The following is a 72,089-nucleotide window of genomic DNA, read 5'->3' on the forward strand; positions in this document are numbered from 1 at the left end:
GGAAGCTTGTCGAATAAAAATCAATCAAATTTGATATGCACAATTATTAGGGCTATGTTTTATCGGCTTCGTTGATTCCCTTGGCTCAGCACTTGTTTTAGCACCCATTTTTTCAGCACCACAAAATCTTTTTTATCGGAACCTGCACCTTTTTAATGCTAAATTTAGCACTGTATGTGCAAATCCATCAGCTCTATCTGAAACTTTTTTTTTGACTGGAATTAATTGTTCTAAAGTGTAATGTGTCCACATCTACTATAGATCAACGCCTCAACGGAAAATATTCCAGGAGAAATAAAAAGTTGTTTAGGGTGCCTTTAGGCGTCTAAAATATGCAGGCAATGGTACGGTTACAAAATGCAAATCAGACAGTTCGTAGATGCTATCTGCTCATTGGCATATATATGTCATTCATACAAAACTGTAAAACTCACCGAGACGAAGGCTGGATAATATTTTCATGAAAGATACGAATTAATTATTTATTTATGTACCGTCGCGAAATACGCGGTTGGAAATATTCTTCCCAAGGTTGGCAAACATAATGTATATTCATGAAACACCTCTATCAATTTGGCAGATAGGCCTATTATTATAAATTGCACAAAGTGGGACTTCTTCATGATTATTTGGGGTAATTATTAATTTTATTCTTATGTTATCTCTGAAGAGGTCTGTCTCTTCATATTTGTGATCGACATGCAACGCAAAGTACTTTGGAAATCGATAGCAATGTCGTGGACGAGTGGATATGTCACCGGACTGTGGATCACAAGGTCCGCGGTTCAAGTCCCACCACGGCACTAATGTCCTTTGGCAAGACATTGATCTACATTTGCCACTCTCCACCCAGGTGTTGAATGGGTACCCGGTAGGATGCGAAAGCTAATGTGCTTAGATTAGCAAGTGTGCGCTTGTAAAAATGATGCACTGGCTGGAATGCTTCCCAGGGAGAGGAGAATGTGCATAAATTGTGTGCGGGTAAGCCTTAATCCGATGATCGGGGTAATAATATGATTGCAGGGCCCTCAGGGAGAACAGTATGAATACTGATGAGGCTACCCTGGGTAAACAAGACATAATTATTATTCTTATTATTAATACCAAAGTTCCTAATTAGATGGCAAAACACCCGTCAAGGCTAGATAGTCGATATAAAAAAAGGATGTTGAACTTGTGTCAGGAAAACGGGCAATGACGTAGCTTGAGGCCTTGGGATAGGAGGGGGCTGGAACCATTATGTACAAAGGGCCAGAAGCATGTATAAACGCACTGTATTTAAGTTCCCCGCACCCTTTTTCTGAACATATTTGCTTCTCTGCTCCCCCCCCCTCTCTCTCTCTCTCTCTCCCTCCTCGCCCCTCTCTCTCTCTCTCTCTTTCTCTCCGTTCTCTCTCTGTCACTGTCTCTCTCTCTCTCTCTCTCTTTCTCTCCGTTCTCTCTCTGTCACTGTCTCTCTCTCTCTCTCTTTCTCTCCGTTCTCTCTCTGTCACTGTCTCTCTCTCTCTCTCTTTCTCTCCGTTCTCTCTCTGTCACTAGGGGCTTTTCGTTTGTGTGGACGAGGGCGGCGTTCACGTCCTCTAACGATGCAAATTGACGTCAGACACCCGTCCTGTTCACTACCTTATAACCCTTTTCGTTTTAAGTTGACACACGTTTTCTACACGATGACGTAATGGCCCCGCACGCGCTTATTCATTTTCTCCTTCTTTCACTTCTTATTTTGTTCTTCGTTTATTATTCGATTATACTCTCTCTATTTTTCTTATGATATTCTTTGTTTTTCCTTCTTCCATCTTCTCTTCTATCTTTCCATTGTCTATTCTTTATCATTTTCTCTTTTTGTCTTTCCTAATGTTATTGTTGTTGTTATCATTCTATCATTTTTCTTTCTATCTTTCCTCATATTATTCTTTGTTTCTTCCTTCTATCATCTTCTCTTAAGTTATTCTTTGTTTTTATCATTCTATCACTTTCTCTTTTTGTATTTCCTTACGTTATTCTTTGATTTTTCCTTCTTTCACCTTCTCTTTCTGTCTTTCCTTATGTTATTCTTTGTTTTTTCCTTCTTTCACTTTCCCTTCAGTCTTTCCTTATGTTATTCTTTATTTTTCCTTCTTTCACCTTCTCTTTCTGTCTTTCCTTATGTTATTCTTTGTTTTTTCCTTCTTTCACCTTCTCTTTCTGTCTTTCCTTATGTTATTCTTTGTTTTTTCCTTCTTTCACTTTCTCTTCAGTCTTTCCTTATGTTATTCTTTGTTTTTTTCCCTTCTTTCACCTTCTCTTTCTGTCTTTCCTTATGTTATTCTTTGTTTTTTTCCTTCTTTCACCTTCTCTTTCTGTCTTTCCTTATGTTATTCTTTGTTTTTTCCTTCTTTCACCTTCTCTTTCTGTCTTTCCTTATGTTATTCTTTGTTTTTCCTTCTTTCATCTTCTCTTTCTGTCTTTCCTTATGTTATTTTTCGTTTCTTCCTTCTTTCATCTTCTCTAATGTTATTCTTTGTTTTTTCCTTCTGTCACCTTCTCTTTCTGTCTTTCCTTATGTTATTCTTTGTTTTTTCCTTCTTTCACCTTTTCTTTCTGTCTTTCCTTATGTTATTCTTTGTTTTTCCTTCCTTCACTTTCTCTTTCTGTCTTTCCTTATGTTATTCTTTGTTTTTCACTTCTTTCACCTTCTCTTTCTGTCTTTCCTTATGTTATTCTTTGTTTTTTTTCCTTCTTTCACCTTCTCTTTCTGTCTTTCCTTATGTTATTCTTTGTTTTTCCTTCTTTCATCTTCTCTTTCTGTCTTTCCTTATGTTATTTTTCGTTTCTTCCTTCTTTCATCTTCTCTAATGTTATTCTTTGTTTTTTCCTTCTGTCACCTTCTCTTTCTGTCTTTCCTTATGTTATTCTTTGTTTTTTCCTTCTTTCACCTTTTCTTTCTGTCTTTCCTTATGTTATTCTTTGTTTTTCCTTCCTTCACTTTCTCTTTCTGTCTTTCCTTATGTTATTTTTTGTTTTTTTCCTTCTTTCACCTTCTCTTTCTGCCTTTCCTTATGTTATTCTTTGTTTTTTCCTTCTTACACTTTCTCTTCAGTCTTTCCTTATGTTATTCTTTGTTTTTTCCTTCTTTTACCTTCTCTTTCTGTCTTTCCTTATGTTATTCTTTGTTTTTTCCTTCTTTTACCTTCTCTTTCTGTCTTTCCTTATGTTATTTTTTGTTTTTTTCCTTCTTTCACCTTCTCTTTCTGCCTTTCCTTATGTTATTCTTTGTTTTTTCCTTCTTACACTTTCTCTTCAGTCTTTCCTTATGTTATTCTTTGTTTTTTCCCTTCTTTCACCTTCTCTTTCTGTCTTCCCTTATGTTAGCCTTTGTTTTTTCCTTCTATCATCTTCTCTTATGTTATTCTTTGTTTTTATCATTCTATCACACTTTTTTCTGTCTTTCCTTATGTTATTCTTTGTTTTTTAATCATTCTATCAATTTCTCTTTCTGTTTTTACTTTCTGATTTACGCTGCGATGTAGCAAGATGACGTCATTCTGACGACGGGTCACTAGTTTTCTGACGAACCTCAAATCATCGATGAACGGGTTCGCAAATGTGGCCTGACGACGCCAGACGACCCGACGCATGCGCAGATCGCGGAAATGACGTCACATATTAGACGTCGACTATGTCAACGTGACAAACGAAAACCCCCTACTGTCTCTCTCTCTCTCTCTCTTTCTCTCCGTTCTCTCTCTGTCACTGTCTCTCTCTCTCTCTCTCTTTCTCTCTAAATATATATATTTATTTTTATTCTTCTCCTCTCTTTCCCCTACTCTTTCGACATATCTCTCTCTCTCTCTCTCTCTCTCTCTCAACCCCTCTATCTCTCTCTTTCTCCCTCCCTTTCTCTTCCTCCCCTACCTATCTCTCATCTACTTTTCCTTCTCCTTCTTCTTCCATTTTAATTTCGTTCATAAAAACATATTTTGCGTTTTCTTCTGTTCTCTTCAGATATGTCTGATCACTTCGTTGTATATTTATGTTGTACCATGTCGTTTTTTAAATTTTTAAACCGATGGGAAAATTATTTATGTTACATTGACAGATGTATCAATAAATTTATTTCATTTTCTTCTTCTTATCATTATTAATTTCTTTCTTCTTTTTTTCTTCATCTTCTTTCTTCTTCTTCTTCTTCTTCTTCTTCCTCTTTTTCTTCTTCTTCTTCTTCTTCTTCTTCTTCTTCTTCTTCTTCTTTTTCTTCCTCTTCTTCCTCTTCTTCCTCTTCTTCTCTTATGTATGCATGCATAATTATATACGATGGATAGGGGGCGAATATAATAATAATAATAATAATAATATTGGATATTTATATAGCGCACATATCCACCCTGCAGGGTGCTCAAAGCGTTCCAATATATTACCCGGTTCTGCTAGGCTACCGATGTCGGTGCTCACAGCATTCAAGGAATTCCTTCTTACCGGTTATGTGTGGTAAACACCCGACCCCAATCGTTACACCGATTTTTAGAGCTGGAGATGACTATGAAGATTGGAAAATCGATGAAACAAATTACCCGACAATGACAACCGCTCATTTCTAATAAGAAACCACATTCATCAAAGCAGAGACAAAAGGTCCAAGGCCGTTGTTTAAAATAACAGATAAACACACGCTTTTTGAGTCGAGCCATTCAAAATCGGTGATTCCATATTTCTATTGTCATTGATCACCACAATCAATATCAAATATCACGACAAAAGAATTCGAAATTGATGGGTAATTGATGGATCAATAAATCAAGGCCGAACGATTGGATTGTATTGGTCACAAAGACAGTTTCTATGATACACAGGTACATAGGTGGAAATGCAGTATTCTATAAAAAGGGCAAACATAAGGTTTTCATGAAGCATCTCCATCACTTTGGTAAGGATTTTTCTAAATTGCCCAAAGTAGGACTTCCTTAAGTTTAAAAAATGTGTAGATTTTGGAGGGAGAGGTTTTTTTTTTTCATGTGCTATTTCCGAAGTTGTCAATTCATATATTTGATTACAATGCAACGTACAGTAGGCCTACTTTTGGAGTGGGTAGCAATGCATAATTGCCTGTTTCAATGGCAAACCATCCGTCATAGATAGACAACTTGAGGGTTGTACAAAGGGTCACATTCATGCATAAGCACTGCATCTTCTCGGCATCCTCTTGTCTCCACATCTTTGCTTTTCTCCCCTCTCCCTCTAAAGTTCTTTCTACCCCCCCCCCCCCCCCCCCCCCACTCCTGCTAGCTCTCGCTATATATATCTCTCTGTCTCAGAATAATCAAAGCGGAGACACAAAGGCCAAGGCCGTGGTTCATTAAACGGCTCACTTCGAATATTGGGTCATCTCGTCGGGTCGGGTGATCGCGTTACACGACCTTTCGTGAAATCATGCCCTTTTATTCACGAAATATCGGGGGTAATATTTGTAAAATATATCCCTCTCATCTACAAGTGGTCTGGTCCAATTTAACCCGACACTTTGTAAAAAAAACTCTACGGCAAATCTAATAAGGTCGCGTCATATCGTAGAGGTGTCGTGGTCGAGTGGATATGTCACCAGACTTTGTATCAGAAGGTCCGCATTTCGAGTTCCGCAGCGGCACTAATGTCCTTTGGCAAGAAATAAAGCTACATTTGCCACACTCAACCCAGGTGAGGTTAATGGGTACCTAGTAGGATTATTCCTTGCCTGTGCGCTGATAACGGCTGCCGGAGCTAAAGCTAGGGCAATAATTTCCAAAGCTCTTTGGAAGCGCATAGAGATGATATTTCGTAACGTATTATGCGCTATACAAGAACTGAATAATAATATTATTATCTTCCGTTTTCTTTTCACAAAAGGTCTTTTAACGCGACCACCCGACCGGACGCGATGACCCGATGAATCGAAGTAAGCCGTATTAAACACACGCTTCCTGGGTCAAGTTATAGGATTTCCCGGCCAAATTCGCGAGTTTGTCATTCAAATTAATTTTTCTTGCGTTCAAATTCGACGGTTTTAGTGCAGTCAGGTATATCTCGGGTTTATATTCCCTTTTTATAGTTTTCAAATCTATGGAATTTTCGTTAGAATCTACGTATGTTTTATTTAAATTAATGAACAATGTGCTTCTTTCGCTATTTGGTCTTTCGATTTGGCGCAACACGATTTTCTGACAACGCAACGGTGTACTTCTAGAATTCTAATTCATTTGTAGCATTCAAATTAGCACTTTTTGCACTTAAATTGATGGTCAATATACATTTCTCGTGTATTAGACACTTTTTATAGAACATTCTTTTTCTTTCAAGATTGTTTTTTCATGTGTATTTCATCATATTTCATTTTCTTGCATTTATACACTTATACTTTTTATATTAGATTTATCTGATATTCATCAGCATTTAAGTTTGATTGTTAAGAAGAAAAAACGACTTGCATCTACAGACCTGATGGTCTCAGTATATTTGTAAATGTTCATGTAAGGAAGTTGTTTGTCTTATGTTTCATCATAAATTTATCATAATTTCATCATAATTTCATTATGGAAGAAGGGTACAATATTGTGACTGGGGTAGGGACTAGAGTCAACAATTTGAACATGATTCATTATTTAGCCATGTCTTTAGCCATCGATCTGCTGGCGGACAAGTAAACTATGAAACCCTTTAAGAAAAACAGAGGGGTGTGCTGGGTATAAGAGACGATGTGAATTACTTTTTGTAAAATTCCGAGTCTGTAGTAAAAAGGGGCGATTGAGGGTACCCCCACCTTTCCCGGGTATATGAACATGTCCGTGCAGAAATGCCATATCCCTTGATTTCGCCCCTTCTTTACTTTATGTCTAAATACACCACTCTGCATTGTCCTGAAAATAAATAAATGGAATAACAGCTTAGACCCCAATGGCCAATCATGCATTTTAACTGCATTATTTAAAAACTGTAAAAGTTTGTTGCAATTCTTCCCCCTAACATTCCTAACTTGAATAAAAATATTACGAATACGAATGACAGGTGTTAATTTAAATGATACAAATTACGCTTCGACAAGTGAATATTAATTTGAATGCTAGTTGAGCAGTTTATAAATTGAATGACAGATCTAATAATAATAATAATAATAATAATAAATAATAATAATAATAATAATAATAATAATAATAATAATAATAATAATAATAATAATAATAATAATAATAATAATAATAATAATAATAATAATAAAAACGTTACTTATAAAGCGCTTACCACCGAAGTCTCTAAGCGCTATATGAAACTCTTCTACCAAAATCCTAACTTAAATGCAAAAACTGGAAAATTGAATGATAATTGGCATGGCGAAGCCGATCTGCGCTAACTTATATGCAAAGTAAATGAATTCGAATGACAAACAGGCGAATTTGGCCGGGAAATCCTCTTTTTATAAAGCGAAACTGCGTCCGGTGGTTCCATACTTTCTACCGTCATTTATCATGACAATAACTAATATTTTTTATTTGCATCCATGCAGCTCAGCGCAGGTTTTTTTTCATATCATATTGAAATCCTTCATCGTGCTGCATTATCTCACGACAAAAGAATGCGAAGTGGATGAATAATTAATGAATCAATAAATTACGACTGAACAATTGGATTCTACTCGTCAGGAAGACAATTGTGATTTGGAAGGACAGAGTTCGGAAAATCAGATTGGGCATATCGATCGGATGGTGCACATGTATACAAATGTAAAGGAATGGACGAATGGGAAGAACATGTACAACAAAAGTTAATGCTCTGACGTTGACAATTTTCCCCATTTTGGGTCAAGGACGTGTGTTAATCAACTAGATGTTTTAGAGTAGATGCAGATGGAAAAGCAATGGATTCCCCTGTATCCTTTCTTTACTTTATCGCTGTTTATCCCCTCTCTTTCTCTCTCTCTCTCTCTCTCTCTCTCTCTCTCCCTTTTCTCTCTCCTCCCCCCTTCTCTCTCGTTCTTTCTTTATCTTTATCTCGTGTTCTGTGTGGATGCATTTTAGCGTGGTTTTAGCTTTATGACGTCATTGTAATATGCGCGCTATAACCTAGCTAAACTAAAAACGCGTGAGCCTTGTGACATCATTCATGCGCGTGCGCTGTAAGTATGACACCACGGGAAAAAAATAGGTCACTTCGCAACAGATCAAACAAGACATTGCACATGAAATGTAAACGCGAAAACCATGCTTCCATAGAAGGGTTCTTCTCCTGAAATCCTTTTTTAATCGAAAATTGCACCAAAAATGGATTCAGAATTGGCCTGCAACTCGAGAATACAGCGGTTGCTATGGACAGAGGACTATATCACACTCACAGAAGAGGTTATTCTTCTCGAAAGTTCTTTTGTCCTCAATCGACGAAAAGATATTCAGTCTCGAATGGTCCAAGTAGGTCTTACGTCATCCACTTTGCTGATTGCGGAAGAAAAACTTGCTTCTATAAAGTCATCACAGGCTAATAAAAATAAATGCGATTCGGATCTAGAACTGTTCGAGTTGATTTATCTTTTCCCTCTCGTAAATGTTCGGCTGTCTATTCGGACGCATTCGGAGGAGATCGGCGAACATGTGATTCGGGTTCGGTTGTGTAATGGTCTCATATGGTATCTGGAACCCTCGGGAAGTAAGCATCGGGAAGACACGTGGCATGAATGGGTTTGGTGGATTCATGAGTTGGAACAGCGCAGGAGAGTTGAGAGCAAACAAAAGAGAAGGAAGCAAAGAATGAAACGTCATCGAGTTCACAACTCAAACATAAGCGAACATGAATCGCTGGACAGACGATCCATAACGTCCAATAAAATCGAATCATTAGATGACAATAAAGGTGGCAGAGGCTTACCAGCAGAACCTCATTACGAACATGCTACTCTTGATTCTAATCAAAATGGAAAGACCGCGTCCTTCGGACCCACTCCCCGAATAGAAGACCGCAAAAAATCAACAGCTCATCGATGGGTCCATCATTTTGCGGAACACATCATTGACCATCACGATGAAACCCTTCCAGACAGCGATGACGAGGAAGATGACCACGGGTCGTGTCACCGCAATCACGACAAGACAAAACATGGACAATCCTCAAACATTGGCCATTCATCCCTAAAAGGTCGTCACAGTCAATCTAGAGCCACACTTAAAAATCGTATGCAGTCTGTGCTTCTTCACAACGGTGGGGTAGACTCAATGTCAAGCCTTGAGGACATTCTAAGCGTCGGGAGTCTGGTCTCGAGCAACGCTGAGAGCTGGTCGAACAGGCATGCCAGGGATACCAGGAAGGGACTCATCCTCTCCATCGACGACCTGTTCGAAAAGACCAACGTTGAGGTACATAAGCATGGTCACATGGGACGCACTCGCCCAATGGCATCGATGACGAGGTTGGATGTGCTTCTTGAAGGAAATGAGGTCGTTGACACCAAAGACAGTACCCAAAGAGTTGGCATCAACAAGGGTGAGATTCACCACACCGCGTCTCTACCAGATGTTCTTGAGGGAGAAGCGAGCTTCATCGAGGATCTACCGAATGCTGATAAGCTCACACATCGCACGTCACTCGTATATCTAGACTTGGAGAATGACGACGACCGCCGGACTCCTCATGTGATCAACGGACACGTGATGCTTCTCACGAAGGGAGAGATGGATCTGCATAAGCTGGTCGATGACTTAAGGAAAAAGAGTCCTGACCCAAGACTGAAACAAACACATACCAGGAAAGACAAACCTCATGCGAGCTTTGACGATAGTGCTCATCAGAAAGAGAAACAATGGTCAAAAACACTTTATTCCGGTACAAAAGATCGACCACGTCATCATAACCATTACAATCTTAAACGCCGGGTATCGAAGCCCACTAGCACTGGAAAGCGAATGAGCATCTTCACCGGAGCCAATCGCAAACTTCACATCTTAAAGGAATCCCCTCACGAGAGCCCTAGCTCCTTGCGAGATGTGGACCCTGATGACCTGGCGGACGAACTGACGGCAGTCGACGCAGAATTGTTCTTGCGGATCCACGAAGCAGAGATGGTCGGCTGCATGTGGCTGAAAGAAGATCGAAACTACCGAGCACCGAACGTTGTCTCAGCCATAGACTTCTTCACAAAGGTCGCTGGCATGGTAACCAAGGAGGTTCTGCTTCCGTCGGGGTCAACTGAACGGGCTTCGGTCATTAAATACTTCTTGAAGGTTGCAGAAGCTCTAAAGGAGATGAAGAATTATCATTCTTTGCTGGCAGTTCTCGCGGGCTTACAATCGCCGGCAGTCTACCGGCTGCGGGATACATGGTTGCTGCTTGACGAACAAGATCCCAAAGAGTACCAGTAAGTGTCCAAATAAATCAGTTACTTTCCACAGTGTACTTGACTTGTTTCCATACTTTGCAATGTAAGATGATCAAAATTCAATTAAAATATTGATAAATTGATATATTTGTTACAAATTTCAGATCTAACCCATCTGTTGTTTCAAGGCATTATTTTTTAGATAAGTATGATTTATCAAACAACACAATTTACTTCTTTTCCATTTATGCTTTCGTATGCTACTATCATCACGCACGAATACATGCTTTCTGTCTTCTTATCTTCCTCTTGAAGGTTGTGGCAAGATCTTCTTGACTACACAAATGACGAAGGTCTCTCCCTGGACAACGACCCTGACCTAGATCAAGCGATGAGGACGCCACCTTGCCTTCCATTCTTGGGCTCCGTGCTCATGCGCATCATCGAATTCTACTCGACTGTCGATATCAACGGAACCAGACTCGCGCACAAACTCTACGACGACCACGGTGATATTGGAAGCTCAACCAGCAGCGATAACGAGTCAGCGATAAACATCGTCGAAGGGCACTCTCTGGAGGATAACGATGAAAAGGACAAAGTTGCAGTTAAGAAGGGAAACAAAAAATCGGCTGACAATCAAAAAAGCGAGCCTAAACTCTTTTCACTCTTCAATAAAATAGCCAAAAAAGTCGATTCGCTTGGTACAAAGCCGCCTTCTGATACAAGTGACAATGGAAAGAAAGGTATGAGCACATATCGGAAACAACACATTATAATGCTTGTTTTAGAATACGCCAAGCTCGTCGCAGAGGAGAGGGAGAGGGTCAACACTCGAGGTCAGATCGACAGCGCACTCCGTGATAAACTTCTCGAAGGCTTCGAACGCGGTGACGACATCGGCCACGGTGACGTGGACCACACGCGATCTAAGCATTATTCGGAGTTACGTAACATGGCGCACGAGCACGATGACGTGCCCTGGAAACACGGGTGGGAATCGGAATTCCACCTCCACGAAGCATTACTGCAGTTTCAGCTCTCTGCAGTGCAGTACCGTCCCTGTGAGAAGAGCCATGTCGTCAGGGAGCTCCTGCTAAAGGAGTTCCATCATTCTGACGAGGATAATTTTAAACTGTCTCTAGAAAGGGAGCCGCCGGAGAGATACTAGTCAGCACACGACCTTTAAAGCCTATCTGCACTAGTTTGGCCAGGAGGGATTAGACCTCCCGGCATGGTCACTGGCAGGTGGTTATCTCATAAAATCAGGTCTCAATTAAGATAAGAAAAAGGGACCATGGGGGGGGGGGGTCAACGGGTACCGCTTAGGCATTGTTTGCTGTATAGAGGGCGCACATAGCTACAAGTAGTGCAGTCCCACTTTAAAGAAGAGAAAAGGCTAAACTTTTAGTCGCTAACCACACCAACACAACCAATTGCAATGACAGATGATTTCAGACAAAGTAAGCGACTAATATAGGTCTAGGTTAGGACAGTGTCGCATCAAAAGAAACTATATCTGCTTGAACAGAAAATAAGGCAACCTACTCTATGAAAATAATCATAAGAAATTCGGATCGCGCTAGATATTAACGAACAATAATAATAAAAGATAGAAAGAAACGTCCACATCGAAACATCTTCAGGATATTATGCTAACCAATAAACGTGATTCAAATACAGACTGTGACGAGACCGTCGTGTGCCTTTATAGAGATGAAAACAAACCAGTTGTTGGAGGTGGGTGACAATGCTAGGAGGAGGGAGCGGTTGATGTATAGATAGTATATAGAGGAGGTGTGAGAGATAGTATAGAGAGAGAGAGAGAGAGAGAGAGAGAGAGAGAGAGAGGGTGAGTGAGAAGGAGAGAAAGAGAGAGAGGGAGAGAGAAAGAGAGAGAGAGAGAGAGAGAGAGGGGGGGGGGGGGAGATGAGAGAGAGAAAGAGAGAGAGCATGGAACGGTTTTTGCCTCTCATCCATCTCATTGCTAAAGGGGAGTTTTTCAAACGGGGGGAAAACGCAATGTGTTCAAATATTAAAATTGAAAATTACTGCATATCATAATTTAATTTGCCATTTATGTAACCAGCTGGCTGCTGAGAACGATCGAAGATTTTAAAGCCCGTCTACACTAGTTTAGCCAGGGGGATTAGACCTCCATGCAAGGTCACTGACAGGTGGTTATCTCATCAAATCAGCTCTCAATAAACATAAGACAAAGAGGCTCATGGGGGACCAACAGGCACCGATTAGGTACTGTTTGCTATATAGAGGGCGCAAGTAGCTATAAGTAGTACAGTGGGGCTTTAAGAAGTCAATCGCAATACCCTCCATCTTCATTATCATGACTCGCTAAAGATGATGATATCATTGCCATGGTTAACCTCCGTCTAAAAAATGTCCAGGAACTGACGATGTTAGAACAAAAAAACTGACATGTGCATATATTTGCCTCTCCGTCTGTGTCAACATAATTGTCAATTAGTTTGCTTATGCAATATGGGTTTGAGTGGCACGGATTTCAGCCCAATATCATTAATCGCATTTTGCTTAAACCGGGGTTTGCCGCTTCACATTTTACGTGCCTTTATTCTATAGTTTCTTGATTTCTTCTTTTTCCTTCTCTCTCTCTCTCTTCTCTCCTTTCTCTCTCTCTCTCTCTCTCTCTCTCCTGTTTTCTTTCTTTTCTTCCATCTATCTCCCTCTCCCTCTTCCTGTCTTTCATGTGTACGTTTCTACCCTTTTATTTCCCTCTCATCTCTTTCTGTCCCCGTTACCCCCTCTATGACCCCCCCCCCTCCCTTTTCTTTTTTTTCTCTCCCTCTTTTTCTCTCTTTCTCTCCCTCCCTTCCCATTCCCTCTCTCACTCACATGCAAACTTTTCATGCCCTCTTTATCGTATCTTTGTCCCTGCAGTTTCTTTTTCTTCCTTCCCTTCTTTCCTTCCGTGTACCCACCCTCGGCCTCTCTCTCTCTCTTCTCGTCTTTCATTGTCTGTTTTTACACTTCTCTTTCCCTCTCATGTCTTTCTCTCTCTATGACTCTCTTCCCCCTTCTCTCTCCACCCCTATTTCTCTCTCTCTCTCCCTCCCTCTCTCTCTCTCTCTCTCTCTCTCCCTCTCTCTCATGCCCCTTCTCTCTCCACCCCTATCTCTCTCTCTCTCTCTCTCTCACACACACTCTCTCTATCTCTCACATTTATTTACTCCCCTCTCTTTAATACTGCGTCCCCCTCTCTATCTCCATCTTATAATCCGTTTCTACAATATTATTTTCTCACAGTGTAATCTTATACTTTTCAGGCAAAAATACAATACTTAACTCCAGCGCCACCACTTCACGTCATAACATGCCTTCTTCATACATACCTTCAAGCAATTACCCAAAACAATAATTTGTTTTAAAGATTCAGAAGAAAAATGAATATTCTTTATTGGTTGATATATTCTCTGAAATATTTGACAAATAGATCCGTGTCCCCAGAACACGAATGGCACTATCACATAATGACAATCACATAATGACAATCATATAATGACAACCATATAATGACAATCGCATAATGTACATGAATCGGCACATGTATATAAAAAGTGGTACATACAAAAATTGACTTCAATTTAAAATCACACATCAAGATTGGAAGAAAAGACGTCTCTAGTAATGACTACAGCCATTTACACCGTAACAAGATCACTGAGGCTTTCGAAAAATCATAATGAGGGCAATTCCGATAAACTATTTTATATCCCATAGAAGTCAGGATTGTTCCGATTACATAATAATTTCAATGTTCTCAAATATCTATAGGTGATGCATAACATATTTGAAATACTTTAAGGTTGATTTTGGGAGTCTTAATTCCCAGTCATGCTGTTATGTCCAATAAATCTAGGTCTTCAAACTTTATCACATTTATTGCAGCACAATTCACTTTCTTTGCACACTACAGCACACACGCACACACATCTTGATCAAAATGTTTTCAAAAATCAAACGTTTAAACAAAATTTGAATTGCATCTGACATACTAGTCTAGCTTTCAGGCTTCCAATGTTAATGATTGACCTGCCTAATTAAGCTACGACCATGCATAATAAAAGAATAAAATATAAAAAAATATCCCTTTCTAAAAGTGGGGATATTTTGATGATAAAAACATGCTACTTGCATCAGTACGTATAACTTTGCTTTCAACATTTCACTATTCATCTAAAATGAAGATGCACTTAAAAAATAAAAGAAATGAAACTCCTCATTCATTAAAAATATAAGCTGAACAGATCATGCAGAATTCAAGAAGAATTTCAAAAGAAGAAAATAGAAAGATAATAAAAATATCCCTTTCTAAATTGGGGATACTTTGATGATAAAAACATGCTAATTGCAGCAGCATGGACAACTTGGCTTTTCACTATTTCATCTAAAATGAAGATGCACTTCAAAAATAAAATAAATCAAACTATCCACTCATTCAAAATATACGATAAACACCATTCAAAATTCAACTGCTTCCCCACTCTAGAAATGTTCAACCCTCATAAACAGACCAGTTTACTAAACATATTACAGTCAAAACTATCTACAGACCGCCCAAGGTAAACACAGAAAGTGGCCTTTGTAGACAGGTTCCTTTAGTACATGTTTCAATGAGAAACCATTTTCAAGGGAAACAACAAATGTGGTACTTGTAGACAAGTGGTCTTTGTAGACAGGTTTGACTGTATTATGGATGTTTCTTTCCTAGGGACCTAGTGATGAGGTATTCCACTAACCTGTTGTTAATGAATTAACTACAATACTTGGAATCCTGTCTGCCTACATTACTTGATGCTATGTTGGGCAAGTCTTAGCAAGCTTTCAGGTTGCCAAGAAAAAACTTTTGTTTAAAAAGTATGCATAACATTTGATGTTAGTAAACTGGTCTAACAAAATAAAATAAAATCATTTCAGTAGATATTAAAGTTCAATTATAATCAACTACATACCAGTATGTATATTTGTCTAGCACACAATAGTAATATTATAACATTGAGAAAATTAAATTATGTGGTTTGTATCACCACAATCAGTGGATATGAAAACCTGCACACATTGTGTGCACCATCTCCACTCCAAAGAAAGAATTCCTGCCATGCAAGCTTTTTTATCACAATTCACTCCCTTATCGTTATCTTTATCATATATTTATAGTTATCTTCTATAATACAGGTAAGGTGCTTATAACCAATTAGAAATATTATTTTTCCTTTAACATATGTCTTTATGGGATAGGCAACATGAAGTGTAAAAGCAGTGTTCAGACTTTAAACAAACACGATGTTCGACAGTAGATGGCGACCTTCCTCCCACACTGTACAGGCCAGCACATGCGCAGATACGATACTGCCTAACTGGGGAAGACGATAAGACAAGGTTTCTTCCGGCTTGCATAGAGAATGTACAGCAGTGTCAACTAATTCCTTATTTCGCAAATCTATCGTTTAACTTTCGTGAACTCCCCAGATGATAAGATGAGATCTATGTAGGCACCATCACAATATGTTATTAATAGTTTATTGGTTCCGAAAATATCATTTCTATCAGACTTTCCAGTTCTCGATCCATTGTATGTGTATGGGAACCGGAAGCGCTTTTGTCAAATATGCCCATGGCTGGTGCTGCCCTCTACAGCCAAATACTGTAGTTGCAGTAACAAGAATTGGCAAGCAAGCAAGAATAAATCACTCAAATTAATCAACGAAATTTCAAATTAACATCATTCTAATTCATTGAATAGAATTTCTATACATACATTTACACTTGATGGTCAGGCAAGTTCAGGGTTACTTTGTCTCATAGTAGTAGCTGTTTGTCGTAAAGCGGCAATGACCACCTTCACTTTTAAATAACATAATCATGAAGGCTGCTTGCAAAGTTGGGTAAGTACCAGTAGTTCTTGCAACTTATACATTTACATTATTGTCTAGTCGACTATATCTATGCTTCTAGTATATCTGATAATTGTGTAAAGTCAATAAGCTTAGAAGCATTTGGATCACACAAAATATCAAGAAAAAATACTCTCTGTGCATATGGTAACTAGATGGAACTTTGACTGCGCGCAGTCAAAAGTGATGCCTCCGTCATAGAGCAATTTTACAAACCAAAACGGAAGAAATTTTTCAAATTCAAGTTGGGCTGTAATCCATTAACAGGTTCTCAGAATATCGAGATTACAAGCTATTTCTCATATACATGTATGACCCTTTGATCTTTGACCTCATGACTCATGACGGCTACTTCGTAACAGAGGCATAAAAATGAATGCACGCACACGTGATCCATTTCGACGCTTCTTATTGACTACATTCTTGAACCCATTTTATAATCATTGGTAACATATGGAACAACGATGCCTAAGAATTGCCCGAGAAACATGAAAATTATTTTATCAGAGAACAAATAAACATTCTTGTATACACTGTAATACATATATCATCAGCGTAAACTTCACATTAATTTCACATTAATTTACACACAATCATAGACACTTTGTATACAAAAATAGTTTGGATCTGTACTGTAATTTTTTGTATAAAAAGATATATTAAAAAGTACTCTTCCTTTTGAATACATGTATTATTTAAATTTGATACAAATTAGAAGACTTTAGATATGAAAAATAGAGAAAATATTCATTTCTATTCCTGACTTCACTTAAAGGCTAAATATTAGCTCAAGATTAGGAAGGCAGTATGAGAAGGGTTATAATAGGGAATTTTAAATGTTCACGTCGACAGCTTTGACTGCAACGTGTGACATCATTTTAAGCCACTGCGCATGTGTCACGTCATCTCAGTCGGCGATCGAGAATGCGTCAACCTTGATTTTCCTAAATCTAGTACGTACTAGTATGCCGCGTGCACATCAAATATACAGTTCCTCAGGTAGACAAAGGAACATCCCTTCCCTGCTATAATGTAAAAATGTGTAAAAACATGCATATTCACCTGTTCTACACATTTTTACATACATTGTAATAGCAGTGAAGGGATGTTCTTTTGTCTACCACAGCAATTTTTGAGGGTAGAATGAGAAACTGTATATTTTGTCCTCTTTGTTTGTCCGTCATGTTGATAGTGTTACTTCCTGCATGCATGTATATCGTCGAGTGCAATCTACAAGATTTCTAATTGTTGTCAACATGGGCAGTTGAGTACGTTGACACGCATGGTCAGTCAGCATTCGTCATGTTCTCGTCCACTCAATCTAAAAGTCCCTATTGAACATGGAATCGTTATAGATACATCTAATTAGTAAAAAAAAACATAAACAAGCCAAGCCGACTGCTAAGCAAATATATGCTTGCAATTTTTTTTTTTTTTTTTTTGGGGGGGGGGGGGGGGGGAGGATTTGCTATAGTAAATGTGAGATTCCGGTGGGGAAATATCTATATTATAGTTATAGTAATAGTAAAAGCAGAGATGCAAGTAAGAATTGGTCAGAGGGCCTGAAAATCACCTAGAATGAGCTATTTTATATGCAAAAAAGCCTAAACTATGGCCTGAATTCAGGCTATTTCCTGAAAACTGGTATCACTGTAACAGTTGTTACTATTTATTTGCTCGTTAATAGTAATAACAATACTAATTCCGTGACAGAAAATTTACTTTCAATCTATAATTATATGTTTTATTGAATACTATTGAAATATATGCTTACTCATTCGAAACCCTGTAAAATTTCTCATTCATTTACCCGTCATGAAATTACCATAAAATCTCAAATTGTCAGTCTTATTGCCACATTAATCACTTCACACCCTGTATTCATCATGTATGAAGTTCCTGGGGGTGTTTCATAAAGCTGTGCGTAAAGTTACGAATGACTTGAAACAAAAGATTTGAAAATGAAGAGCAAATGGGATGCCCAAAGTTTTTTCCGACATTTTCACAAAGTGTGACTGTATTTTCCATAATCTCAGTTAAATTGTAGCCAAAAATACACTTTGCATTAAAATGTTTTGTTAGTAATGATAAGGTTAAAGATAAAGGTGAGTTCTGGTAATGTGATTGCAAGAAAAGGTGTGTAATGGATCAGAACAAGTTGATCATATAGCATGTAAGTATTGGTGTGTACTGCAAGGTTCTGGAGTCATCAAAATCATAATAAATTTGGCCCAGTCTTGGTAAAGTAACAAGCACTGTACAAAGAAAGATGGGACTACACAAATGGTGTCGGGGCTAGTTTACCTTGATTTCCTAATCTTTCTATGCTCCTTACTCAGCCAGTACGGTATACATTTTCTTCCAAAATTGTTTGGCACATGACATTTACGGTATTTGTAATCTTGAACATTCAGTGTAAGTTTCGTTTTGATTCTGTGAGATTTTTTTTGATTTTTTTTTACCAGAACTCAAGTTTATCTCTAATCTACATCTGCATATTTCAACTTTAGCTTATGCAACAAAAGGGATTTGAGAATCTCATTTTAGCTCTTCATATTCAAGGCATTTGTAAAGTCATGCGTTACTTTACGCACAGTTTTATGGAACACCCCCCTGGGGTGAGTTTCACGAAGATCCTAATTTAAACTTAACTCTAAGTTGGACTTAATAATCATGGAGAGCCATTTGTAGCCTTAAAATAAAATTTATTCAAAAACGAAAATTCAAGTATTTTAGACTTTTTATAAATTCCACATCAAGAACATAAAATCTCCTTGATAAAAGAAAATAAGAATGATATGAATCAACATTTTATGCCTTTAAAATAAACTTTTACAAAATATTTTCATAGATGCTAACGGCTTTCTATAAATGTTAAGTCCAACTTAGAGATAAGTTCAACTTAGGATCTTTGTGAAACACCCCCTGGTAGGGTAGAGATATAATACTGTCAGCTGCAGTGTTAAGGCACATTACTGGAGAGAAGTGACACAAACCTGAACACATACTTCCAATGACAAGATTTAGCTAATCGAAATTTCACCCGCGGGGCTTCTTTGATAGGTCGGAATGATTGGTTGGAATGTCCGAGGGGTCTCCCATCTACTCAAACTTCTTCTCGCTGGGACGGTAGACGATGATTGCACAGCACACGGTGAAACTTAGACATGCCGCCACTGTGAAGTTGGTGAGCACTGGTACAGAATTAGGAGAAACAGAGATAAATGGACATTGCATTAAAGGTAATACAAAGTTTTGGTATGGCGTCATGAATTTGGTTCAAATGAACATATTTGACCTTACCATAATTAATGGTGTATTATCTGCACTTGTTTGCCAAAAAAAAATCAAAGTCGGGGGTGCGGTTTATACATGGTACACCAAAAAAAAAAAAAAGTTTTTAAAGTTTTGATTTATCCCCCTCCACCTGGCGCTATGCCTGGCAATGTCTCCCAGCTCAGTAATCGTTGTGTTGACTCATCATCGGAAACTAGCACAACACTCAAATTTGTCTGTCATCTTCGTTTGAAAGTAATCTTTCTGATAGATCTCAATATGTAGTTTATAATAATAATTCCTACACACGGCGTACCACTAGGTTCTATCCTAGGTCCTCTACTGTTTTTTTAAAATTACATTAATGATCTTACACAATCAACTGCACCTTGCAGTTAAATGAAAGGCCTTCCCGCGTGGGTTTTTTAACACAGACCTGGCTTGCTGCCGACAGAGTCGGCCACAAAAAAATAAAAAATTAAGGGCGAAAAAGAGGGGTGCAGTGCGGTTAATACACGAGGGCGGTTTATACACCGTTAATTACGGGTATGTGATTTGACAATATTCAATGATTGTTATCACAGTTGAAATCGAATCTAAATTGATGAAATTGTCAATAATAAACTCTTTATGTTGTAAAGCTCCCTCTCAAGACTGATATTACTTTAGCTATAAAAACAATGTTTCTTGATTACAATCGACTGATTTGCTATTCCTGTTTGGATATTATATATCAGAACTGCATATTCTGAGATTTTCATGGTCGCACCTACCATGGAATGACCTTAAGCGCTATTTGATATATTTGAAATTTACCAGGAGCACTTGTAAACTTTGATTATTCAATTTCTCGTAAGCAGAAGTGTTTTAGGGGCTACATTTTCTAGTGCTAATACATCCACAGGGGCATACAAATATATCAAATTTTAAATAATTTACAATCCATCCAATATCTAAAATTTCCCAACACTTTGCATTACCTTTAAGGGTACGCATCACTGTACGAAATCTAAAACATCATGCAATGCATGTATGCAGTGTAAAGGAAGGTTATGGACTTTGTTGAAATAGTTGTGTTAATTCATTTCAATGATATAACAACAGTACAATCAAACAAGAAAACCTGTCCATAAAAATGATGATGATGATAAACTGCAGGATTCTCACCTAATAAGTCAGGTTTGGTCATGAGAGTAGTTGCTATACGACCTGTGAGGAGAAAGAAAGGGAGAAAACATTCCTTTACACTTGTTGATGATGATGATGATGTTTCACAGCATTTATATGGTGCCCTATTTCTATTTAAAATTAATAAAAGGTACATAACAGGCTCCTTCGATTCACTAAGTATTCACAACATCTGCTCAAAAATAGGTAGATTTTGGAGATTTACAGTGGCTTCTAGGCAGCATTTCATGAAACTGTTGTAAGTACAAGTTCGCTGACAACCAATTGAAACTTGTTTATTAAAATAAACATGTCTTACAATGGGATTTCGAAGGTTTTGTGAAATGATGCCCATGCAGGACTCTCCCCAAACATGTAATAGCATGGATCGGTATAAATGTCCTCTATGAAATACACCAATTCCTTCATTACATCAAGAAGAGAGAAGCATGTGAAGAAAATCATAATGTCATCCATTTGGACAGTGATCACTCAAGAGATCGTTTAACAATGTTAAATCTGAGATACACGGCCATACGTGTTATCAGTGTCTGTGATATGGTGAAATATTAAAGCACTAAACAAATTGCGCTTCAAAAGAAGTGCCTCAAAAAAGTAAAAATCTTTGAGTGACCGGTTTAACCATACTCGTTTTTCCCAATAGACTGTAGTGTTATGAAAACCGTTTGGCAAACGCTTTTCAAAATTTGTAATTCCAATCATAAATATCTTGATAATCAGACAGGCGATCGGCTTGTAAAAGTCATAGGGTTCCTGACTGACCTAAAGGTTTATAACTATCATTGCAGCATGAGCTAAATCCAGAATTTTGTTTCAGAATTTGAGCCAAAGTTACCGGATCCCTTTAAGTGACTGCATATACATTTACATGTTCATGTATATATCATCTTTTCTTGCATTTTCTCAAACTTTCATGGACCTGCTTCGATTACTTTTTTTTCAAGGAAGCTCGATTCTAGCCGGGGTAATAATATGATTGATTGCAGGGCCCTCAGGGAGAAATGTATTAGTACTGATGAGGCTACTCTGGGTAAACCAGACATACTAGGCCTGTCTTCATCAGCTCGAGTTTGCCAAATAACCCGCTATTTTCAGATTCGGGATAATATCCCGCAGCTCAAAATTGCGTCTTGACCAGACCGATACGCTCATCACAAACTAGCTCGGACGGGCGCAAATTAGCCTGCTATTTCCCAAATAGCGGGATATTTTGGAAACAAGACCAAGTTTTCTTGGGATATTTTCTCAACCAAATATGATGATGAATGAAGCTGATGAAGATGCAAATTAACTGGTTAATTTGTGATCGGGATACCGGTAGTTAAAAAAGCAGGTTGTTTGGCAAACTCGAGCTGATGAAGACAGGCCTAATGTTATTTTTATAATTAATTACTCACCTGTTGATGTAAGCCCTGAGATAGACCACATAAGTAAGCTAGCTGATCCTGAGTTCTTTGCTCTATAGATGGTGTTGAGTGCTAACAGTTTACTGCCTGCTTGGAGAGGCATATTCATTGACTGAAAAAAAAGAGAAAAATAATATTGATATAATAATTAATGATAATAGTGGAAATGTCAATCGTGCAATAGGCCATTTAAGTATTGTAATCAAATTTAATGCAACAATCTTTGTCAAGTGCCTCGTTACAAATTATTTCAATCACCTGTTACGACTAAATGTAATTCAATAGTCAAAATGCAAATTGAGTTCTGCAAATTGCATACATTAGTTGTTGCTAGGTAGGACTAACATTATGGCTTGCCCTACCTAACAACACATAATGTATGCAGTTTGCATTCTAACTACTGAAATACAATTATTACTTACATTACAGGCGAATTGAATATTTGTTTTGAGGCGAACTGAATATTTGTATTGAGGTGAATTAAATATCAGTGTTGAGGCACTTAACAAAGATTTATGCATTACATTTGATTATATTGCCCCAAATGCCCTATCTATGGATATTTAGGTGTGCATTTATTAGAGGTGCTGTAGTCAAGTGCCTTGAACAACTAACCGGTGATGCAAAAGATCATGAGTTCAATCCCTGGCACAACACCCATGTCCTTTGGCTTTAGCACAACACTTATATACATTTGCCACTCATGACCCAGGTGTATTAAACGGAAACCTCATAGGAAGTAGGGGCTATCATAAACTAAATGTCAGTGAAAAATATACACAGGGGCTCTGGGCGAATTAGCCCCCAAAATGCTGAAAAGAGCCCTCGAAAGTCAAAAAAGAGTCCCCAAAACTTTGCATAGGGTTCAATGCAAAACAAATTAAAGAGTGTTATTTTCATGCAAGCAAGCTTGAAAAGTAGCCCCCAAAATGTTTAAAGTATTTTTTTCCCCTGCTAAATGTAGCAGCCATGCTAAATCCCGATTAGTATTTGATCATGAGGAACATAATGATAGAAAGAAAAAAAAACAGTTTAACAGTATGAAGTGCCCCCTAGTATAATAAATAAATACTATGATCTTACTATAATTTTTTTTTCTTTTTTTTCTTTCTTTAAATCTTTTAAAAACTGAACAGTATAAGGGGTATGATAGGGGTATAATAGATAATAAATACTGACTTACACATTGTATAATGAGCTGGATTTCCTATTAATTCATAATCAAATGAATACTTACAAAGAGGAAAGAAATAATGGACACCGGCATAGAACCTGACCCTATGATGGCCGTCACAAGAAAAAATCTGAAAATAAATGTGTTGTCAAGGAGAAAAATGGTTCCATAAATCAAGTTTTATTTCATTTAATTGAGTGAGGTTTAAATGTGACCTTTTCTAGTTTCTACATGTACATGTATGCAAGATTCTTGTTTCATATAAGTTATTATCAACAACAAGATATGATAATTGTTATAAGCTACGGTAATAATTGCATTTGATTGGCTGATAGCAAATGTGTCAAAGAATTTCAACATTTAATGTTGATAAGATTTTTTTATAAAAAAGGGCCCTGGGCTGGATCTTTGAACAGGGCCTGGGAGTGTTTCACAAAGACTAGGATCAACTTTAAGTTGGATTTAACTATGACAGACCGTTCTTGCCACTAGTTCGTCTAACCATTCCTCGCATTGGTTTCTCAAGAGACGTACAAATCATGGTGATAAATCTACAGAATTTACTTTTTTTGATAAAAATGTTATCTAAAGATCATAATTGAGAGAACAATGGTGAGAGAAACCACTGGCACGAATGGCCTGCCATAGTTATAGATCAAGCGCCATGAGTACCGAAAGGTGGACCTGTGCGCTATACAAGTAGCCACTATTATTATTATTAAGACAAAGACCAGTTATGGTCATGCGATTGCATTGTGAAAGAAACGTTGTGGAATTGATCAGAAAAGGTTGATCATCTAGCATATAAGTATTGGTGTGTACTGCAAGGTTCTGAAATCATCAAAATGATAAGAAATTTGGCCCCGTCTTGGTAAAGTTACAAGCACTGTACACAGAAAGATGTACATGTATATGGGACTACGCACACGTGCGCGACAAGTGCGTTACATCTATCAGGTCCAAATAGATATAATAATTTACCAAATATATCCATTAGTAGGCGGTTTCTCTGCAAAATTTGTATGATCACGTATTACTCAAAACATATTCTTTCACATGATTGGTAATAAGAGCTTCCATTTCATTTTTTGAGAGGGGGGCGTTTCCAAAACTGGTCTTTACCGTTAAGTACAACTTAAAATCGATCTTAGTCTTTGATAAACAACCCCCTGGGGTTGATTGCTACAACAGTGACTGTTTTGTTTTAAAGGATACAAAGCAGCGATTGGCAATATCCTGACGTCCAAATCATCTGCATAGTGTAGGAAGATCAGAACCATGAACAGGGCTGGATGGGAAAGAAGAAGAGATGATTGCAAAGTTACACGGTTGAGCTGTACATTGGAAATTCTATCATAAACTCATACTATCAATAAAACGGTGGATTCACAGTGCCATCTAGCAACACCAATATATAGTCAATTTCACCTGATGCATTATGGAAAAGAGTAGACAAAAACATCAGCTGTGACAATGTTATATACCCTAGGAGATAAGGGGGTTAGAACAGAATTTTAAGTGGAGGAGAAGGTTTGAAAAGCTTATAATCTGGGTAAGATTTTGTGCAGATTTAAAAAATATCAGTCTTCATGATCCTTCTCATAACGTTTTGGTAATTTCAAGCTGTGACTGGCTAGCATTTTGCTCCGCTGCACTTATTGAAAGATGTAGACCAGCTAGCTTGAAAAATAGGCCTACAGCAGCCTGCCAGTGGGGACACTAGTAATTGTGTATCCACTCTATTCAACATATCAATATTCATTGCATACATATTGTCTGTTAAGAGACAGAAGGGGATAAACCCTAATCCCTAGTTAAATCAGCTCAATTAGTGCGCAGGTTTTGAGACAATATCCCTTGAGCATTCTATAGATTTTTGATCCCCCTGCTTTCACCTTGCACAAATACATTGGGAGTCAGGGTGCTTAAATGGACAACACAATTTTGAAAGTATTTTTTCGAAAGTAATTTTCTTTGGAACTGGACATTTCTCTCTTTTTCCTTTTTATAATTGGGTTTTTTTTTTAAATCACAATGTGACAAGTAATATACCATTGTAAAGCTGAGAATCTCCTCTTTTAATCTTTTTTCTTTCTTCAAATGTTCTAATCCCTATTTCTCTGAAATATTATTCCCACTTGAAATGAGCCCTTCAGGATTAAATATCCTTTTCCCCCGTCTTAGATATATTTGTTGTTGCTGTTGGACCTCTAGTAACAATTTTAATAAAGAATCCTAATAACTCACCTTGAATTTCAAGAGCTACGTACTCTGCATAGGCCAGGAATGGGAAATCATTGGTGAAATAATACAGCATTCCAACCATGTAACTGACAAAACAAAATGAAAATGCTGGGATTAAATATAGCCTATAAATATTATAGGTCAATCACATATAGAAGCCTGCTGTACACACTGTTGACCCTTACTGGCTACAATTTAGATAAGGGTATGTTTTTTCAGAATCGTTTTTCTTTAAAGCCACACTGTCCTACTGGTAGCTACTTGCTCACTATATAGAAAACAATGCCTAATCGGTGACCATTGGTCCCCCATGATCCTCTTTTTCTATGTTAATTGAGAGCTGAGTTGATGAGATAAGCACCTGTCCAGTGACCTTGCAGTGTGGTCTCATCCCTCCTGTAAACTAGTACAGATAAGCTTTAACATCTCGTTCCCAATAGACAGCGTGTCCACACACAAAACAATTTATCCCGAAACTCTATAACGAAACGTCGTATAAAGAATCATCGTATAAATTTCAGAGTGTCCACACACAAGAAACGTTGTATAAAGAATCATTGTATAAATTCCAGGATGTCCACACACAAAAGAAAGTAATGCAGAAACTCTACAGCAAAATGTCGTATAGGGGGGCAGTTTGCTACTGCGATCATGAAATGGAAGCGGAAATGAGAGGTCAGGTCTCATGTCGCTCGAGGTCACGTTAAGCCCCGCCCAGTTATACCGTTCTAGTTCGACTAGTTATACTAGTTACGTCCACACACAACACATGATCAGGCTTGATTCTTTATACGTCGTATAACGAAACGCATGTTTAGGCATCGTTTCGTTATACAACGTATCGTAAGTAAGCGTCCATACACACAATTTCATCGTAACTATCCCGAAACGGTATAACTAATCACGCCTAATCACAGAAAAATTTGTGTGTGGACACGGGGAGAGTTTAAGGGAGAGGTTCTCCAACCACTTAAAGCTTATCTGTACAAGTTTATAGGAGGGATTTCACCACCCTGCAAGGTCATCGGACAGGTGGTTTTCTCATCAACTCAGCTCTTAATTAACATAAGAAAAAGAGGATCATGGAGGACCAATGGTCACTGATTAGGCATTGTTTTCTATATAGAGGGAGCAAGTAGCTAGTACAAGTACTACAGTGTGGCTTTAAAGGTACTATGTCCCATTTGCTTGCCCAAAAAATGAAAAGGTTAAATTCCAATGGCATTTGAAAGATAATACTAATTTAAAACTCCCCTTAAAAAAAAAGTGGGCTTGAAAATGTCTTTAAGTGGCAAAATAACGACTATTAGTTGTCAAATCGACTTTAAAATAGGAGCTATAGAGCCATTAAGTAAAAGTCTTGATTTTCAGACCATTGTACCGCATGGTCCTACCTTTTATGCTGCGCAAAGATTCAATCAGTCTAATTTTGGCCATTACAAGAAGTGGGTTTATTGATGTAGACAAATCCTTTACAGCTCATTTTATGTATGTTATTACCGGCACCAAAGAAGAAAAAAAGCCAGTCAGTCACTCAATAGTGTCTGACAGTGAGGTCTAGCAAGTAAACAGGTTTCCTTGCATTATTTGAATATTAGGACACTGCTAACGTTTAAATTTCACAGATAGGACGTATATGACATATGCAAAATTCCTGCAAAGTTCTACAGAATTTGAGGTTGGCTGCAAAAGGGACATAGTATCTTTATAGCATGGGCGTCAATCCTTACGTAATACCTCTTGTTCAGGGGGGGATGATCTATTCATTCATCCCCCCCTGAACAATAGGTATTACATGTACGTAAGGATTGACGCCCATGCTTTAAAGGGACTTGTTAACATTGTTCAGATGAGAGAAAATGGTGCTAAGGTAGTGACTTCAATGCTAGATGCCAATTTGAAATAATCTGAAAGTTTGTAAAAGACCATTCTTGATGTTAGAAATTGAGAAAAAATGATCTGATCGACGCCTGAAGTCTCCCAAAGCAATGAATTGGCTCTATATACCATTCCAAACATTTAAGTGTTGAAATTTGAAAGATTTAAAAAAAGTCTGTTTGATGTTTTATTTTCATGGAAAAACTGTTGGGGAATATTCAAAGTTTGGTTGGGAGAATTTACCGTTAGAGGGTGTTGATAGGTGATTTGAGAATTTGTTCAGGATTTTATTTACATATTAGAGGGTTAGTACAGTACAAGGAATATAGGCCTACCGGTAATTAAGTAACATTTCATACACAATTTACAGTTCGGGTTACTGGTTCACTTTAAAGTAAATGGGTTACATTGTTGAAGGTTGATATAAAAAACTGTGTAATTTAATCAAAAACCAATTAGCTTGAGCAAGAGTCAGACACGCGAGTTACCACCTGCAAATTTTGATTAGCTTTTCACCAAAGCAACCTTGAGTTTCATCAATTTGATAAATTCTTAGATTTCAATTAGTAACACGTTTTCATGCAAATTGGATAGACATGTATGTACCATTGTGCTACTGCTACCACTCCCTTAGATTTTTACTTTTTCAAACAGTTTGAGTGAAATTAAGCCTCATAATCTCCCTTTGTAATTCAGGATAAAATCTGATGGAAAGTGACAAAGACCGCATTATTTTAGCCGACGGTATCTAAATCATGAACTTGTCGCTTATCATGATGGTTTTGTGAAATGGCTTGTCTGCTTCCCGACATCTCCGTAGGTCGCAGACAAAGATATGACTGTCGTGGAATTGGTTTAATGATTCATCACTTTCATGAAACAACCCAATTCATCACAATTCATTTCTGATTCATTTAAATAATTGCAGTTTTTCTAAAATTACTTTTTTTTAATCCGGTGGAATTGCGATTAGGGCTATGTCTGGGCTCCTCTAACTGCTCACCAATATACTTTAGTATAGATTTCATGAGATGTCTAGCTAGTAAGCTCTTCGTGAAATGGTTCAGGAAGATCAGAGACATCTCTGTAGTTTGTGGATAAATGTACTGTCTATAAACTAAGTCAAAATGTCTTGTTGTTGTTTCAAGAAACGGGCTCCACATTTACAAACATGCCATAGTAATTGGCATAAATAATAGGCCTAATCTGATCAATAATAATCCTTTGGCTTTGATTGTGGACTTAGTTTAACTGAAACTTGAAAGAAATCACATTAACAAGACGAAACATAAATTATCATATCTGTCTGTGATAGCCTTAAGGGCTCCCTGGAAATGGTTTTTATGATATGTTATTCCAGGGAGCCCCGGCTCCCATACCACTGCACGGAGAGGCATGTAAACAAAACCTAAAATGTGTCCCAAATCACACTTTCCCGCACCCGGCCAATATTGGACAGTGGCTTTGATAAATTGTATGGGACTTTTGATCGTAATCACACCCAGAATATCATAATCAGAGGTAAAAATAATGAAATAAAAGCAATTTTCTTACCAGACCGATACAGCTTAGCTCCCTTTTCACCTGTACCGTGTGAATTCACGATCTCTATACAATGGTGATGACCTCTGACTGGCACTTCCGTGATTGTGCTGCTTCCGTGTAATGCGCTGTATGAGTGTTATTCAGCGCATTGTACGGAAGCAGCACATTTACGAAGTGCCAGTCAGAGGTCATCAACATTGTGTAGAGATCGTGAATTCACACAGTACACGTGAAAAGGTAGACCAAATTTTTCGTCTCTTTCGTTCGTTAGCCTCTTATTGGGGTAGGGTCGGCTCTCTCTTTAGAGACCGAAACAGACTATCCCGCGAAATGTGTAGGGTTATGTGGGCAAATCAGTACACCAAACTTGCAAAACTTATCCCCGAATTACTCCTTTCACAGGATGCATAGCCGATGCATTTTATATTGTAAATTAGGCCTGAGTCATCACGGGTTTTGCCGAACCCGGGTTTGACTTGAAAATTTCGGGCGGGGACCGGGTACCCGAAATTTTCACCACTGCACCGACACTAAAAATCGTGTGCATGCAACGGCTGGAGTTAGACTAAATTGCTGTTCTAATAATGCGACGGAAAAGACAGTTACTACTTTCAAAACAATAAAATAATCCATTGAATTAAATTAAGATGCTTTAAAAAATAAATGGATATCGTTTCAGTTGACGGTAGGTGTTTTTATCGCTCAAAATTGGGGCTGCAAAAAAGGAATTACGCTTCGTGCGTGGTACCTAGTAGTGCGTTCAGAAACGGAAGTGGAAATATGACCCGCTGAAGACTGAGTAAGCCCCACACACAAGACTAAAATGTTGATCAGACTATTACAATTAAATCGTAATACTAATAGGCATTAATTTAATTGTCAAAATATGTCCACAAAATAATGGTTTACGACCCTTGATAATTTGATGAAGGAAAATAATTTAAAGCCCTTGAAATATAGCATCGAAGTGCCTTCCGTTCGTTCTAAAAATGTGTGTATAAACGGCAAGCTGAAGTTACGAGTCAAGTTTTGTTTACATATATTCCTACACCGCCATCCGAGCTGATCGGAACATTAAGCATTAAACCAATTAAAAACATCACGTAAGACTTTAAGGGACTCCAATTCAACAAAATTACCGTAAAATAATTATTTGCTTTGACAAATAATACTATAGATATTCATATTATCTTACAGAAATAATGATATTTCATGAGCTACGTACTCGATATCGAGTTCAGCTAGCCACCAATATGAAATGAGACGTAGTTGTCATGCAGTAAACTGTAGAGGGCGGTAATGCAGCAGAGAGAGGAAAAAGCGCGGGACTGAGATCACGTGATATTCACGTGCCTATTACGTGATTTTTTTCCTCCCTGCGAGCAGCCGCATTCTCTGCATGACAACTACGTCTCATTTCAAAATGATGGCTAGCTGAACTCGATATCGAGTACGTAGCTCATGAAATATCATTATTTCTGTAAGATATTATGAATATCTATAGTATTATTTGTCAAAGCAAATAATTATTTTACGGTAATTTTGTTGAATTGGAGTCCCTTAAAGTCTTACGTGATGTTTTTTAATTAGTTAAATGCTTGTTGTTCCGATCAGGTCGGATGACGGTGTAGGGATGTAAACATGCATATCAAGCTTGACTCGTAACTTCTGCTTGCCGTTAATTTTATACACGCATTTTTAGAACGAACGAAAGGCACTTCGATGTTATTTCAAGAGCTTTAATTTATTTTCCTTCATCAAACCATCAAGGGTAAACCATTATGTTGTGGATATAGTTTGACAATTAAATTAATACCTTTAGTATTACGATTTAATTGCAATCGTCTGATCAGTCTTGTGTGTGGCACTTTCTTGCTCTGTCTTCAGTGGGTCATAGATCTATTTCCACTTCCGTTTCTGAACGCACTCGATCGGTACCTCGAAGCGTGATTCCTTTCTTGCAGCCTCAATTTTAGAGCGATAAAAACACCTACCGTCAACTGAAACAATATCCATTTATTTCTAAAGCATATTTATTTGATTATATTGAAATATAAGTTTGTGAATTGCATATTTTTAGTTCTATATTTCAAAATATCAGTGTGAAATTCAATTTTGAAAAACCCGAAACCCGAAAACCCAAAACCGGGTTTCAGCTCGACGGTCGGGGCCCGGGCGGGGACCCGTTTCGACTCAGGCCTATTGTAAATTAGATTAAAACTTAACTACTTCGGTTCCACTTACCAACTTGACTGAAATAATCCGTTTAATGGTCCATTTTTACGAAAATATGGGTCAAAATCGATATCCAACTCGTCGCTCGTGCACAGTTTTTCCGTTATAATCATTTTGCCTTCGGCGTAGACTAAAAGGGATGAGATTTAGATGACGTCATGCGCAGCGAGAGTTTAAACGCCCGCTGCAAGATTTTTATCATGGATATCGATTTTGACCCATAATTTCGTAAAAATGGACCATTAATCGGATTATTTCAGTCAAGTTGGTAAGTGGAACCGAAGTAGTTAAGTTTTAATCTAATTTACAATATAAAATGCATCGGCTATGCATCCTGTGAAAGGAGTAATTCGGGGATAAGTTTTGCAAGTTTGGTGTACTGATTTGCCCACATAACCCTACACATTTCGCGGGATAGTCTGTTTCGGTCTCTAAAGAGAGAGCCGACCCTACCCCAATAAGAGGCTAACGAACGAAAGAGACGGAAAATTCGGTCTAGTGAAAAGGGAGCTAAGCTGTATCGGTCTGGTAAGAAAATTGCTTTTATTTCATTATTTTTACCTCTGATTATGATATTCTGGGTGTAATTATGATCAAAAGTCCCATACAATTTATCAAAGCCACTGTCCAATATTGGTCGGGTGCGGGAAAGTGTGATTTGGGACACATTTTAGGTTTTGTTTACATGCCTCTCCGTGCAGTGGTATGGGAGCCGGTTAAGGCTCCCTGGAATATTATTATTAACATAGAATCTATCATAAAAACATTTCCAGGGAGCCCTTAAGGCTAGTCTGTGATTATGCCTGTAAAAACGATGGACCTGCTGCAAGCCGCATGATCGATCGTCACCATGGTCACGTCACGCCCACTTGCACGGTAATGCAGCTGGTCGAGTATAACCCTCGTCTCGCTCAGCTAGCCGCCGACTCCGCTGGCCTGGGAATTCCTGTCCCATGCCATGCCCATACCGCTGTCCAATCTATTTCCCAATAATACTTACACAACGGTCTCCATCATGAAGGCTTTGAGGTTGAGCCCTCTGACACTTCCTGTTTTGACTATATTCCGCATCTGAGGTACTTTAACGAAAATATTTGGTGCAATGCATAGAAAATTGAGGATGCTTAAAATAACTTCCACGTTAGCAGACCGTTGGTTGTCCATGGTGGCTGACATCTTTGATATCCCACAATGCACATGTATACACATTCACCTAGACCGTCCACCCCTCATTCAATGAAAGCAAAGAAATTCGGCGCATCACAATAATCTAGTCGTGCATGATAGTTTTGTGCAGCTGTCACTATGAATATGACTGACAAAGAAAGCGGACAAAATATACAGTTCCTCAGGTAGACAAAGGAACATCCCTTCACTGCTATTATGTAAAAATGTGTAGAACAGGTGTCACATGCATATTCACCTTTTTACATAATAGCAGTGAAGGGATGTTCCTTTGTCTACTTGAGGAACTGTATATTTTGTCCGCTTTCTTTGTCAGTCATATTCATAGTGTGTGTGAGATCTGTTATACATATATAGATCGATGTGATTTTTTTCCTTTTTCTTTTTACCCTGGCTTTTTACATAAAATATGAACATCAAAGGGGTATTATAGATCAACATGCCATCCTTTTTTTTTTTAATGATTTAGACAAAGTAGCTGTGTTGAAAAGTTTAAAAAGTCAGACAACTTTCCAACAACAAATAAATCTTTACATTTTCACAATACTGATAATACGACCAAGTCATTAAGAATGTTGGTAAATGCGGTATAAATACTTTTTTTTTTTTCATTCATTATTCATTATTTTCTTTTTCGCTTTCTTTCATTCGTTTAGTCATTCTTTCTCTACTATATAAGATACAATTTAATTTTCTTCTTTCACAATTCATTTTTCTTCTCGTCATTGCTTCTCTTTATATAGACCTGTTCTATTTTTTCTTGTCGCCCCTTCATAGCCATCTCCCAAGTTTCCCCCTGCTCCAATATTTTCTTCTTATTTTTTCTTCCCTCTCTTTTCTTTACTTCTTTATTCTCCATTACTATTCTCTTCTCGACTATGTTCGACTTTAGCTCCTCTTATATCTTCTCCAGTAGTCCAGTTTTCTCTTCGGCTTTTCTTTTAATTTTCCCCTTCTCTTTCTAGCTTCCTTTCCCAACGTACGTTTCCGTCTTATACTCTTCGTTTTCCTTTGCTTCTTCTTTAATTTATTTCTTTCCCTTCTCCTCTATTCTCTTTCTTTGTCTATCTGAAGCTCTAATTCTCTGCTGGTCTTCTTTTAGTTCTAATCCCATGCATGCATCAGATGGTTTCATTTTAGCAGTTTGTGTTTTTCTGGACTCAACCATTATAGGGTTGAGGCTCTCAATTGCAGGTTCTAGAATGCCGTAAACTTTATTAACATCACGCATTTTATTCGCATATCAAAAGAAAAAAAGAACCTGAAATAATATATTGGGATATACAGATTGCTCGAAAATGCTCTATAAATTATATTACTATTATGTGAATCAGCAACATGGGGACATGATATTAAGTCTTCTATGAAATCTGTTGTAAGAGGTGCATTAAAGGTAATACAAAGTTTTGGTATGCCATGGGGTCATGAATTTGGTTCAAATGAACATATTGGAAGCATATGCGATCCTACAATATTCAGTGATCATTGTCGCGGTTGAAATCGAGTCTTAAGTTATGAAATTTTAAATAATCATGAACTCTTTATGTTGTATAGCTCCCTCTCAAGGTCAAGATATTAATAAAGCCATAAAACAATGTTTCTTGATTAAAATTGACCAATCGGCTATTCCCGTTTGGAAATGACATACCACAACTACATATTCTGAGATTTTCATGGTCGAAGCACCGATAAACTTTTATATCCAATATTTCTCGAAAGTAAAAATGTTTCAGGGGCTAAATTTTTTAGTGCTCATATACATCCACAGGAGCATCCAGATATATCAAAATTGTAAAGAATTACTATTTTGCCTATTTTCAAAATTTCCAAAAACTTTGTATTACCTTTAATATCTAAAACATGCTTTAATGTGATCCGATCTGCGTCCTAGTAGTGTAAAGCAGAGAAGAAAAAAGCATGAAAATATGAGTGAAATTAAGGAAGAAGACATACTCGGGAAAAGTATGTCCGTTTCACTTTCAAATGCAAAAATGTTCCCACTTAAATGGGGAAAGGGATATATCCCCCAAGTCTGGTCAATCTGCCCACTCTAATTTTGACCATCTATAATATACAGCGTTTAAAAACCGGGGTATCCTGGCATCACAGGTTGCCGTATAAGAGAACTTTAATTGTATTAAACATATCTTTTGGAATCATTTCAACTTAAAGGAAAAAAAGAGTACCAGAAACCATCAATTTGGGTATATATTTTGATAAGGATAGTAACCTTTCAGAGATATGGAATACGCTCGCCTGCAATTTATAAACAAGTTTTTCAGGCATCGAGGTTCATGAATATACCCATCATGGCGATAGCAGGGTGCCCAAATATTTTATCAGATTTGTTGTACATTTATATCAAATTTTTTTTATACCACAATGTCTTTTCCCCCTTATCCGTTAATTTCATTTGATCAAAATTGATAAATCACTTCGTGACGACGAGATTACCAAATATATTTTTATTTTTATCTAGTGTATTTAAAAAAAGTATATAACATGTTTGCCGTTATAAAAGGGTATTTGTTCATTTTGCTCGCTCGCTTCGCCCGATCGCAATATTCGGGATCTGGATAATTAATTTTTCGGTAACGAGGCCCTCACGACCCTAACGCAACAATCGGTGCCCCGAGTATTACGTCTATGTGTTCATAGGATGGAAAACAAATCCTCTTTTTAACTCCTAAAAGGATGCCGTGAGAAAATACAAAAATATTTTAAAAATCTGATTTAGTAGACTTAAGACTTGCCCCCCCCCCCCCCTGCCCAATGCGTAAGCCCTTGCTAAGCCACTGTATGTAGATTGAAACAATTTTAAATAGCGGATACTTTAAATGTCTCTTCTTTGCATTCTTGCTGCTTATTGTCTGACGCTGAGCTAGAAAAGTTGCCATCATCCAAAAAAGCCTCTAGCAGTTGTAAGTATTATATGTAAATACCATGGAAGATGAAATAAAAAAATAGATACACAACAAAAAATAAAATAATAAACCCCCTCAATAATTCTCATGAGTTCATGGTATTGAGTTGGCGAGAGAAAATGGCGGAATATTTTCGAGCGAGTTTTTTAGGGGTCGAGATTAACCGAATACCGGAAGTTTATAATGTTGACAGAGCCTAGCCAGAGAGATCGCATAGGAGATTTCATAATTCTCAAACGCAGAGGCGGGTCTAGATGCACAAATATACTGAATAGGAGAAATCCCTTCGGACTCTGGATACGTAAGTGACTGTACGGGTTATATACATATTGTGAATTATGATAATAAATGCTAATGTGAGTGAGTATGAGTGAATGTCAAAGTTATTTGTTGATCAATAAATCGTGCTGGCCTTATTTGTCGAGCGTGAAGTTCATGTGCGGCACAGCTGGTGAGCCATGCCCATGCTGTGGGGGCAGCCTTAGGCAGCGCGCCGCTGGACAGACGCGCGCGACGTGGGCGTGTACATCACTGAGCAGTAGGGGCGCTGGTCCGAGAATGATGATCGTCCGCATAAACGAGGATATCCTTGTAATCGCAGACAAATTGCGTCCTTATTTATGAAAATTAAGGATTGTCCCCTTTTTTTTTCTTTATCCATGGTCTGTGGGTTTCCGGTTTTCGTAAGGGCGCTTGCGAAGCGAAAAATGGATTCCGCGTATTAGGTCTAGTATAGCCTTAAGGGCTCTCTCGAAATGTTTTTTTAATGATATTATTCGAGAGAGCCTTAAACGGCTCCCATACCCCTGCACGGAGAGGCATGTAAACAAAACTCAAAAGTGGTCCAAAATCACACTTTCGCGCACCCGACCAATATTGGACAGTGGCTTTGATAAATTTTGTCGTAGTTTTGGTCTTAATTAGCGCTTTAATTTCAAAATCGGATCTAAAAATAACAAAATAAGAGCAATTTTCTTACCAGACCGATACAGCTCAGCTCCCTTTTCACGTGTACCGTGTGAATTCACGATGTCTACACAATAGTGATGACCTCTGACTAGCACTTCGTAAATGTGCTGCTTCCGTATAATGCGCTGAATAACACTCATACAGCGCATTATACGGAAGCAGCACAATTTACCCACAATTACGGAAGTGCCAGTCAGAGGTCATCACCATTGTGTAGACATCGTGAATTCACACGGTACACGTGAAAAGGGAGCTGAGCTGTATCGGTCTGGTAAGAAAATTGCTCTTATTTTGTTATTTTTAGATCCGATTTTGAAATTAAAGCGCTAATTAAGACCAAAACTACGACAAAATTTATCAAAGCCACTGTCCAATATTGGTCGGGTGCGCGAAAGTGTGATTTTGGACCACTTTTGAGTTTTGTTTACATGCCTCTCCGTGCAGGGGTATGGGAGCCGTTTAAGGCTCTCTCGAATAATATCATTAAAAAAACATTTCGAGAGAGCCCTTAAGGCTAGGTCTAGTAGATCTAGATCTAGGCAAATTCATGCAAAAAAATATATTAAAAAAATTGACTTGAAAACACATCAGACAATTAGTCTGAACCGACGAGTCAGGAGCAAATTTGAAGAAATTATATTTTTAAATGTTGTAAAACCAAAGATAGAGTCTATAAGAAGAAAACTGACCAAGTAGATCTATCTGTACTAAAAATCGTACATGTAAAATTGGTCGTAGACATTCGACAGCTGAAAATGACGCGCGCGGTTGCGTTACGTGCGTTCTCGAATCCAAAATCGTACCTCGCACACATACTCTTGCCATACCGCGAATGGTCCGTCGTGGGGAGCTAGCCGGCTGAGAGTTTGCCAGCGATACCAACTCACCTTCGGAGCTCAGCAGCGCGCAATTTTAACGGAACTCGAAAGGTTCGAGGTGGGAAGGTGGCGGGCTAGCTTTTTGCCAAAACAACGCTAGATCGTCTGCTGGCAAAGTGAAAATAACTACAATCGAGAACATTGTCGGTTTCTTAACTTTTCAGTGAGATAATTCTGAATTCTAATTGAGACTATATAATAAATTAAATCGACAAAGAAACCTCTGTAGATCTCTTATAACTATACAAAAGCTTGTTTATTTCTTCATTTGACTTTAGTTTTCAAGCCATTTTTTCGTGCGCGAGTCAATGCAAACCATGTATTACCAAACTTTCAACACGCAAGGAACGGGGAACATTCGCGGACCTCGTATCAAATTTGTTGCAAAATTTTTTTTCAAGGGTGATTTTGAAGCAGTGAAGAAAATTGGCGCTGTGAAGCGCAGAAATATACTTGAAAGAAACTTAAAAAATCACACCTGAATTTTCAGAAAATCGTATTTGTATTACTGTGCCTAGTTGTGAGTTGTTTATAACTCAGATTTTATGAAGATTTGTTTGGTGGTCATTTCTAGGGTAATATTTAAATAGTTGCATCAGTAATGGGCCCGATGCTTCTCTTCTTGTACTCGCATATTATTTCTACTTAGATTAAACATAGGATGGTTAAGGGTAAGACCGGATAACATTATACAAAAGATATATCCTTCCACCCTCCCATATCCAAGTGTTGGGCTGATTATTGCCGATCCACCGCAGCAAGGCCATTAAGATTTTCGTACGCGCGCGAAGCACCCTCTAGTGCCCCATGAATATGCCTAGCAATAGAATACTTCCAGGTCACTGTCCACTTTTACTGGTTGTCCGTCTTTCCGATGATTTTTCGCTTATTACGTGAAAGTCTCTTTACAAAGTCAATGTAAAATGCATCAAGAAAATCATCTGGGAACCAGTTTTTCACCTTTGCCAAGGTGCAGTTCAGAAATCAGAATCGTCACTGAAAATGCGGACGATCCTTATTTTGCGGATGTGTCTGTTTGCGTTAAGAAGACGATCCTCGTTTGTGCGGACAATCCTTATTCTGTGACCAGCGCCCCTGCTGCTGAATCATGTCAGTGAGTGTCTTAGACTTCCAAGTTCTTTAATCTGTTTTACTCCAATTCCTTCAAAAAGACTTGATAAACAGGAGAATTTATTATTTGCTTTCTGATTTATTGTGCTCTTCTTATATTTGAAGTCTAGAGTAGATCTGAAGAAGCCGAGAGAGAAATGGTCGCTAGTGATTCATTTCTAGATGATAGATCAACTTTTCCATCAGGCATGCACTTTCTCATCGAGTGCCTGAATTGTGATTCAGTTAAATAAAATGCAAAGGCAAGACCTCATTTCATCTGTTAATGTAATGCTTTCAGAGGTAAAAGCAGCCATGCTGGACAGGAATGTGTGGAAGGCCATCACAGCTCGGGCAGTTGACCCGACTTAAGCAAGTAAGCAAGTAAGTAAGTAAGCATAATGCTTGATACACTCAGTAATACTTTCTCCAGCTTTGAAAATAGGTCTTACCTTTGCATTTCATTTAATGGAAAGACATAGAAAAACACAAACATGGACACCCACAAATGCACACGCAAATAAGCCCCTGCATACACACAGGTGTTGGGTAAAAATGCAATTATGCAAGTGGAAAAAAAGCCAGTGGTAAAAATGCCAAAAGTAAAAATGCCAGAGGTAAAAATGCAAGTGGAAAAAATGCCAGTGACAAAAATGCCAGTGGTAAAAATGGCAGAAATAAAAATGCCAGAGGAAAAAATCCCATTGACAAAAATGCCAGTGGTAAAAATGCCAGAAATAAAAATGACAGAGGTAAAAATGCCAGTGACAAAAATGCCAGTGGTAAAAATGCCAGAAATAAAAATGCCAGAGGAAAAAATGCCAGTGACAAAAATGCCAGAGGTAAAAATGCCAGAAATAAAAATGCCAGAAATAAAAATGCCAGAGGTAAAATGCCAGTGACAAAAATGCCAGTGGTAAAAATGCCAGAAATAAAAATGCCAGTGGTAAAAATGCCAGTGACAAAAATGCCAGTGGTAAAAATGCCAGAAATAAAAATGGCAGAGGAAAAAAATGCATCGCCAATCAATGATTAGTGATAGTTAAAGATCAAATGGCAATGGGAGAAGAATGTGTGCCCCATAAATATCACAAAAATTTGATGATTTTGCGCACTGACTGTAGTACCTAAAATCACTGGTACCTATGATTATTCTCTCATTTTAATTTGTTGTAGTCCTGTTTGATGCAGCTATTGTCATGCCTTTAAATGTCAGAAATTTGTCTAAATATAGAGGCAGAACATGCAAGCCTCCATTTTGGATTATAATGACAATGGACAAAAAATATGTGCCCTCAAAAAAGGGCTTAAATTTGACAACAAAAAACATGTGTACCTGGGACTATTTCGTCATGTGGTGTTGTTGTAGACAATGTTTGTTGCTTTTTCATGTCTCTGAAATTGGAAAAATTAGTCTGAAAAATAGAGGCAAAACTTAATCCTCAAACAAATTTGCGATCATTAGGTACGTGTAAGTTCTTTTTTTATGTGTTCTCAAACTCTGTTTGGCGAATGACCATTCACTGATCCTGCACCCAGGATATGAAACAGTTTTCGTCAGGTTATTCTCTCTTGTGACCGCTGTCCAATTTCAAATCCCAACTAAAGACAAACCTATTCCATATTGCTTCCAACTAGCCGCTACCAAGTCTTTGCAAGTTCCAATCATACATGTAATCAATAATAATAATCTTTTAAAGTCCACTCCAAATTTTATTAAGTTAAACCGAAAATGGAAATTCTTTCTGCTCAATTGATCGTGAGCCCAGCAGCCACTGAGCAGCGCCAGATCGACGTTGCTCTATCCCTTATTGTTGAACGCCAAACAAGGTAGCAGCTACTCCCGTCTTTTAACGTCTTTTGGTATGATGCGGCCGGGGTTCGAACTTTGATCCGACGACCTCCCGGTTGTGAGGCGGACGCTCTACTGATTGAGCCAACACACCGGTATCGTGAACGGATAGTCAGTAGTTTTTTCAGTTTCATCAATGCCTTTGATTAGGGAACTAGATATTGGCGCCTTCAAAATTCCCGGATTGGTTTGGATTGGATTGGATATTTTTCTCACTGTGAATCCTTTCCAAGAGCAGTGGCAATATGCATCTAGCTTTCCATGTGACTCCTGTTTCAATAGAACATTGATATTTATAGAAAATGTTCCTAATGTCCCTAATAATAAGGAGGGGAAGAAAAAAATCAACTCAGGAGACAAAATATTCTTCCATCGGGGGCAGGAAATTGGAAAATCTTCCAATGTAATGTTGAATATTGAGGTACCAGTAATGACTTGATAGCCTTGAACAGAACTATTAGAATATTGATGTTTGTTGAAAATGTGCCTAATTCCTATTTTCCCTTAAAGGCATCATTTAGCAATGTTAAATCTGAGATCCATGGCCCTACATGTTATCAGTGTCTGTGATATGGTGTAATATTGAGGCCCTAAAAAAATGCGCTTCAAAATGATCATGAAATGCTTCAAAAAAGTAAAAAAAAATCTTTGAGTGACCTTTTTTTTAACCATACCGGTACTCATTTTCCCCTTATAGAGACCTTAGTGTTATAACAAATCGTTAACAAAAAAGGCTTTTGAAATTTCGATTTCCAATCATAAATAACTTGATAATCAGACAGGCGATCGGTAAATAGTCATGGGGTTCCTGACTGACCTATTAACTGTAATGGACAGTGGTTATAATTATGATTGCAGCATGAGCTAAATCCAGGTTTTTGTTTCAGAATCTGAGACAAAGATCCCTTTAATAATAAGGATGGGAAAAATCAATTCCGGAGACAAATTGTTCTTTCATTTGGGGGCAGGAGAGTGGAAAATCTTCCAATGTAATGTTGAATATTGATGCACCCGTAATGACTTGATTGCTCGGTACAGAACTATTGATGCAGTCTTAATTCATCTGTCAATTTGTCTCGGCGGTTTTTATGCCCCAGTTACTTTCATAGAAAGCAGGCTAAATGCAGAAGCTGCGTCCGTCTGGCTGATTATAAAAGGCTTGGTCGGGGACGATGATAAATACATTTTTATGTCATTTCCTTATCCAGTTCAGGGAATAATTTTCCTCAAATTTTTTGATTAGCAATTTCAGCCGATGGATAAATATTTCAAATGAAATTCTGTACATTTCTATGGAAGAAAACTGCTACACAAAAGATATTTTGTATAGCAGTCATGCAAAAATGCATAGCAAATTGCGATGCGATACCAGGAAAATTATTCCCTGCCAGTTATTTGTGCACTCCCACATATTCAGAAGAATGTTATTGATTTATATTGCTACATGTACATGGCATTTGATGGGTATGTTTTAAAGAAATGTTCAATTTTCAAAGCTTCTTCTTCTTTACGCGCCATGTCCTGAGGCGTTGTCGACCATGGAATGCCACAACTCTCTGTCCTATATTCTATATAGTAATTTATTCTCGCCGAGATCAATTCTATTTTCAAAGCAATGAATATTATAGATGCCCTATACATGTACTTCTACTCATGCATGAATGCTTTATATCAGAGATGCTAATCTTCATGATTCATTCTTTCCTTAAATCATGATTTTACATACAAATTAAGAAAAGTTCTGGGGGAAGAAATAACCAAAAGAAAATACACAATTGAAAGATTTTGAAAATCTGACCAAAAATAATTTAGAGTGCTATAAAAGTAGGGTTTTGAATAACATTACTGTTCAATGTGCTCACTTTGCTTATATTTCTCAATATTTGAATGTCAGTTCAGGATATAGGGCCAATGCTGCACCAAGCCTCTTTATTTTTTCTTCTTCTTTTTTACAATTTTATTTGGCTGTCAAATACTTTGTCTAGATGTAAGTTATGTTTATAACTACTGTACATAGAGCTCGGCCAATCATTCCTATTTTGGAGAAACGATTCTTCAAGCTACTGTTTTGCACCCTAGATTCCTCTCTTTTTCTGTAATATTCTGTTTGAAAAGTATACAAAATAGACGGTATTCCTAATTTTGTCTACATTTGCCAACCATTATTATTTTGGAGGAATAATTCTTCAAACTACTGTTTTGAACCCTAGATTCCGCACTTTTCTGAAATATTCTTTTTGAAAAGTACAAACTGTAGTCCTAATTTAGCCTTGAGAGACTCCTAATTTTTGCTTTGAAAGGTTAGCAAGAATACATGTTGGTGAACAATCTACATGTTACATGGCTTTAAAGGTAAAGACCAATTTTGGAAACGCCCCCCTCTCAAAAAATGAAATGGAAGCTCTTATTACAAATCATGTGAAAGAATATGTTTTGACTAATCATACAAATTTTGCCGAGAAACTGCCTACTTATTGATATATTTGGTAAATTATTATATCTATTTGGACCTAGCTGACAGATATAACGCATGTGTCGCGCTTGGTGCGTAGTCCCATATACATCTTTCTGTGTACATTGCTTGTAACTTTACCAAGACTGGGCCAAATTTCTTATCATTCTGATGATTCCAGAACCTTGCAGTACACACCAATACTCATATCTGATTGATTCCACAACGTTTCTTTCACAATGCAATTGCATGACCATAACTGGTCTTTATCTTTAATATAATGTACACATGTACATGCACATGTAACGCTACCTGGCACGTCTTATCAGGCACAGTTTACATCTGTAATCTTTAGTTTATCTTGTTAGGCAAGCATGTAAATCTTGGAAGCTTTGCCGAACAACAAGAGTCACAATTTTTAACACCTCTTCATTACGAGTAGTTTACCCCCACACGCCCACGCTCTGCATACTTCATTCAGACATCGTGAAATTTTAACTGTCTGGATTTAGACTTGGCTGCATGAGCGGGACAGTATTAGTCTGCAGGCACAGACTCTAATTTGTCACTTTTACACACAATATACTGTTTTACTTCTTCTTCTTCTTCTTCTTCTTCTTCTGGGATACTCCTCAACAGAGTTAGGAACCAAGCGAGGAGGATAACAAATAAAAATTTTGATACATACTTTTTAAACAAAGGTTGTTATTGACAACCCATACCTAAGGCTTGCCCGACATAGCAACAAGTAATGTATGCAGACTGGATTCTGAGGATTGAAGTTCATTCATTAACCCTTTGAACCCGAAATGCAATCATGTGACTTTTTCAGCTCGGTTTGAAAGTTTGGGTGACCCTGTTGATTTGGTCATGTGATTAGATACGTCATTGTCCGGGTCTTGACGTCAAATGTCATTCCAAAAATTGAAGGATTATTGCCAGATTGTCAGAAGCATACATGACGTGTGTCTGGTGATAGGGAATCCCTCCCAGAATGGTGCCACAGTTACAGACTGTATTTCTACTGTCAAGTAATGGCAAAGATCATGAAAGTGAAGCTACAAAGAAAATGATAATATTCATCTTTTGGTTGTACACAAACTATGAATAAGATACTAAAAAAATATCCTGAGACTGAAAATAGCGGGTTTATTTGGCAAACTTGAGCTGATGAGGACAGGCCTTCAGAGACTCCTCGATATAGAATATTGAAAGGCTATTAATACAGATCTACACATCAGAAGTTTTTTTAAATTTTTCAAATGTTTTTGTTTATTATAATTATTATTATGCAAGTGTTTGGCGTCACCTGTGCCTGGGAGGCAAAAAGCAAACTAAATCACTGTAACCCACAGGTTTCTTCTCCCAGTATAACTGAATGTGGGTGTGAGGTGGGCCACTACACCAGGGTTTCCCCCTACTCTTTATATGGATAGTGCGGTGGCTTTTTAACGTGCAAAGGTGGTGACTCTCCTCTACACGGGGACTCCATTCAACGTCCTATCCAAGGGACAGAAAAGGTTCATTGTGAGCCCAAGCTGCAAAGAAAAGCTTGTCATTTGATAATAAACAATGTACACCTGGGGAGTGTTTCACAAAGACTAAGATCGACTTTAAGTTGGACTTAACTATGGCAGGCCGTTCATGCCACTGTTCGCTCTCACCATTATGATCATTAAATTACATTTTTTCCTTCAATAACGAACTATCAAAATATGAAAATTCTGTAGATTTGTGACCATGATTTGTACGTCCCTTGAGAAACCAATGCCAGGAATGGTTAGAGGAACTAGTGGGATAAACAGCCTGCCATAGTTAAGTCCAACTTAAAGTCAATCTTATTCTTCGTGAAACACTCCCCATGCCCTTTTGAACTTAAATTCTTTTATGTGAACTGCACCCTCTAGTCCCTGTAAACTACTATCAGATATTATATCCATAGGGAATGAAAACACTTAATGAGAGATGAGCTGACATTAAGACTCTTATTAGATTGAGTTCTAACTTCCATAGTATTTTACCCGGGGCTCTTGAGCTAGGGATTTTCATCCAGTGGCAGATCCATGGTTTTGGAAGGGGAGGGGCAATAATAATTTTTATGTCCACATGTAATTAGGGAGATCCCTGTACACGGACATGTACATGTACAATCCCCAAAACATCATTATCATTATTACTGGGTATTATTTGTACCGTTATTAGTATTTTTACTGTTATTATTATTATTATTGTTGTTGCCGTCGTTGTTTTTATTATCATCATCTTTTAATGTTGTTATTATTACCATAATACCATTGCTATCATTAAAAAAATATATTTATTCATTTATTGATTGATATTCCCTTTTTCATTTGAATTTGAACTACTGTACATTTCTATATTTGGATGGCTAGAGTAATTCAACATCATCATTTACTTCTGCGACGCCACAGCTAGAGTCATTCCTTTTCCACCTTGTATCTTTCCCTCAAATCGAGATAGGGACCTCCTATCTGCAGCTCACAGGAGGAGTGGGCACTCCAGGGCATAATTTCAATTTGGAGGCTAGTCTAGCACTCTCCAGACCTCTATCATGTAATCCTGGGCATTGTTTCACAAACCCGTCGTACAATGCAAGTACAAGATCATCCCATTCAAGCGTGTTAATTTGAATGCACATGCTTCAAAGAGATGGCGGCGAAGTTATACTTATGATAGTTTGGTGAAACGCTGCCCTGCGCATTATATGACCTGTGAATGAAATTGTACCATAAAAATGCTCTGACTACAATTGCTCCATGCTTAATAGTACTGTACAATCAATCCAATTCTCACTTTGAACCATGTCCGCAGCATTATACTGTTCCTTACCTTTAATAATGACCCATCTTTATACCTAATCCTAACCCTAGGGCCATGTTCAGATTAAAGGGTGTTAACCACAGGTTTCTTTATATGATGACGTTACAACTTGTGTTTAAAGCGCTATAGAAATGACTTTATTGTATTGTATTGTATTGTACATTCGCTTCACATTTTGGTACTGTATAATGTTCACAGAGCACAGTGAATATGTGTTGGACGATGATAAATGTGTCATTTCCTTCTATAGCTGGCATGCATGTAATGTGTACGCTCCCACATATTCACATGGATGTTAGTGATTAACATTAGCAGGTAGTATTCATTTACACCTTAAAAATAGGATAGGAGACATACAGGTAGTTTCTCACTTCTGGTATGTCACAAAAATTGTCCCAACCCCACGGAATAACCCTTTTACTAATGCTACGGTTCTTACGAACGATAATTTCGTACGAATCTCCCTGTTTTTCCATTGTCTTTCTCAAATTTCCATTGTCTGAAAATAGATTGTACTGCATTCGTAGCAGCTCGTAATGGCATTTGTGACCGAGGCTGTAGGCAAACTTGAAAAGAGAACAAAATTACACTATGCTGTTTTCAGATATATGCCAGACAAGGTCTACTAATGAGACTAGTACCATACTGCTTGAGGGACATGTTGGGACTGCAGGTCCATGTACCACTTTCCCCCTTCCCCACCCCCGCTCTGGCGGCCTACTAATGTCCTAGCGTTAAACATGGCGTTGTGCGACGGTGTAGCCCATGATCACTATATTTGCCGTGCTATAAATGAATAATGGGTGTCGTATCTCGCCTTCCCATCGCCGCGTAATTGGGTATGCCCTTGGGTAGATTTTATTAGGATTCTACCAGCTTCGCTTTATAGCTAGTCTCCTCAATAAACTCCAGGTTGGATATTACTAAAGATAGGGCTCTAGCTGTAACAGGAAAAAAATGCAAATAGATAGTATCTCCTCTGAATCAATCGCATCTCCTTTGAATTAATTGTGGTGTCTCTGAATTTATTGTACGTTGTACAAATGCATCCCCTTCAATTAATGGTTAGTGTGCAATGAATAATTTTACAATGAATAATCAATCTTAGGCTACAGAGAGATACAATGCGTGGTAAGATACAGCATGTGCAATTAATCACATCTAAATGATTGAAGATACAATACATACGAAGTTAGGATTGTTTGTAAGTTGATTTTAATATATATGCTCTATTACATGTAGGCCTATCCTCATCCGCTCGAGATTGCCAAGTAACCCACTATTTTCAGACTCAGAATATTATCCCGAAGCACAAACTTGCGTCTTCACCAGACCGATATGCTCATCACCGATACATGTATGCTCATCACGAAGTAGCTCGGTCGGGCCCAAATTAGCCTGATATTACCTACATGTAATAGTGGGATATTTTGGAAACAAGACAGAGACTTCTCTGGATATTTTCTTGACCAAGTATCCCGCTAATTGCAACTGCGGGCTGATGAAGACGTAAATTTACTGGATAATTTGCTATCGGGATAGTTAAAATAGCGGGTTATTTGGCAAACTCAAGCTGATGATGACAGGCCTATTCTGTTCACAGGACAGGATGCTCCTACATTGCAAATCTTCAAAAGTCATTTCCAGTCCATCTTATTTCCATCTGAATTCTATTTCATATTAGTATTGTAGAGTATCCAATAAATAACATTTGGCTTTAATAGCTTTCATAAAATAACATTCATTCTTTTTCTTTGTTAGTGATAACAGAATCAATTTTTTTCTTCCATAAAGGGGTTGTATCTAGACACATATTTGCAATAATTATATTTAGGGTACATGAATGATTGAAAACAATTTTGAGGGAAAATAATAATTTCTGACTTTTTTTCTGAGTACAAAGCAAATGGGAGCTGGGGGACCTCGCAAGATACATCACAGAGTTGCCAATTTGTGTTTGATTGATTGCTTCAACTTTTACTGACCTACACTGTATTAGTCTCATTTTTCTGCATCTATTATTTTTTTAAATCAACTTTAAATATATGACCCCCCAAAAAAAATCATGATTCTGATTTTCTGACAATGCTACCATCATACATCTGAAGACCTTTGTGTAATCAACGAGATTTCAAATCTTTCTTTGCTCATTACACAGCTTTTATTCATTTTCTATCTCATTTATGGCGGAGAATTATTTTTGGTCAAGAATTTCAGAATGTGGATCGCTGGTAGGGGGCAAACTCCTGTATGACGTAAATACACTGTATGTTACGTTTTGATTTTATGATCTAACTAGAGAGTGAAACTTGAGAGACGTAGCACATGATAGGAAGGCAGTAATGAAAACTACAAACATGTTTTGCTATCAAAGAGAAATTGAGACCCTGTTTAAAAATGATGAGGGCTTCAGGCGGTTAGCCGTCAAAACTGTTTTTAAAAAGCCTTTCGATACCTCCCCTCAGAAAAAAAAGTTCTAATTAAGCTATTAAATTGAATGTAGCTATAAAAAGAATAAAAAAGGGAAATACTTCTGGAAGACTTCAGGAGTTTTGGCTATTGATGGCTTATATTTAATGTCACTTTGCACATACATGTACATGTACAGTTTGTGAAGTTAATGTAAATGGATATTGTAGGAAGAAATATTGTTGCATCGACGTCCTTGTTTTCGTTCGCATTCTGATGTCTTCTTCCTTCTTCTTTTTACTCTTTCCTTCTTTTTACTCTTCCTTCTTTTTCTTCATCACCATCACCTTTATCATCATCATCATCATCATTATCATCATTATTAAATCATCATCATCTTCTTCTTTTTCTGCTTTTTCTTCCTTTACTTGTTGTTCTTGTTCTTGTTGTTCTTTTTCTTCTTCTTCTTCTCTTCTTCTTCTTCTTCTTCCACTTCTTTTCTTCTTCTTTTTCTTCTCCTCCTCCTCTTCTTCTTCTTTTTCTCCTTCTCCTTCTCCTTCTCCTCCTTCTCCTCCTCCTTCTCCTCCTCCTCCTCCTCCTCCTCCTCCTCCTCCTCCTCCTCCTCCTCCTCCTCCTCCTCCTCCTCCTCCTCCTCCTCCTCCTCCTCCTCCTCCTCCTCCTCCTCCTCCTTCTCCTCCTCCTCCTCCTCCTCCTCCTCCTCCTCCTCCACCTCCTCCTCCTCCTCCTCCTCCTCCTGCTTCTTCTTTTTTTTCTCCTCCTTCTCCATCTTCTCTATCACTCTTCTCACATCACGCGTGCAAAGGTTCATTGTAGATACCCGTTAGCAAGCCAAGACTAGCCCCTCTGTAAACATGATCATTGGATCTTGGCCGACAATGTGCAACGAACTCGTCTAAAGTTTCCAATTGACGCAAGAGGGGCTTGAATCAGTTTAAATTTAGTATCGTGGTGTCTTGGTATCCCCACACAAACAATGCACTTTCTTATACATTCATGCACTCATGTGCATCTACATTGTACATAGTACATGTACATTACAGGGTTTAAGGTAGGGGTACAGGCGCAGCCCCCATTAAATTGCAAATTAAATAGAACAACATAAGAGAAGCAAAAAAGAAATGATAGGGGGTTGGATATATGCATAGAAGACAATGCAAGGAGTTTTGACAACATAGGAAACATTAACGTCATGTTTCACCCCCTCAGTAACTTGGAGATACAAAATAGTCTAATCCATAATGGCCAATAACGATGGATTAAAAAGGCAGATAAATTAGACAGTTTGTGTGTTGTTAAGGGCCCTTTGAACATTTAGTCTGTTTTGGAGATGGCAGGCCAGTATTCCTGTAATTCCTTGGCAATATCCCTCTTCTTGCCGGCCCGCTCCCCCCCCCCCCTTTCAAAAGCCAACTACTGTAGCATAGAACACAAGTTCAAATCTGCCGCCCCAACCTTATTTAAGATACATGCAATTACCCTTTCTTCTGCTTGTCAGCAAATTTGGGGAATATCGTACCCCCCCCCCCTCCTCCGTCTCCTTTATGAAATCCTGGATCTGCCCCTGAATGTAGATGAATAAAGGCAATGTTGCCTCAAACTAGCCACTGAACCAGACGCCAATACATCCCCAAAATAGCCTCTCTGCCATCACGAGGGATATAAAAGTAAACTGGATTCACATTCCTATGTTGATATGGATAATGGCTAGCAATTCCCCAATGCCTACGTCAGAACATGAATGAAAAGCATACTACCATCATCTCTCAAAGCTGTTTTGGGGTCTGTCCTCATCAGCTCGAGATTGCCAAATAACCCGCTATTTCTGATTTGGGAAATAATCCTGAAGTTACTAATTGCGTCTTCATCAGCTCGAGACTTGACCTCGAAACTTGAAACTTGAGCTCGAGAAATTAGCTCAAGATATTTTGCTCAGCGTTCGCGCATAGTGCGAGTCTTCGGGCTGGTGAAGACGCACCTGACAATAGCGGGATATTTTGCCACATAGCAGGATATTTTGCAAACTAGCCCAAGATATCTTGGGATGATTGTCTCTACCAAATATCCTGCTAATTGCAACTTCGGGCTGATGAAGTTGCAAATTAACTGGATAATTTGTAATCGGGATAGTTCAAATAGCGGGATATTTGGCAACCTCGAGCTGATGAAAACAGGCCTTATGAGTTGGGGGATCGACTTTCTTTGCGGCAGCGTCGAGGGCAAATAAATAAATGTTTTAGGTACATCTTTAGATTTACATGCAGATCTCGAATTGTACATAAGCTGCTATAGTAAATAAAAGGGCCTCTGTTACCAATGAGAGTTCGAACTTAGAATCGATCGTATCTTCCCTAAATTAATCTTATCTCCTTCAATTACATGTATTCTAATGTTACAATCAGTAATACAAATTATACTCAATGTTGCACCTGTTTGTTATGGAAAGTGGAAAGATAGAATTCATTATGAGATGCAATCAGTTGTAGCAAGAGTGGACGTATATTTAATTCATAAAAAAAGGAGGGGGGGGGGTGGGGGTGGAGCATGCAAAGCTGAGATTTCAGACCCTAAAATGTTAAGTCTGAACCTAACGTGAATTAAATATGGGGCCCTTGCCTGAATAGGATATCATGACGGCCGTCTGGTTGCTTACTTATACAAGCATTTATGCTTTCTTAGCAGTCAGGTAAAATAACCGTCACCAATTCAATTCAATGATTATTTATTATTCAATTCAATATTCAATTCTGGTTTATTGTAAATAAAAACATATTGAATAAAAAGTCTGGGGACTCATACAATTTAGTTAACAAATTATAAATACATACAAGAAATCAATATTTTTAGCAATCTTTATATTAATTACTGATTCTAATGAACTAAACAACTGATATCAAATAATCGTGAAATAGGTAATTGAATGAAAGCTTGAGTCCCCCTCCCCAGTCCCCCCTTTCTCTTTGTGCCTTTCCTGAAAAGCTCCTGGAATAGTCAATTTTATAAGGAATCCCCCTCCTCCCCCCCCAAAAAAAAAGACACCCATATGAGTATGCATGGTGATACAATGTATATGAAGACTACACCAACAGTCCTTTTCAGGACTACCGCCCTCAAGAAAGATTACAGAGAGTCCTTTTTCAGGACTCCTCAATCCTCCCTCTCTCTCACATGGTGCACCCGCAAGCCTACTGTAAATGTATGTGAAGTTGAACAGAACCTTTCTTGATGATCTGTAACGCAGTCATTAAACCCACATTACACAGGTTAACGAGGAATCATTAGTCTATTAGGGACAGAAAATATATTTCAGGTATATTAAAGAGAAGGTTGAGTTTTGGTCAAGCGATTGCATTGTGAAAGAAACGGTGTGGAGTCGATCAGAAAAGGTTGATCATCAAGCATATATAAGTATTTTTGTGTATTGAGAGGTTCTGGAATCATCAAAATGATGAGAAATTTGGCCAAGTCTTGGTACAGTTACAAGCATTGTACACAGAAAGATGTATATGGGACTAAACAAACATGTGGCGAAAAATCTGTCCTGATTTTGTTTTGTTACATGCCATATTTGGAATATGAAGGCATTAAATTTGAAGAGCCATGCTTTTCAGGGAGCATGTTTTATCTGATGTTCTTCCACACTTGCATAATAAGAATGACAACGCTCACAAATTATTTTTCACCTCTTCCCATAACTCAACCTTCTCTTTAAGCAAGGCAATTCGCTTTCATGCATTTGTGGCATTTGAATCAGTTTAATTAGATGCCCATTATTGATTTATGCTCTAGATAGCCGCTATGACGGTTCTATAATTGGCAATATGTTTGCAATTCGTATTAGCCGTATATTGATGTACAGTGTGTACAGGTATTGCAAATAAAACACTAACGCGATGTGCAATTAATCTCTTGAAGGCTCCAAAACTGTTCTGGTTAATTGGAAAAGCACTCTGGTAAAAAAACAATAAAATACTTCAATATTGCTGCGCACTTTACGACACCAAATCCTAAAAGATAGCTCCCGCAAACAGAAAAGTATATTTGTTACGCAGATTGAGCAAAATAATTTTCCTGGAGCATTTTCATTCCCCAAATTTATCTGAAAGCAAAAAAAAAAAAATTGATGAATTTAAAAAACAATAAACCCATGGATGATAAGAGATATAAAACAAAATGATAATCAAGGTTATTGTATTGTAATTTGGGAACTGTTGTCCTAGTTTTTGTCTTAATTTGGTAGAGGTACTATGCTTCAAAGCCTGTCTGCACTAGTTTGACCAGGAGGGATTAGACCTCCCTGCATGGTCACTGACAGGTGGTTATCTCATCAAATCAGCTGTCAATTTACATAAGAAAAAGGGGACCATGGGGGATCAACGGGTACTGCTTAGGCATTGTTTATAGAGGGCGCAAGTAGCTACAAGTAGTGCAGACAGGCTTTAAATACCTAATGATTGCTAGGCCAACAGCATCATGGAGCCTAGAAACATTCATGTAGTACACAACTGTAATAGGCTCGTTAAAAATTCACTGTATTAGTATTTTTATCATATTTTCTAGGTGTTTTTTTTAAAAATTCTATTTTGGGGGGTCTAAAATGTTTACAGAGAGTCACATGAACACCAGTGTTGGGGACTGGACTTTTTATAAATTTAATTGGCTACATACGTATGCATATACTGTAAGGGACATACAACTGTATAGCTTGGGTTTGTGGGGAGGGAGGGGGCATGTGCTTAATACTGTACCCCCTCCTCCTCCCCTCCTCCCCCAGTCCACTACTAACATCCATGTACATGTAGATTACAAGGTAAGGTCCAGTTTAACCCATAATTGGCCCTTTAACAGGCCGTCCTTCTACCCTTGATATACATGTACCTACATGTAGTCCCACACATACTCCATCACGTTTGTGACACTTTAGCACTCCCTTCGCGAAATGTCCATTAACAGATTGGTCTTGCTTCTCGTCTTAGGCCATCATTCAAGACACCTCCTCACCGGGCATTACCTCTCGCTTATTTCGCCACGACTCGCTTCCGTCCCGCTTCCGTCCGCCTGACCGGGCCGGCTTCACCTCTCATCAGCTTTTAATTTCTCGGGGGCAAATTAAATTGTCCGTCCGTGGCGACGGAAGCTAGGGAGCATGCAGTCTCGCCTGATTTCATTTCTCCTGCCATGTAGTGGCCGAGTGGGGATGTTGTATGTGTTTGTAGTATCTGCAAAGCATGTCTGAATTAGTCTGCTTATGACAAGGATTTCTGGATTAAGGTGAAAGTATAATCAGCTTTTCTCCATCAACTTGGAAACACTTATACCCGTCATCTTCTTATCAATAGGGTAGCATCGTTTTATCAGTTGTTTTTAATTCAATTTTCTAATTTGATACCCAAGACACCTTTGTTTTATCGTACCTTTTCCCTTCCGCCGAAATGTTATTGTTATGACTTGCCAATTCATGGGACCATCAACCTGTCAAGCCTCAAGAGGCTTTAAAATGATGGCCCCTTTTATTATCCTTATATATGAATTCATTTAATGTAAATTGCATTTTTCCTTGAAATGCTTTGTATTCATATTTATGTTTGCATGTTTTTTTAAAGTGAATAATGATTAAAGAAGTAAGCAAATAAATTATTTCAAAGAAAATTAGTGAATCCCATATTTTAAGACCACTCATTTTGGACAAGAAAGTTGTCCGTCCAGGCCAATGGTCTTTATAGGTACAGGTTTCTTTACTTTAATTTAAAAAAAAAAATACAAAATACAAAATATGGTTTTGGAGGCAATTGATGTTTCTGTATGTATACACATGTAGATGGTTGATTAACCTGATTCAACTGTCACTTTCTTCCTCCCCCACCCCTCTCACACACACACACTCTCTCTCTCTCTCTCTCTATCTATCTATCTCTGTTTCTTTTTCTCTCTCACTCTCTCTCTCTCTCTCTCTTTCTCTCTACTTCCGTTCATTGTCAACTTTTCCCCCCTCCGTTTAAAATCACTTTTTGGTAGATTTAGAAAGATTCTTTTGAGAAGTCTACCAAAATGTGTTACCAAAATTAATTGAATATTTAATTTTCATTGTCTCTTTTCACTTATCTCTGGCAGTATATCAGATAGCGTGCTTACTTCAGCAAAGCCCTTGGAATCGACAGCAGATTAAAGGTTAAGTGCAAGTTGGATTACAATCGATCTCGCAAGTGGAAACACTATCCATCTAATTTGAAGGTTAGTTGGAGCTTTGTTTGCCCCCCAAAAGAAATGAGTTGGATTACAGTTATGTACTTGTTTATTCAATGCACTTCCTTAAGTCTGTAAGTACAGCCGTTATATTTCGACTCTGTTCACAGAAGCAAGATTGTGCTTAGACAATTTTAGATTTTTGTTTTATATAGACCGGAATCCCACCATGATTTTTATGTAGGGAAGAGCATTCAACCTAATGCCAATCCAATCCAATCCAGGAATATCTAGTTGCCTAAACAGAGGCGCTGATGACACTGATAAACTACCAAAAATGTCTGTTCATGATTCTAACTGGGAAAGACAAAAAAGCAGTGACTGTTTTTGTGAGCAATCTGAAGTAGGTACAGTCAAACCTGTCTATAGCGACCACCCAAGGGAAACACAAAAAGTGGCCTTTGTAGACTGGTGGTCTTTGTAGACAGGTTCCTTTATTACATGATTCAATGAGAAACCATTTTCAAGGGAAACAACAAATGTGGCCTTCGTAGACAGATGGTCTTTGTAGACAGGTGGTCACTAAAGCAGGTTTGACTGTATATCTTTAGTTGAGTTCTGAAAGTGCATAACTGGTGACAAGAGCAAGGGATTTGGGGAAGACCATTAGAGCCCTTCTGGTTCCAAGCAGATAAACACATCCATCAGCTGTTGTGGTCCATAGAGCAGTCGTCCGTAACCATGGTTTGTTGGAAGGTCACTCGCATCAATCCGAACTGTCCGAACCACTCACGCAGGAGGAAGTGACCAGAGGGTCTCAGGAATAGCATTTAGAGTCGTTGCTGGCCATATCATGAATCATGCCTGGGCAAGAGTACAGTGCCCTCTCCCCGTCCCCCTTCCTCTTCCCCTCCTTCCCCTCCTTCCCCACCCCCTCCTTCCCCTCCTTCCCCTTCTTCCCCCTCCTTCCCCTCCCCCTGCCCTCCTGCCCTCCTTTCCCCTTCCCCTCCCCTTCCCCCTCTCCCTTCCCTTCCTTCCCTCTCCCCTCCCCTCCCCCTTCCCCTCCTCTCCCCTCCCTCTTCCCCTCCCCTTCCCCTTCACCTTCCCCTTCCCGCCCCTTCCCTATCCTCCTTTGGGAGATGGAGCCTCCATGTAGAGAATCTCTAATTGTCAATAAATTCTACAAATTTGCAATGGCCAAGTCCAATGACCGTTTGCACTGTACTGATCATTGAAATGTGTACACATAGTAATTGCTTCAGACAATCTTGTTTCTTTGCGCAACTTTTATTGAAACACTATATTCATCTTGTCTTGGCTGTATTTATTACATGTACAGTATATGTGTTTGTATACAGTGTTTCTTTAAAGCCCCTCTGCACTAGTTTGGCCAGGAGGGAATAGACCTGCCTGCAAGGTATCTTACAGGTGGTTATCTCATCGAATCAGCTGTCAATTAACATAAGAAAAAGGGGGTCATGGGGGACCAACGGTCACCGATTAGGCATTGTTTGCTATGTAGAGGGCGCAAGTAGCTATAAGTAGTGTAGTGGGGCTTTAAACATGCAGAGTACCTATTTTCTATTTGTGTGAATGGACTAATAAACTTTCACTGATGTGGTTAGGAGAAGGTCTTTATCATTTCAATAATATCGTAACAAAAGGGGCATTTAGACTGCACGCAAAAACCCTGGCTTTTTCTTACATTCTGGACTCTCTCTCTCTCTCTCTCTCTTTATCTTTCTTTCTCTCTCTCTCTCTCTCTTTCTCTCTTTCTCTCTTTCTCTCTCTCTCTTTCTCTCTCTCTCTCTCTTTCTCTCTTTCTCTCTCTCTCTCTCTCTTTCTCTCTTTCTCTCTTTCTCTCTTTCTCTCTCTCTCTTTCTCTCTCTCTCTTTCTCTCTTACTCTCTCTCTCTCTCTCTTTCTCTCTTTCTCTCTTTCTTTCTTTCTCTCTCTCTCTCTCTCTCTTTCTCTCTTTTCTCTCTCTCTCTCTCTCTCTTTCTCACACTCTTTACCTGTTACTCTCATTTTATTTTGCTCCCTAGATCTCTCCTCACCTTTATCTTTCACCCACTCTTTGACTGTCTCTATTTCTCTGTCTCTCTATTTCTCTGTCTCTCTATTTCTCTGTGTCTCTATTTCTCTGTGTCTCAGTTTTTTTACTCTGTCTGCCATGGATTCTTGACTTTATCAACTTTTCCATCCTAGTGTTCCCTTTTTGGAAAATCAGTTTTTGATTTGTGATTTCAGTGGGACGGTATGTGGTTTTCCGCTTTCAACCACATTATTTCCGCTCCCCTCTCAGAGGGCCAATTCAGCCCTTGTAATAAGTTCATGTGGATGAAAGCAGAAAAATAAGAAAATACAGAATGGGGAAGTTTGAAGTAATAATATAAAATATATAAATCATTAAAATGTCAATTTTTCCAAATGTATGATTTAAGAGCATCTATTCTTTGTAGAGTACTTAAAATGATATGCTATCCATGATATATTTTGAGTAGTGCCCAAGAAAAAAAGGTGCTTGTGAGAAAAAACAGAAATTTGCAAGTCAAATGGGAGAGTTATTCGCAACTACATCACAATCCAATTTGAGACTTTCGTAGACTTTAAATAGTGATCTCATATTTCAAACATAACTTTTTTTTATTTGTCCAAATTGAATTCAAACCTTCGCTATTCAGTTTATTATATTTTTCTGCTTTCATATACGTGAACTTATTATAATGGCTGGATTAGCCCTTTAAGAGGAGAGCGTGGAATAATGTGGTTAAAGTGGAAAACCACATTCTGACCAACTGAAATCACAAATCAAAAACTAGTAACAGCTCTCTGAAAACTTGAAATCTAAAGCTTTGAAAATCAGAAGTTGTCTACCTAAAAACTAGCTATCGACTTGGTGACATCATCTTATGTGGAGTACTCATATTCACAATGACTTTACATTAATGTAGCCCGGCTTATCGCCTCAGCTATATGGGCAGCCCATGGGATCCACATGTTTTGTCATCACCGTAACTGCAGCAAAAGTGACACCTGTTGACCTGTAATTTGGAAAGTTGCGTAAAATTAAGTTTTAATTTGATTTCTTACAATACTGAAAGGGGAAAAGATTTCAAATTCCTTTCTATTTGTATTCTACGTGTAGAATGATATAAAATTGGATTTTCAAAGGATACAGTCTTTAAAAACAAATTCTGTCCTGAAAGGAAATCCGTAACCCTCGTACTACATGTACTACTTCCGATCCGAGCCCAGGGCTTGACTGTGACAGGTGCTTGAGACACATGGGTGCCCCAAAGCAAGGTGCACTGTAAGTTCCTCCCCCCCCCACCCTGACTATAAACATACCCTATAATCAACTTGCAACCTGTATACCATTGATGAAATAAAGCCTGGAGCAGTTGTCACTGTGTGTGAGGGGCTTACGTTTTGTAGCATGTCTGCCTACAACTACACTACTGCCTCAAGGTTTTGGCATCCTAATGGCCAGATGCCCAGAATGCTTAACTGAAGCATTTCGGGCCGTGCCCACTTCCCGTTAACCACTGATTGGGTGTTGTGCCCGTTAGCTGCTCGATGGTGACCAAAATTGTTACAATTGACGCTGAAACAAAGAAACAAGCTGCAGGCCGCTCTGGATCAGGCAATGGACTCCGGGGCCTGAAACAAAGTGCCAAAACCTTTAGACAGTACTGTACATATGTTACCAATGCTACATAGTGCTGCGAAAAAACAATAGAATATCAGTGATAGATTTACACTATTGCAACACCAAATCCTATAAGAGGTCCCGGGAAGAGACAAGAATTGTTTACAGTGATTTAGTGTTAAAATTTTACAAGTTACTGACAATAACAAGTACCTGTTGTTTTGGCAAAACAGAACAAAACAAAACTCTTATAAAAAGTATGTGTAATTTATTATAGCCAGATGGTCCGGATATGAACATATTTTCCTGAAGTATGTTGTTAAGTATTTTGATGCAAACATTTTCCACTGTAGCCTTGTAAGAATCAATCATTGCCACAAAATTCATTTGAACGAGCACTTCCCGAAATCTGAGAGTTATGTATGAAGTAAGATGATAATTTACAACAACAAAAAATGAGTCCATAGAGAGCCAAATTGAATATTATCAAGTCTGTGAGTGCTCTGGCAGAAGTTTGTGGAAACATGTTTTACAGTGCAGAGATAAAGTATTAAATGTTTTAAAGTGTAGGGATATAGTATTGAATGATGTAAAGCTTAAATACATACAATTCACTCTACCTTCTAAGGGTACAGAATTCAATAATTTAAGCTAAAATGTGTGTCAAACATATCACCAAGTTTATTATGCACAAATTTTATCACATTAATTGTGATATGCTGTCAATATTAAATATGGTCGACATCACACTCCATAATCATATTGCATAATAATTCAATGTGAGAGATCACAGAATTGATTTAATATTCATGTTATGTGAACAAATTTGTTTATTCAGCCTGTGTGCAATCTTTGTTCAATTTATCACATTATCTATGACATGCTGTCAACATTATAAATATATGGGTGATGCGGCGCTCCAATATGATTACCCAGGGTCAGATATTACACAAAAAATACATGTAGTGAAACACATCATGTAACAAAAAGGTGACTAATTTATTTAGCCCTTAAAGCAGGGCTTGAGGCCCGATGGCTCAGTGGTAGAGCAATGGTCTCGTAACTTAGAGGTCCCAGGTTCAAAACCAAGTCGATGCCCCAGTACCGTCTGGTAAAACATTAATCCTCATTACCAAGTCCCTTGGAGAGGATTTAGAACCGGTGGTCCCATGGTTGCTTACTTACAAGTACATGTATGCACAAGTTGTGTGTGGTCAACTTGTTCTGTTCACATAAAGAAAGTATTTTCAGTATAAATGTACATACTGTATTCACATCTACCAAAGATAAAATTTCTAATCGTCAGTTAAATGTTAAATGTGAAATCTGAGATGCACGGCCCTACATATGTACGTGTTATCAGTGTCTTTGATATGGGGAAAATGAGTATGGTAAAACTGGTCACCCAAAGATTATTAATTTTTTGAGGCACTTCATGATCATTTTGAAGCGCAATTTTTTTTAGGGCTTCAATATTACACCATATCACAGACACTGATAACATGTAGGGCCATGCATCTCAGATTTAACATTGTTAAATGATGCCTTCAAACTAAAATGCAGTTTCATTGGTACTTGACAAATTTGAACTCTGCTCCTTATAACAAAAAAACCCATCTACAATGTTACATGTAGGGCTTCTACCAAAGTTGTTAATCCTGATATCATTTTGCATGTGTGAAAAGATTCTCCTTTTGCTGGTACCAGTGAATTTGACCCCATGTTATTGGAAGTATGCTAGTCTCTTCTCTTGCCTACTGTACTTTCAAGTCTTCACTCGTACATTGCAGTATCGATAACTCGTGGATTTGTTTCCGGGAAATTCCCTATGAGAAATCAGTCTTGCCAGATTTTTTGACACTCTGAAAATTTAGAGGGAAGAAAGAGGAAATTCGTCTATGGCAAAAGTAAGTTTTCTTTCAATTTCAAGATTGACAGTAAGGCATTTAAGTATTGACAGCATATGAGTTTATGAGAATTTTACTGACATACATTGTAGTGTTGTCTGCTTAGAGCATGGATGTCATTAAAGATTGTCTGTACTAGTTTGGCCAGGAGGGATTAGACCACCCAGAATGGTCACTGACAGGTGGCTATCTCATCAAATCAGCTCTCAATTAACATAAGAAACAGGAGACCATGGGGGACCAATGGTCACCAATTAGGCATTGTTTTCTATATAGAGGGAGCAAGTAGCTACAAGTCATACAGTGGGGCTTTAAAGCCTTGTTCGGATATGGCGCACTAAAACGCGCTATTAAAAAAAAACGTTGACATAAAGTGTTATACGCTGCACATTTCTTTATCTCCTAACGCAGAGCTCAATAACTATATGTGTGTAGGGCCTTTTGTGCCATTCACCTTGTTCATGTTATGAAACAATCTGCCGCTTTTTTATTAAATACCACTTCATATCCGATCGAGCGTTTACTATTTGTGAAATGATACAACTTAAACTTCCTTCTTGAGGTACATATTGATTTATGTGTAATACATGTCACCTTTTTGTATTTCACAACACAGAGGTTAATGAATATAGATGTGTGAGGCCTTTTGTGCCATTCATGTTGTACATTTGATAAACAATCTGCCACTTCTTTCTTTAAAGGTAAAGACCAGTATTGGAAACGCCCAAATTTCAAAAAATGAAATGGAAGCTCTCATTACCAATCATGTGAAAGAATATGTTTTGACTAATACATGATGATACAAAATTTGCCGGGAAACCGCCTACTAATTCATATATTTGGTAAATTTGTTTCTCTCATGGTCTGTGAGAGATATAGGGTAGCCCCATATACATCTTTCTGTGTATAGTGCTTGTAACTTTAAGAAGAATGGGCCAAATTTCTTATCATTTTTATGATTCCAGAACCTTGCAGATGCTAGATTCTAGATGATCAACCTTTTCTGATCGATTCCACAACGTTTCTTTCACTATGCAATCGCATGACCATAACTGGTCTTTACCTTTAATACCGCCCCATATCCGATCGAACCTTTACTATTTGTGAAATAATACAACTTCAAACTTCCTGCTGGCTCCCACACAGTGAATATGTTCATGAAGAAGGATGTGCATGCATGTACTTTGTTAACATCTTTTGCTGCCAGCCCGAAGGCCATATTAGATCTATATTTGAAGTAGAGTTGTTTCCTGGATAGCCGTCGATGTTGCAGCCTTCAATCCATTCTCTTAAAAGATGTTGTATGGCATTTGATAACAGATGCAGAGCATGGAGTGAATAGAAGTGAAATATATAAGTGATATATGTAAGTGGTATTTATATTGATAGATGTAAGTGGTACATAAGTGATATATGTAAGTGATATACAAGTGATATATAAGTGATACAAGTGATATACATGTGATATATGAATATAAGTGATATATAAATGTGATATATAAGTGATATATAAGTGATATATAAATGTGATATATAAGTGATACAAGTGATATACATGTGATATATGAATATAAGTGATATATAAATGTGATATATAAGTGATATATAAATGTATGTATATAAATGTAAGTCATATATATACAAGTGATATATACTGTAAGAGATATGTACTGTAAGTGATTAACATGACTTTGAAGATGGCAGTGCATGGTCCATTTAGACCTTGAAGCCAAAGGTTTAAATTAAAAAAAAAAAAGTAAACATGATATAGTATGTTTTTTTATAATCTTGAGTGAAATAGTGCAGTTATATGTAGTTTCCATTTGGTAGTTTCTGGTTTTAATAGAATTTACTAAAATTTTGTATATAATTCGTCCCTATTTTCACGAAGTGACGGTAGTGAGGAAAATCGTAACGCAAAGTGAATGCAATTTTTTTCACTACCGTCACTTCGTGAAAACAGCGACAAATTGTTATATTTACTATAAATTGACTTAACTTCTTTCTAGTTTAGATGTACAAATCTACAGCTGTCTGATTGGCAACCCCTATGGACAGTATGACAGTATAATTTCTCCGTAAAATCTCTATTTTCCGTATGATAGACATTATACAAAGTGATTTTATGATCAATATTCTATGGAGACAGGTTTAATATATTGTGAATAATTCTATGAAATGTTCCCTTACCCCATGGCAACACCATTAACAAAAATAGACCCCCTAATAAAATATGTATTGTAGGAATGTTGGCTATGCTACATACACTGTAGTACAAACATTTCCACTATCCTTTTTCATGGAAAGCCTGTCGGTTGAGACTAGCGGATCTATATCCTGGAGCGATTCATCCGTTTGAATGTCACAAGTTCACAGCTCGGATGAACGTTTTGGGAGAGATACAGAGAAGAGCTTCTACAGGTTGCTGTCTAGTGAAGCGATCTCTCTCCGCAAGACTTGATATTCTGTGTTTGGACCCAGAAGGGCATAAAGGCGTGTTACTTCAACACAGATTTAACGACCTTCTGGCTCTGAACAACCAATATGTAATGTACTACAATGTACATGACACATGTAAATGTCAATTAAGAATGCAAGTAGATGTAAATTACATACATGTACCTTGCTAAAAACTGAAAGAGCCCTTGTGTTCTGCTTTGGTTTTGAACCCAGGACTCCAAGTTCCAAGACGATTCTTCTTTCCATAAAACCAGTGAAATTCTATGACATGGATTATTTCATCTGTTTGACTGCCATGAATTCATGTCTTGGATAAACGTTCGGGAGACAGAACGAGGCTCTACAGGTTGCATTTATTTGTACATGTAGTTTAGCGATACTTTCTATGTCTTGCCTACCTGGAATTCTTTGGACTGTTGACCATTCACACTTGTAAAGAACGATATTATTTTGCAAGTATGAATGGGGACCTTCTTGGACTGTTGATCATTCACACACATAAAGAACGATATTACTTGCAAGTACTGTATGAATGGGCCTTCTTGGACTGTTGACCATTCACACACACAAAGAACTATATTATTTTCCAAGTATGAATGGGGGCCTTCTAGGACTTTTGACATTCATACACATAAAGAATGATATTATTTTGGAAGTACAGTATGAATGGGGGCCTTCTTGGACTGTTGACCATTCGCACACATAAAGAACAATATTATTGTGAAAGTAGGAATGGGGGCCTTCTTGGACTGTTGAACATTCACATACATAAAGAACAATATTATTTTGCAAGTATGAATGGGGGCCTTCTTGGACTTATGATCATTCACACATATAAAGAAGGATATTATTTTGCAAGTATGAGTGGGGCCTTCTTGGACTTTTGACATTCATACAGATAAAGAATATTATTTTGAAAGTATGAATGGGGGCTTTCTTGGACTGATGACCATTCACACACATAAAGAACGATATGATTTTGCAAGTATGAATGGGGGCCTTCTTGGACTGTTGACCATTCACACACATAAACAACTATATTATTTTGCAAGTATGAATGGGGGCCTTCTTGGACTGTTGACCATTCACACACACAAAGAACTATATTATTTTGCAATATGAATGGGGGCCTTCTTGGACTTTCGACCATTCACACACATAAAGAACAATATTATTTTGCAAGTATGAATGGGGGCCTTCAGGGTATACAAGTGAAAGTCTTTGATCATTATCATGGTTTTTTAAAACTCTGACGATTGTGCAAATAAAAAAGAGGAATGCGTGAAGGTGCTAAGAGACAAATGTGGCATTTTGCAGAAATGTCAAAGTTGAAAAAATGACAAGAGAGTTTCCTTCCCAAAGTGATATATTTAGTACAGTGTATGTTTAAAGGCTTACACTGTACATGTACCCTTTACTTTGTATGTGGTCATACAAAATAGAAAGGATGGTACAGTTTTAAGTAGAAGGATTACTTACTCAGGTTTTGTATATATTATGAGGAAATGTCAAAGTTGAAGGAATGACAAGACACTTTCCTTCCTTAAAGTGATATATTATAATACAGTGTATGTTTAAAGGCTTACCCTTTAATACTTATGTAGTCATGCAAAAAAAAAGGATGATACAGTTTCAGTAAAAGGATTACTTACTCAGGTTTTATATATATTTTGCGGAAATGTTAAAGTTGAAAACTTGACAAGATACTTTCCTTCCTCAAAGTGATATACATGTACATGTATTTAGTACAGTGTATGTTTAAAGGCTTACCCATGACATTAATATGTGGTCATACACAAAAAAATGATGATACAGTTTCAGTAGATGGATTCCTTACTTAGGTTTTATATTTATTTTGCAGAAATGTCAAAGTTGAGAACTTGACAAGATACTTTCCTTCCTCAAAGTAATACATTTAGTACAGTGTATGTTTAAAGGCTTACCCTTTACTTATGTGGTCATACCAAAAAAAAAAGAATGATACAGTTTCAGTAGAAGAACTCCTAACTCAGTTTTGTATAATACGTGCACATTTTTCTTCCCCATGAGATTCAATTTCCTTGTGGTTTATGTCCTTGGTTTATATGCTACATGTATATTACATGTACATGTTTATGTACATTACATGTATGTACATGTTTATGTATGTACATGTTTATGTATGTATGTACGTGACTATTGGAAGATGTAGTGATAAACTTTTTATTTCCCCTTTCAAGGTCTGGGCTCTGTCTCATTTCAATAACAAGTTGCAATAACTGTTATTTATAAGCTGCTGAAATTATTGCGTTTGATTGGCTGAGAGCAAATTTGTTGATAACAAGTTTTATGAAACAGGGTCCTGGCCATGGCATGATGAAACCAACAATATCAATGAATGTGTTTCAATTCTGAAGTGACCAAAATTTGATAGAGTATGTTTAATTACGTATTTTTTTACATATTTGCTAAGTTTAAACTCTAAAACCTCCCGTGCTCTCCACCCTCCGCTCCCCCCCCAAAAAAAATATATATACATAATTATACAGAGTGCCCTACATGTACATGTGTGAATGTGGCTTGCATCCATCATAGACCCTATTTTTTACATGTGGATGTACCCCCCCCCCCTCCTGTTAGAATGCTTAGGGTGGAGCCCTTTTTATTCTGCCATTATCCTGCTTTATTACATCTTTGTAAACGTTCATAAATTACATCCATGCACATAAAATAGCTCATTCATGTTCATCTTCATGTTGTGTGTACATGTACATAGTCAACTTGTTGTGTTCACATCAATTAGTTATTGCTTCTGTTTCCTGCTGGATATGAGTGTGTAAACATGCAGAGGTGTGTTCCCACATTGTCTTGCTGGACACAGTTTCTTTGTTGACATGGATGAATATGTGAACATGAAAATAGAGCTCTCCTGTAGCCTGGAGAGCAGTTAAATGCCAGTCATGTTTGGTGAGGTCAACTTGTTTTGATCAAACTAATTAGTTATTGTCTGTGAATTCTGTCTCCTACTGGACACTTGTAAATGTCACACACTGCTGTGTTCTCACCACTGCATAACAAATTCTTTGTTTATCTGAATAAATTTGTTTAAAGGGAGTTTAGCCTTGCAAGACTATGTGTCTTTCCCGTATTCTGACTCGGGGCCAATCGGGTATAATATAACTACGCACGATGCGACCGCAGCAATCACGTGCGTGCAACATACGCGAAACCCAAGCGTGAGGAGAACTTCAGTCCGTTTCGCGCACTGACCATGTAGAGATTAAGTCGCTGACTACCGTTAATCAAGTTAATTCGTTTACGTGCAGTTGTCCAAAAGAAGTCGTACAGTAGATGTTGTTAACAAGTATTTGCCAAGCTACATGTACACTCCGTTTAAAGAACGGTTAAATGCTACAGACATGATGTTATATCCAGTCGACTTGTTCACACCAATTAGTTATTGTGTCTGTCTCCAACTGGACACTTGGAAATGTCACACATCAATGTGTGTAAACAGAGTTGTGTTCCCACAGCTGCAGAAACAGCACTCTGTTCATGCTGACCACTCCATGCTGACCACTTGTTAAGACTATAATTTGAGCAGGTTGAATTTATTGAATATCAAGACCTGTGACATGGCTTTGTTTACAAACATCTTTGCCAATGACTGCAACATTTTATGCCAAAGTACAGTTGTATATTATACATATGTACGGTTGTCTTGAGAGGTTCTGGTCAAAACTATGGGCAAGAGGTGACTCCAATAGTACTTTTTTTTTTTTTCATCTCCCAAAATAGTACTCCCAGATAGTACTTCTACTCCAACATAGTACTTTTTCAGAGTTAAAATGGTTGAAATATCTCTGGTCACGTGAAGCGCAATCTCAACCAATTAAAAACCAATATATTTTTGATGCAGGATATAAAAAGGTGTATTCTTTGTGTGTGTTTGTGAACACATGCATTTTTTGCAAGGCATTTGCAAGGTATATATATATATATTAGTTTGATAGCTCATTCAACTTTTTATGGAATAGAGGATCCTACTTTAATATACATGTAGGCATATTAAGAAGTGTTGAAATACATCGCATGACAAATCGGGAAACCACATTTTCATTACCCATTTCAGCTTTGTCCTGGTCTCCTATATACTGTACATGTATTACCATACATCAAATATGTTTTGTTTATAGTTTCAGAAAGGTTCTAAAAAATAATTGGGGAAGACTTGTCGGGGGGGGGGGGGGGGGGGGGGGGGAGGGGACTCAATGGTCCTTGTATTCATTTTTACATGTTTTTGACTTAAATTCACTTATAACTACCGGTATGTCAAATTAGAGGTGGGGGCTTGACAATTTTTTTTTTTGTTGGGGGGGGGGGGGGGGTAGCTCCCATGCCCCCTCTAGAATGGGTGGGGGTTTGCTAGATTTGGTTTGGCTATGGGGGTGTATGGCAATAAGCCCGCCCCCTTTATCTACCAGTCTTAACAGTATGCACCCTCGCCACCCTGAAATTGTAGATCAATAGACCTGTTTGTAATTAGCTTTGGTCCATATGACCCCCAAATACAGATCTATACCCAAAGAGATGTCCCACTTTGTGCATTTTCTAATAATCACTTCCAAATTTCACGGAGGTGCGCACCTTGAATACCTTGTGTTTGCTCCCACCTTTGTAGATATCAGAGAATGTGCCGTCAGTGTATAAATGAATAAAGATTACATAACTTTCAATAGCACGATTCCAATATTTTTCTCGATGGGTCTTCCAGCCTGTTACAAATGACCCTTATCTGCCTAAGCGCGGATTGTACATGTACATTGTACAATGTATCTTCAGACTAGCATCTAGAAAGTTCTTGTAACCTTGTAATCAGACGTCTTGTCTAAAATGACCATTTACGTATGAACATGTTCATACATATCTGTAGGATATGCGGAATGGATTAACCTTGTGGGTACTGCCAGATAAATGTATTTAACAGAGACTTAACCATAGGGAAATTCATCTCACATTTGAAGAGTTAAGAGCAAGTTATTGCCACTATTCCTCCTTGGAAGGATCTTGTGTAAGGACATTTTTGCGTGACTAATGACTATCATTATCAGGGCTGGACACAGCTGATCCCAAGCAGTCGTTACATGAGGATGAGCACTTCTCCCACACCTTAACGCAGAAAATCAGTATTTCCAAAGGGTAAAGTTTATAAGAATGTATATTTAATAGGGCTGGGGGTGTTTGTAACTTGTAGGAGCATTTGTTGCCAGAGCCCCAATATTGGTGAAGAGTGACCTCATCAAAAATCTATTTTTCGAATTTATCAATTTTTTCTTCATTTTCCGAAAGAGCATCAAAAATAATGTCCATATTACGAAAACCAAGTGATTAGGTCAAGTATAGGCTGAGATACGACCATCTGAATAAATAGATTTCCTATGGGAACTCTGTGTTATATTGCTCTTGCTCATAACATTACGAGCCTCAGCCAATACCTATATTCAATCGGTTTTCAACATTTGGACATTATTTTATGCTCTTTCAGAAAATATTCCAAAAATAGACTTTTATGATGTCACAGCTTCGGTACTCTATTAGGACTTATGCAAGATGAAATAGCTCAGTGGACAGAGTAGTGGTTTTGGAGTCTAAACCCTAGGCTTCTATAAACTCTCTAAAATATATGTCCTGCTGCTGTTCTGTAAGGCATTCTTATATTCATTTATTTTATTAATATTTATATATTTATTTAAAATAGTTTATTGATAAGAAATCATTCGTGACCAGATGGCCAAATTGCAGATTCTTTTACAATCATGATATACAAAATGGATACATAAATGAATAATAATAGATTAGTATCAGTGAAAATGCAACATTTCTGACAAATGGTAAATTCCAGGGCATCATTAAGGTTTATCATGATATCAGACATTTACTTGTTTTTATTTAACAATTTCACATGCATGTACATTGTTAGTATTAGGATTCACTGCCATCTAGATCACTTGCAGCATTCCATTTTAATTGAATGCATAATTATAAGGGCCATGGTTGCACTGTACATGTACATGCATTACATTTGGTGCATGTATACATTTAATTAAATATATCCAAACATCCAATCCAGTTGAACACCTACAGCAATGTAGAGGAATGTCCATGGTTACCGCGTAATGACACTTTAACATCACATTTGCTACACGCACATGCATGTGGTCTGCCGAGCCATTTTATCAGAGGGAAGTCCGTGGTTACAGCATGACATCAACTGTGACATACCATTTAATACATGCGCATACATTCCATATAATCTGCCTATAGATCCATTTTAATAAAGGGAAGTCTGTGGTTAAAGCAAGACATCAACTGTGACATACCATTTAATACATACAAATCTGCCTATCTAGTTTAACAAAGGGAGGTCCGTGGTTATGGCAAGACGACAACTGTGACATACCATTTGATACATACAAATCTGCCTATCTAGTTTAACAAAGGGAAGTCCGTTGTTACAGCAAAACATCTACTATGACATGCCATTTGATACATATACAAATCTGCCCATCTAGTTTAACAAAGGGAGGTCCGTGGTTATGGCAATCCTAACTTGATTAGAAAATGATTAATCTGGACAAGACACTCTACAACCTGTAATGAGCCCCTGCTGCCGACCGACCGATCCAAATTAAAAAAAATCATCTCATCGTTATGTCGCGACCCGACAATTGCTGCCTATTAGATCCACCTCACTAGAGCTACCTGTGTGTTGTATAATGCGCTTTGTGTAGCTTCACTAAAATAGAAAGAGACATAATTACGAGGCCTGATTGGGTGTACTGTATGCTCCTTGATTTTTTATTTTCAATTAACACATCTTCTATCCCTCCCTTTTCCCCTTCGAATTAGAGTAGATTATTTAAGCGCTGTAGCACTTCAGAGGTACATTACATGTACATGCACTAGTGAAACAACATTGGTGAAGTGTGACCTGAAATTCATGTTTGAGGGTATATTTACAAGTAGATAAGTGTACTTGCGTCTGCCTGTATGTATTGACCATGAATTTGTCATTTTAAAAGCTGAAGCTACATGTAATGAAATAATAATTGGGGGAAATAGAAGAGTAGAGGGGTGGGAGAGACAGAGAGAGATGGAGAGAGAGATGTACATAGATAGATAGTCCTGTAGAGGGGGAGAGAGATAGAGAGGCTAATGAAAATATAATTGGAGAGATTGAATGGTATATAGATAATATATATATATATATATATCGATAAATTGGATAGAGAGAGAAAGAGAGAGAGAGAGTGAGAAAGATAATGAGAGAGATAGAGAGATAGATACTGTAGATACACCTTTAGAGGGAGAAAGAGAGAGGGAGGCTAATGACATCATAATTCGAGAGATGGACTGGTATATAGATATATAAATAAATTTAATAGAGAGAGGGAGAGAGAGAGAGAGAGAGAGAGAGAGAAAAGCAGAGAAGCAGAGAGGACAGGAAAGCCAATTGAAGAGATAGAGAGATAGATAAATACACCTGTAGAGGGATGGACATACAGAGAGAGAGAGAGAGACAGGAGGGCAGGTTGGATCTGCTACCTGTAGTTATCTACAGAAGATATGAAAGTAGCATTTTATATTATTTCTCACATTGTCGACCAATTGAACCTAATTTTTTTTCTTTTATATCGCAAATACACCAAACACCAATCCATCTTTGATCTGGTACATGTAATGGAATTGCCCTTGTTTCAGAAGAATTTTTTTCTTAAAGTGTCTTGGGTCATTCTTATAGATTTTTCAGATTTTTTTGCAGTAGATGGGTTTGGACCAACAAAATTTATTCCAAAAAAAAAAGAATGCCACACAATTTGAAAAGCAAAGTCATTGTATTCAGGCTTGTCCGTACACAATGAATTCACATTCTCCACTCCCTGGGGAGCATTTCAGCCAGGCAACATTTTACAGACCTTCATAATGCTGAGCAAACTACATTATTTTATTTATACATCCTACCGGTACCCAGTTAACACCTGGTTGGAGAGTGGCAAATGTATATCAACAACTTGCCAAAGGACGTTAGTCCCGGTTTGGGATTTGAACCCCGTACCTTGTGATCTGCAGTCGGGTGACTTATCCACAAGACCACAACACCTCTACACTGCCTAAGAAGTGTTAAACTGGGCCATATGGCTTGATGACATATCTGCTTGAGTTTGACACCTTTTGGCCATTTTGGCACCCTAGGCAGAGTCCCTCAAGTAATATTTCTATTATTCATCAGCTCGGCAACGATCATGATCATTATCACCAAGAAACAAATTGAAGGCATTCATAATTTACCCCTCTACCACCAGTTCTGCACCTCTCCAAACTGAATATTAATTGGTGCTTTAATACCATATTGTCTGTTGAGAGCTAAAGGCATTAAAGCTTATCTGCCATAGTTTGCAGGAGGGATTTGACTGCCCTGCAAGGTCACTGGACAGGTGGTTATCTCATCAACTCAGCTCTCAGTTAACATAAGAAAAAGAGGATCATGGGGGACCAATGGTCACCGATTAGGCATTGTTTGTTATATAGAGGGCGCAATTAGCTACAAGTAGTGCAGTGGGCCTTTAAACAATGTGATTTAACTCAGAGCTAATGTCTTTTTGGCTATCAACATTCAACAAACACTTTTCCCCTCAAGGTGTAATTGCAATGTATATGACCTTGTGTAGTGTTCTATCTTTCTGTCATTTAAAATATATTTGTTGTTCTTTTAGACATGTAGTAAAGTGCATGGTGTTCTATCTCTTCCTTTTATCTACCATTAAACAAATTTGGTTTCCCTTTCTTGTTCCCAATTTTAAAACTATAACATTCTTTTTCTCTTTTTATCAACAGTCTCTTTTTCTATTGCTAGCTCCCACCTCTCGTTCTTTCTCTCCCTATATTACTATTTTGTCATGGTTATCATCACTCACTCTCTCTCTCTTTCTCTCACTTTTTCTTTTTCTCACTCTCTCTCTCTCTCTTTCTCTCACTTTCTCTCTTCTCTCTCTCTCTCTCTCTCTCTCTCTCTCTCTCTTCTTTACTCATCTCTTCTATCTCTGTCTCCCTCTTTCTGTCTCTCCCTTTCTCTCCTTGCACCTCTCTCTCCCTCTCTTCGTCTCTTCCCCATTCTCCTCCCCAATGTCTATCCAAATCACTGCATGCAAGCAGTGGGACCTTAATCAGTTGCCTTGCCTTGCCTTGGCATTTCACCAAACTTTTCTCATCAAAACCCAATAGGCCAGGGGGTGAAGAACATGAACGTAATCAGAAAACAAGCACATGCAAAAACGTACCGACCCTGGCATTTCCCCCAATAAAAATTCAATTATCATGACTAATTACAAAATGTCAAGCGTGCACATGAATGAACATATAGCCAGTTTTTGTAATTTGGTTAAAGGGCAAGCAAAAATCTCTGCCTTTCTTTCTCCCTCTTTCGTTCAATATTTTGTATGGCATAGCAGTTACATTGTACATGTAGAAGCAATTATAATGACTAGCCCTTTTTATTGAGACATTGTTTGCACGACTTCATATAAATAGGGGAGTATTATTACCAACTTCCTGGTTAATTAAAGAAAGGTAAAAGGTCTTGGATGTACATGTACATGTAAATAGTTTTGTGAGAGTTACTGTTAACAGACCTCTGAAGGAAACAAATAGCTTGCAAATAATATTACTTTACTTTGATATGAAAATTAAAAGGCTACTGCAAATCTCATGACCAGATTGTTACAGGATTTTAAAAGAAATTATTTAAGGAGGAGATATTGAATTTAAAATAAAAAAAATTCTTCTCGTACACATCACACCCCTACTAGTGCTGAACACTTTACACATTTAACATTATCATATTGCAATTTCATTCAGAACCAAACAGTTGTCATGTTGCGAGAAACATGATGGCCATAATGGTAATATTTTAAAGAAATTTTTCATATCAACAAAACTAAATTTGTGATAGATGCAAGAATGGCTGTATTATTGATGCAAAGGGTGATGGAATATCTACAAGACATTTCAAGCAGATTGATTGAAGTGGGT

The 72,089-nt window shown here is 37.8% G+C and overlaps 2 protein-coding genes across 2 annotated transcripts in view; both read right to left on the bottom strand.

Annotated features, from left to right (window-relative positions):
* LOC105436473 overlaps nt 1–5,191 on the bottom strand; it is a 35,482-nt gene extending 30,291 nt beyond the window's left edge. Inside the window, exon 1 of the mRNA XM_030983500.1 lies at nt 5,054–5,191. Within this exon, the coding sequence (XP_030839360.1) occupies nt 5,054–5,191 (138 nt within the window). The remainder of the gene's footprint in view (nt 1–5,053) is intronic.
* A 13,901-nt stretch (nt 5,192–19,092) lies between these two features.
* LOC100889540 (mannose-P-dolichol utilization defect 1 protein homolog 2) lies at nt 19,093–32,428 on the bottom strand. Its single transcript, XM_030982879.1, has 7 exons — nt 32,183–32,428; nt 25,528–25,610; nt 24,496–24,568; nt 23,344–23,410; nt 22,098–22,218; nt 20,680–20,721; nt 19,093–19,430 (listed from the first exon to the last, which is right to left on the bottom strand). The coding sequence occupies exons 1-7, from the start codon at nt 32,389–32,391 to the stop codon at nt 19,339–19,341; spliced, it is 687 nt and encodes a 228-aa protein (XP_030838739.1). The 5' UTR covers nt 32,392–32,428; the 3' UTR covers nt 19,093–19,338.
* Nucleotides 32,429–72,089: the final 39,661 nt, after the last annotated feature.

Source organism: Strongylocentrotus purpuratus, unplaced genomic scaffold (assembly GCF_000002235.5).
Source record: "Strongylocentrotus purpuratus isolate Spur 01 unplaced genomic scaffold, Spur_5.0 spur5_scaffold_13, whole genome shotgun sequence".
NCBI classification, from domain to species: domain Eukaryota; kingdom Metazoa; phylum Echinodermata; class Echinoidea; order Camarodonta; family Strongylocentrotidae; genus Strongylocentrotus; species Strongylocentrotus purpuratus.

Coding starts and splice junctions, on each gene's coding strand:
- LOC100889540 (XM_030982879.1), bottom strand. CDS start 32,391: ATGTGTATACATGTGCATTGTGGGATATCAAAGATGTCAGCCACCATG. Junction 25,611..32,182: donor TTCATGATGGAGACCGTTGT/GTAAGTATTATT, acceptor TTGTTTTGTCAG/TTACATGGTTGGAATGCTGT. Junction 24,569..25,527: donor CGTAGCTCTTGAAATTCAAG/GTGAGTTATTAG, acceptor TTTCCCATCCAG/CCCTGTTCATGGTTCTGATC.